This window comes from Hemiscyllium ocellatum, chromosome 33 (assembly GCF_020745735.1).
Source record: "Hemiscyllium ocellatum isolate sHemOce1 chromosome 33, sHemOce1.pat.X.cur, whole genome shotgun sequence".
Lineage (NCBI taxonomy): Eukaryota > Metazoa > Chordata > Chondrichthyes > Orectolobiformes > Hemiscylliidae > Hemiscyllium > Hemiscyllium ocellatum.
Window position 1 is genome coordinate 10,329,220 of NC_083433.1, and position 72,089 is coordinate 10,401,308.

General features: G+C 44.6%; 1 protein-coding gene and 1 non-coding gene across 5 annotated transcripts; one reads left to right on the top strand and one right to left on the bottom strand.

The window, feature by feature from the left end:
- Window positions 1-12,877: 12,877 nt before the first annotated feature.
- LOC132831424 (ETS-related transcription factor Elf-5-like) lies at window positions 12,878-47,834 on the top strand. Of its 4 annotated transcripts, none has more exons than XM_060849570.1 (6): window positions 12,878-13,124; window positions 23,226-23,399; window positions 29,970-30,056; window positions 35,663-35,749; window positions 44,311-44,503; window positions 46,830-47,834. In XM_060849570.1, exons 1-6 carry the CDS (start codon window positions 13,040-13,042, stop codon window positions 46,927-46,929), a joined length of 726 nt encoding a protein of 241 aa, XP_060705553.1. In that variant the 5' UTR covers window positions 12,878-13,039; the 3' UTR covers window positions 46,930-47,834. The 4 variants fall into 4 exon arrangements, with proteins under 4 accessions (XP_060705553.1, XP_060705554.1, XP_060705555.1 ...); XM_060849571.1 differs by lacking the exon at window positions 46,830-47,834 and adding an exon at window positions 46,577-46,684; XM_060849572.1 differs by lacking the exon at window positions 35,663-35,749.
- A 21,686-nt stretch (window positions 47,835-69,520) lies between these two features.
- On the bottom strand, window positions 69,521-69,610 carry trnap-cgg (transfer RNA proline (anticodon CGG)). The gene is given in 2 exon segments: window positions 69,521-69,556; window positions 69,575-69,610. It is a non-coding gene; the product is annotated as a tRNA-Pro (tRNA).
- Window positions 69,611-72,089: the final 2,479 nt, after the last annotated feature.

A 72,089-nucleotide genomic window follows, 5' to 3' on the forward strand; every position in this document is an offset into this window, starting at 1 on the left:
GCAACTGCATGGCTCCCCACTCTTACACAGCCCTCCTCCACATCCAATTCCTTGCTCCAGAATCAGGACGGTGATGGAACATTCCCCATTTGCCTGGACAAGTGCAACCCCAACAGCACTCAAGACGTTGGACAACGTCCGGAGAAAGCAGGCCTGCTTAATTGGCACCATGTCCATAAATATTCATTCCCTCCTAAATCCAAACCCAACAGCAGCTGTCTATTCCATCAACAAGATGCACTTCAGAAATTTGCCACGGTTCCTTGGACAGCACCTTCCAAATCCACTGCCACTGCCGTCTAGAAGGTCAAGGGCAACAGATACGTGGGAACACCGCACCTGCAAGTTCACCTGTAGGTACCCCTCCAAACTACTCCATCCTGATTCTTAAACATAATGCCATTCCCTCACTGTTGCTGGGTTAAAATCCTGGAACACATTCCTAATGGCACTAAGGGTATATTTATAGTAGATGGACTGCACTGATTCAGGAATACAACTCACCACTAGCTTCTCAAGAGCAGCTAGGAATGAACAATAAATGCTGGTCCAAGCATGAACACAGCCAATGAATGAATTTTAAAAAGTGAAAGTTCTGCCTTCCTCTGATTTAAGCCTCTTGCTCTCCTCTTTCACAATTAGAGCTCCAAAATGTTGCAGCCTTCCAGCATTGGCCTGGAACTGAACATCAATTTCTGCAGGATGCTACTGTGCACAAATCCTGTAGAAATGTCACAGAGACAATCAAAAAGAATTATGTTGTCATTTTATCTGAACCTTTATCATCACATAATATTAAACAATACTGAAAATAGGCTGCTTGGATGACAATCAAGCATCATCCAATTATGTGATGAATCTCATTGCTGGCGAGTTCATGTTTGAAGGCAGTGTGACACAAGGGCAGATGTAACACAGCTGCAAATGCCAGAGATTTGAAACAAATTTCTGGAAAAACTCACCAGATGCATCTGGCAGCATCTGATTAAAAAAAAGTAATTTGGTGAAACCTCTGCAATAGATTTAATCACAGTTGGCACCCTTATCCCTGCCTCAGCACTGGAATTTCCTTCCTAAATCCATTAGATACATTGAGTCAACCTGTTCAGATCTGTTTTGACGCCTCTGGAGTAGTTGAGGTTTGAACCTGGACATTCTAGGTAGAATGTTACAACTGTACCACTAGACCCCTTTAAAACCCTACATACTGTATCTCTCACCAACTTTGAGACATTAAAATCTACCCCTTTTGATAAAACTTTTAAACATCTATCCTCATAACTCCCAATATGATTCCATACCAAATTTTTTTTTTTAAGATTAGATTACTTACAGTGTGGAAACAGGCCCTTCGGCCCAACAAGTCCACACCGACCCGCCGAAGCGCAACCCACCCATACCCCTACATTTACCCCTATTACCTAACACTACGGGCAATTTATCCTGGCCAATTCACCTGCCCCACACATCTTTGGACTGTGGGAGGAAACCGGAGCACCCAGAGGAAACCAACGCAGACACGGTGAGAATGTGCAAACTCCACACAGTTAGTCGCCTGAGTCAGGAATTGAACCCGGGTCTCCAGGTGCTGTGAGGCAGCAGTGCTAACCACTGTGCCACCGTGCCGCCCATTTTTATCTGACCCTACGACTATGAAGTGTGTCGAATTTGTTTTTAATTGAAAGACTGGCATTTATAAAGTGCTTTTCACAATCTCCTGAAATATGAAAGGGCTGTACTGCCAATGAAGTGTTGGTAGTACCCATGATAGGCTTGTGTTCAGGGTAGTTTTGCCCAGAGACAGATTGGTTTCTCAGTTAGAGGCTGCTTGGCATTCTATTGACCTCTCCACTTATATCTGTTTTTGTAAGAAATGGTAGGCATAATGTGGAAGTGCCAGTGTTGGAACAGGGTGGATAAAATTTTTAAAAATTACACAACACTAGGTGCTGCCTGACGAAGGAGCAACGCTCCAAAAGCTAGTAGTGTGAAATAAACCTGTTGGACTATATCCTGTGTTGTGTGATTTAAACTCGGTAACAAATGTGTTAGTGGTACAGCTATTGTGCTGAAGTTAGACACACATTTCCTATAAAACCGACATATTCCTAAAAGTGCCATGATTTCCCATTTAGTTTTAGGAATGGGAATTCTATCAGAGCCTTCTTTTTTGCTTTCTTAGAAAATTTGCCCTTGTTTTCTGATGTATCTTAGGTAAATTATATCTGCTTTTGTAAATTCACTCTTAGCTAGATTTATCACTCAGCTAGCTAACTGCAATTGTTTATATGTGTTCTCTAATTGTTTCACAAATCTTCCCTTGTGTTTCTGTAAATTACAATATTGTCTAAATAAGTATACAGTTAGGCACTTCAGCTACAACCTGATTCATAAGTCTTTGGAGTGTAGCTAGAGCATTTTAAAACTTGAATGGCATGAGTTGACATTGATATTTGGTGTGACAAAGTCAGTTCTCCTTAGTCCTTGATGTTAACAGCACTTGCTAGTTACCCTTTAATAGATCAATTTTAAAAGAAATTTAGCACTTCCAACCATGTCGATACAACCTTCTAATCAAGGAATTGAGTAGGAATCTCTTTGTGACAGCATTTACTTTTCTGTAGTCCCTCTAAAATTTAATTGATCCATCCAGCTAGGAACTAACACTCCAGTGAAGCTCAGCTGCTTTGGATAGGTTCAGTCAAATGGTACTCCAACAGGTATTGAACCTCTATTTCCACCTGAGCTTGTTTCTCTGGATTCCACCATTAAGGATGTTGTTTTATTGGTAGGGTCACCTAAATCCATGTTATTTCTTGCAAACATTGTAAATCCAGATGTGTCTTTGCAGATTACCTGATACTTCCTAAGCAGATCTTATTAGCTTTTCCTATTGCCCTTCCTCTAAGTTGAAAACGCAGTTTATAACTGTCCTAGTATTTGTATATTGATAAATTGTGAGAGGTTCACCAAGTGGAATTACATCTCCTTCTACCACTACTTGACATCTCTGTAACTACCCTTACCACCTGACACACTTGCTCCTCTTGTCATCTTCTCTGTGATGGTATTGTTATGACATGTTTATGTGCCATAATGAGTTCTTCCTTCTACAATCAGGGGTATCAATTTCCTAACCACCTTGTATGCATCACTGAATTTTGTTACCTTGTTTAGACAATCCTGAAACGTCGATTCTTCTGCTCCTCGGATGCTGCCTGACCTGCTGTGCTTTTCCAGCACCACACTCTCGACTCTGACCTCCAGTACCTGCAGTCCTCACTTTCATGAAAGACAATAATACCACCACTTCATCTCCTGCATATATTTTCCTAATTGTATCATGTTTGTTTGCCCATTCTCTTATTTCTGCTTGGAAACTTTTTTGAAGCCTTTGTGTTAATTTACATTCTCCAGTGATTCTCTCTCTAAAAGTATGAATACATAATCCAACATTGAGGATTCATCTTTCTGCTTAAAGAACATTTCCTTAATCAGTTTGAGTGGACCTTTTGATATAAAGGCCATAGATTAATTCAAAGGGACTAAATCCAATAGAATCATTTGGGGAATCACTGGTAGCGAACAATGAGAAATCTAATTCTTTGTCTCAATCCTGTGGGTTTTTTTTTATGACAGTATGCTTTAATTGTGGCTTTTAGTGTCTGATGCTAACTCTCATAGCTCCCTGTATTTGCTGATAATATGTGGCTGCCTTCAGTTGATAGCCAAACTGTTGATTGCATCTTGGTAAACTAGCTATTACGTTAGAATCATAATCAGATTGTATTTAAATTGGGAGTCCATAGCAAGTTAAAAAATTGAGATAATGTTTCCAGTATTACCTTAGGGGTAACTGTTCTTCAAGGAATAGCTTCTGGAGGTGGAATTCTCACATCCATATTTGCAAGGATATACTGGTGTCCTGCTTCAATTTTAGATAATAATCCTGAACAATCTACTAACACTCAACTGAACAGTTCTGCAAAAACTGGCAGAGGTATTAAAGAAGCTGGTTTAATTGCATACAGTTCTGAAGAAGAGTTACTGGACTTGAAAGGTTCACTCTGCTTTCTGAACATAGGAAACTGCTGAGTTTCTCCAGCAATTTTGTTTTTGTGTCAGATTTCCAGCAGTTCTTTATTTTAATTTTGTTGAATCATAAAGTCAGAATTCGCACAACACCAGGTTATAGTCCAACAGATTTATTTGAAATCCCAACCTCCACATCATATTTAATATGTTGAATACGTGTCCGGGGAGTGGTAAATGTTACAGAATTGTTCTACTTCCTTATGAAATCCGGGCCAGATAAAATACTGATTCTATTGACGTTTGAGTTTTTCTGCCATAGGAATCTCATGAGCTGCTTGCAACATCTTCTTACGGTACCTGGGCGACACTGCTACCCAGTGAACAATCAGCCATTCACTTCCTCATGAGAACTCCATTTTTAATGTTAAAATCACATAACATTAATTCAGGCTATAGTCCAGTAGGTTTATTTGGAAGCACTAGCTTTCGGAGCGCTGCTCCTTCATCAGGTGGTTGTGGAGTATAAGATCATAAGACACAGAATTTATAGCATAAGTTTATGGTTTGATGTAACTGAAAGATATATTGAAAAAGACCTGGATTGTTTGTTGAGTCTCTCCTCTTTTAGAATGGACATATGGTTTCAGTTCTTTCATATGTAAATCCCAGAACTTTCTTAAGTGAACTTTAATAGTAGGTGCCATATTGGCCCAGATAATGCATTGACGATGTGAGGTGCCCTGTGTGAGGCTGTCTGTGCCCTAATGGTCAGACTGGTTCTAATCTAAGAAAGGGATTTATAAAATCGTATATGGATTCATGCAATTCTGCAAATACAAATTCACCCCACAAGCCTATTTGTATGTGTGTGCACGTGGATGTGTGTGTGTGGGGATGCGGGGGCGGGGGGGGGGGGGGATGATGTGAGCTTTGAGTGTCTGTGAGACAGTGTGTGTATGTGTGAGTGTCAAGGAGTATAAGTCTGTGAGAGGGAGTGCATGAGAGTGTGGGAGTATACGTGTGAGCATATGGGAGAGAGTTTGTGAATGGGTGTGTGTGTGTGTGTGTATAGTGGGGTCACCTGTTGTGTGACATGAACCCAAGTTCCTGGTTGAGGCCCATGGGTACCGAAGTTGGCAATCAGCCTCTGCTCGGCTACTTTGCGTTGTTGCCTGTCCCGAAATCCGCCTTGGACAATGGTCACCCGAAGGTCCAAAGTCAAATATCCCGGACTGTTGGAGTGTTCTCCTACTGGGAGGGAACACTCCTGTCTGTTTAATGTAATAGCAATCTAGAGCTCCTTCAGCCTCAGTTTCAGTAAGTCCAGCCTTAGCTAACTTATTTAATACAGGATTTACTTTCTGAGCCTCAATTAATGAAGACATGCCAAGTACTTCCTTTGTAATACCCATCTCCAAACTATTAGAAAATGTTAAATTTAATATGTCAGCTTTGATCTGATTAGGAGATAGTCATCACAAATCTATATGAAGGGCAAAGATTTTCAGCTGGTTGAACAGATTGATGGCTCAGTCACAATAGATCCATTCAACTTTTCACTCTGTTGTGACAAATGGAATGAAAATGGAGTGGTTTCTATAATGTGCAGACAATCAACCAGCCAGATTATTAGCTGCTCATTAAAAATGTTGAGTAGATTTCATCTTCAAAGTTCCTTTCCATTTAGATTTTGCAAGTTGTAAATATCATTAAATATCTGACTACTTCATAACTTAATTCATGCAATGGTACACTCCTACAATGTTGTAGAACGTAGAACGAGAGTTTAGGTACTTAATTCTTTGAAATTTGCATCACAGGTAGACAGGATTGATTTAGCAGGCAATTAACACAATTGCCTTCATTGCTCAGACCTTTGAGTATAGGAGTTGGGATGTCATGATAAGATTGTACAAGATGTTGGTGAGGTCTCTTATTTAGTACTGTGTACAGTTCTAGTTGCCATGTTATAGGAAGGATGTTATTAAATTGGAAAGGGTTCAGCAAAGATTTATCAGAATGTTGCCAGAAATTGAGGGTTTTAGATATAAAAATAGACTGGAAAGGCTGTGACTTTTTTTTAACCAGAGTATAAGAGGTTGAGGGGTGACCATATTGCGGTCTATAAGATCATGAGAGACATACATAAGATGAATAGCAAAGGTTTTTTCTCCCCCTGCGGATGGGGGATTTCAAGTCTAGGGAGCATATTTTTTAAAACTAGAGACGAAAGATTTAAAATGGACATCAAGAGCAACCTTTTTACACAGAGGGTGGCTCATGTGTGGAATGAACTTCCAGAGAAAATGGTGGATGCAGGTACAGTTACAACGTTTAAAAGACATTTGGATAAGTACATGAATAGGAAAGGTTTGGAGGGATATGGGTCTGGTATAGGCAGATGAGACTAGTTTAGTTTGGGAATATGGTCAGCGTGGACTGGTCGGACCGTAGGCTATGTTCCTTGCTGTATAACGCAATGACATCCTTGAGTAACATTTCAGTTTCTCAAAAGTCTGCTTCAGACCCACTGGGAATTTTTTTTTTTGTTCAGCTATTGTTCTGATCTTTCCATTATATGGAAAAATATCTGGAACTTGTTCTTGTAACTGTTCTGTCTCTTTAACCTTTACACACTGATGCTGTCTTTTATTTGCTGGTTGCAAATTTGCCCTTTCACTATCTTTAAAGGTGAATATTCCTCCTTCGATGAAAAGGGAGTGGAAAGCAGCTAGCTCTTCTTGAGACTTTCAAGTATCTCCACACAAGAGGGATTTTTTGAAGCTTTCTCTTTGTAGGCTCAGTGGTTCTTTGTTGCACAGTTCCCCACAAGCTATGGTCACTTGGTCGGAAGCCAACCAGAATGGTGTTGCCAAGCAATTTGCCTTTAGTACAGAACCCACGGTGTTGGTTTCTGCTTTCACTAAGTCAGGAAAAATACATCATTCTCTGAAACATACAATCTGCTGCAGTAAACGACAGCACGGTGGCTCAGTGGTTAACACTACTGCCTCACAGCGCTAGGGACCCGGTTTCAATTCCATACTCAGGCGATTGTCTGTGTGGAGTTTGCTCATTCTCCCTGTGTCTGCGTGGGTTTCCTCCGGGTGCTCCGGCTTCCTCCCACTGTTTAAAGGTGTGTAGGTTAGACGGATTGGCCATGCTAAATTACCCATAGTGTCCAGGAATGTGTAGGTTAGGTGGAATGCAGGGACACAGTAGGGGGTGAGTTTGGGTTGGATGCTCTTCAGAGGATCTGGGTGGGCCTGAAAGACCAAATGGCCTGCTTCCACACTGTAGGGATTCTATTCTAAACAGGATGTTTAAAACTGAAGCTATTTCATTACAGTCTCCTTGGTTTAAAGCAGTATCTTCCTTTCATTTTAGTCCACAGTCCAAAAATAAGGGAAAGAAAAAAAAGATGTTGGTTGTAGATTGTGGCAGCAAGGTGGGTCCAGTCACTGTGGTTTCCAAACCCATCAAGATTGAGAAGACTATGATAATGCCCCAAGGTCCCCAGGTTAAAGCAAGCCACATGCAGGTCTCTACCAGAGTAAGCTTATGACCCTGAGTAGATGTCATCGTTGAATCAATGGACAATCAGTGAAGATGAATGGATCCCCAGAGACTGAGAAAAATACCTGAAAATGGCAAGAAAACACGAAGCAAAAAAGAAGTCTATTCAGTCTATAAAGCATGCTCTAAGGGAAGATGATGGCCTAGTGATATCACTGGACTACTAATCCAGAGATATGGATAATGTTCTGGGGACCTGGGTTCAAATCCTGTCATAACAGATCACGGAATTTGAATTCAATTACAAGATTCTGGAATTAACTGTCTAATGATGACCAGGAAGCCTTTGTCGATTGTTGGGGAATAAACCCATCTCGTTAACTAATGTCCTTTAGGGAAAGAGACTGCTGTCCTTATCTGTTCTGGCCTATGTGTGACTTCAGACCCACAGCAATGTGGTTGACTCTTAATTGTCTCTGGGCATTTAGAGATGGACAATAAATGCTGGGTAGGCCAGTGAGACCTACATCCTGTGAATGAATTAAAACAAAACCTAAACAGGGTGCTGGAGAAACTCAGCAGGTCTGGCAGCATATGTTTAGAGAAAATCGGAGTTAAAATATAAAACATAGACACTAAGTTAGTCTGGAGCAGTAAGACTGTGCTATTTTCTGTTCCTGTAGATTGTTAAGTTGCAAAGATGACCTTTAGAAGAGCAATGTGCTTTTCCTGATGTAATTGGAAGAATAGGGAAAGTTTCCATGTTATTGATGATTATGTCTGCAGGAAGTATGTTTGATTGCAAATCCTATTGAATTGCATGGATCAGTTGGAGCAGCAGTTACAGGCAATGAGGAATTTACAGGAGCTGGGGGTGTGATAGATGGCAGGAAGGAAGGAAGAAAAACTGCAGGTACACTCACGGAGACAGGTTACCTCCAGGAAAGGTAGTGCAGGAGTCTCCTTTGAGTAACCCCATCTTAAACAAATGTGCTGTTTTGGAAAATGTATGGGGTGGTGGGCTCTGAGGGGAACATAGCACTGACAGCCAGGTTTCTGGTACCCAGCCTGGCTCTAATGTAATGAGGTTCCAATGATCGATTGTGATAGGGGGCTCTCTAGTCAGAGGCACAGGCAGAAATGTCTGCAGCCGACAGCAAGAAATCAGAACAGTGTGTTGTCTCCCTGGTGCCAGGGTCAAGGATGTCTCAGAGAGGATGCAGAATATTCTGAAAGGGGAGAGGAACCAGCAAGAGATCATTGTACACATTAGAACAAATGATATAGGAAGGGAAAAGGATGAGCTTCTGAGGAGAGAATATGGGAAGTTAGTCAGGAATTATAAAAAGGAAGTCCTCAAGGGTAGTAATATCTGGATAACTTCCGGTGACACGAGCTAGTGAGGGTAGGAATAGGAGGATAGAGCAGGTGAATGTGTGGCTGTGGAGCTGGTGTATGGGAGAAGGATTCACATTTTTGGAATATTGGAACTTCTTCTGGAGTAGAAGTGACCTGTACAAGAAGGACGGATTGCACCTGAGTTGGAAGGGACTAATATACTGGCAGGGAGATTTGCTAGTGCTGCTCAGAAGGTCTTAAACCAGTAAAGTGTGTGTGTGTGTGGTGGGGGGGGAGGTGGACCGAGGGAGATAGTGAGGAAAGAGATCAATTTGAGACTGGTATAGTTAGGAATAAGAACAAGTCAAACAGTCAGGGCAGGGAGGAACAAAGCAGAGAACCAGGTTGGACTGATAAATCAAACTGCATTTATTTCAATGCAAGGGGCCTAACAGAGAAGGCAGATGACCTCAGGGCATGGTTGTAACTGGAATATCATAGCAATTACAACAACGTGGCTCAGAGATAAACAGGATAACTAGAAAATTGAAAGCCTTCAAAAATAAGATAACTAGAGCCCAGAAATGATATGTTCCTGTTCATGTGATGGGCAAGGCTGTTGGTGTCGGGAATGCTGGATGACTAGAGAAATTGAGGTTTTGGTCAAGAATAAGATGGAAGCATATGACAGGTGTGGACAGCAGAGATCAAGTGAATCCTTTTAAGAGTATAAAGGCAGGAGGAGTACTTACTTAAGAGGGAAATCGGGATGGCAAAAATGGGACGTAAGATAGCTTTGGCAAATAGAGTTAAGGAAAATCCAAAGGGGTTTTATAACCACATTATGACAACAACTATAACAACAAAAGGGTAACAAAGGAGAGAAAAGGACCCCTTACAGACCAGCAGGGCAATCTATGTGTGGAGCTGCAGGAGTTGGGGGATATACTAAATGAGTAATTTTCATTAGTATTTACTGTGGAGTAGGATATGGAAAATGTAGAACGGGGGAAATAAATAGCAACATCATTAAAAATGTCGATATTGCAGAAGTGGAAATGCTGGATGGCTTAAAATGCATAAAACTGGATAACTTTGGATAGGATATGGACTTGATCAGGTGTACCCTAGAACTCTGTGGGAAGCTAGGGAAGTGATTGCTGGGTCTCTTGCTGAGATATTTGCATCATCAAGTGTCACAGCCGAGGTGCCGGAAGACCGGAGGTTAGCAAACACGATGCCACTGTTTAAGAAAGGTGGTAAGGAAGAGCCAGGGAGGTATAGACCAGTGAGCCTGTCGTCAATGGTGGGCAAGCTGTTGGAGGAATCCTGAGGGACAGGATTTACATGTATTTGGAAAGGCAAGGACTGATTAGGGATAGTCAACATAGCTTTGTGCAGGGGAATTTGTGTCTCACTAACTTGATTGAGTTTTTTAAAAAGTATCAAAGAGGATTGTTGAGGGCAGTGCGGTGGATGTGATCTATATGGATTTCAGTAAGGCATTCAACAAGGTTCCCCATGGGAGACTGGTTATCAAGGTTAGATCCCATGGAATAGAGGGAGAGCTAGCCATTTGGATACAGAACTGGCTCAAAGATAGAAGACCGAGGGTAGTGGTGGAGGGTTTTTTTTTCAGATTGGAGGTTTGTGACAAGTGGTGTGCCACAAGGATCAGTGCTGGGTCCACTACTTTTCTTCATTTATATAAATGATTCAGATGTAAAAATAGGAGGTATAGTTAGTAGGTTTGCAGATGACACCAAAATTGGTGGTGGAGTCGATAATGAAGGTTACCTCAGAGTACAACAGGATCTTGTTATGGCCATGGAGTACCAGATGGAGTTTAGTTTAGGTAGGTAAATGTGAGGTGCTGCATTTTGAAAAGGCAAATCAGGGCAGGACTTATACACTTAATGGTAAGGTCCTAGAGAGTGTTGCTGAACAAAGAGACCTTGGAGTACAGGTTCATAGTTCCTTGAAAGTGGAGTCACCTGTTGATAGGATAATGAAGAAGGTGTTTGGATTGCTTTCTTTTATTGGTCAGAGCATTGAGTACAAGAGTTGCGAGGTCATGTTGCACCTATACAGGGCATTGGTTAGGCCGCTTTTGGAATATTGTGTGCAATTCTGGGCTCTCGAGGAAGGAGGTTGTGAAACTTGAAAAAGTTCAGAAAAAATTTACAAGGCTTTTGCCAGGGTTGGAGGATTTTAGCAGGAGAGAGAGACTGAATAGGCAGGGGCTGTTTTCCCTGGAGCATTCAAGGTACTGAATAGCTTATTCCTATTACAATGCTGCCTGAAGAGACTCAGGGGCATGTTCATGTTGCAGACAATCAAGGTCACTAATGGGAATATATCACCATGGATCAATATTATTTTTCCTCTCATAGGCTGAGTTTGGGCAGGAGAAAGTGAGGACTGCAGATGCTGGAGATCAGAATCGAGAATGTGGAGCTGGAAGAGCACAGCAGGTCAGGCAGCATCCGAGGAGCAGGAGAATCGATGTTTTGGGCATAAGCCCTTCAGCAGGAATTTAGGCAGCCTCCTGTCTCAGACAATGATGGAAGAGGGGGCCAAATGCTGGCAAATGAGACTAGATTAATTTACGATATCTGGTCGGCATGGACGAGTTGGACTGAAAGGGTCTGCTTCCGTGCTGTACATCTCGATGACTGTATGTTTTGAGTCCAGTGAACCTTCATCACACGACTCAAAACTTTAACTCTTCCTTTCTCCACATGCTGCCAGATCTGCTGAGTTTCTCCAGCACTGTCTGCTTCTGTAGTTGTTTTTGTTTATTTTCCTGCTTCAACTTAATTGTGCGGGTGAATTTCCCTTCCATACCTCTTATTGACCCCTGATTTTAGGGAATATTCACTTTCTTCTCCCAAGGGCGGCACGGTGGCTCATTGGTTAGCACAGCTGCCTCACAAGCACCAGGGTCCCAGGTTCGATTCCAGCCTTGGGTGACTGTCTGTGTGGAGTTTGCACATTCTCCCTGGTGCTCTGGTTTCCTCCCACATGTCCAAAGATGCGCTGGTCAGGTGAATTGGCCATGCTAAATTGCCAATAGTGTTAGGTGCATTAGCCTGAGGGAAATGGGACTGGCTGGGTTACTCTTCGGAGGGTCGGTGTGGACTTGTTGGGCCGTAGGGCCTGTTTCCACACTGTGGGTAATCTAATCTAATTACCCCCTCCAAAAACCAGTCTGTTATTAAGCCTCTCCATAACTCTCAGTCTCATTTTCATCAACAGCTCGAAGAGAGAGCTCTAACTGAGGGTCGCCAGATTCGAAACATTAACTCTGCTTTCCTTCCACAAATGCTGCCCAAACTGCTGAGTTTCTCCAACAATTTTTGTGTTGGACAAAATAAATTGTAGTTTCACTTAATGACCCCTAGGTACTGTACTTGTACAGATTTCATTGAGAGAGTTAAATGAATGGGTAAAGCCGATTCTGAACTATATATAGCATAAGGAAGGGCTGGTAATGATTTGCTGAATGGCCTTCTGAGTGGTGTTAATTTTGGCAACCTAATCAAGTTGTCTTTCTGTTGGGAGGTGCAGTTTAGTCCACCCATGAGGCAGCACTATTGTCACTAAACAGAGCCAGAGAAAGACCGACAACACTCTAAGTAAAAAAATATATTTTACTTCTCTCTTTGCAATGTCGCCTGCCAGCTTCCTCCCAACGGTTGGCATTGATTGCCAGGGTCATGCCAACAGCTTCACGAAATTGGATGCCAAGTGCTAGCATCATGTTGCCACCACAGGAATGACAGGGATGTTAAACCAGTTCTTGGTAAAGGTGAGTTGGCATTGGTCCACAAATACCTCAGCCTTACAGGGAAAAATAAACTGCTAAAACCTGAAACATATGTGTAATTTTCTCTCTCTGTCTCTCACACCCGCATGCGCAAACACACACAAGACACTCGTCAGTCTATGCTGGTCACCCGTACAGTGAGGACATTCCCAAAGCTGTTGAAATTTGTCGCCCAGAGATTGGGATTTGGCTCCCAGAAGCCCATTTGTTTCTCCCTCCGTCTCTTGGGAACGAGGGAGAGTTTAATTCTGCCAGTTGTGTGTTCTCTTGACCTCCCGGGACTGCGAAGCTCTGTGGGCTGAGACCACCTGCGAAGGTGAAATGTATTTCCAAGAGCCACCAATGATCCCCATTCACCGCAAACTGGGAGTTTATGACAATATCACCACCACAACCAACGGAACAGGTAAACCAACTGGTATTTGTTTTACACAACCAAATGATTGTGGCGGCTGGAGATCTGAAAGAAAAATAGAATTTGCTGGAGAAACGCAGCAGGTCTGGCAGCATCTGTGGAGAGAGAAACAGTTAACATTTCTGTTTGGTACTTCATCAGTTGTAATGAATCTTTAGGACGTCTTGACACTGTGTATAAATTTAAGTTTTTAAAAATAAATCGCTGAGGTTTAACTTAAATTTGAATTAAATAACTTTTCTTGTTCATTTAAGCAATGTGGGTATCTCTGGCAATGATTGTATAAATGCAGCCACCTCCACATTGCATTGAGTATAGGAGTTGGGAGGTCATGTTGCAGCTGTAGAGGACTTTGGTTCAGCCACTTAGAGTCATGAAGTCATAGCAATATACGGAGACAGACCATTTAGTCCAACTTGTCTTTGCCGACCAGCTATCCTATATAAATCTAACCCCATTTGCCGGCTTTTGGTCCTCCCCTCTAAACCCTTCCTATTCATATACCCATCCAAATGCCTTTTAAATGTGTAATTGTACCAGCCTCCACCAGTTCCTCTGGCACCTATTCCATACATGCACCACCTCACTCTCTGCATGAAAAGTTGCCCCCAAGGTCCCTTGCCCCGCTAACCTTAAACCTATACCCTCCTATTGTGGACTCCCCACCCCAGATAAAAGACCTTGCCTATTTATTCTATCCATGCTCCTCATGATTTCATAAATTTCTAAAAGGTTACCCTTCAGACTCCAATGCTCCAGGAAAAATAGCCCCAGTTTATTCAGCTACTCCCAGATATTAGCAAGCAGTTTGACACAAAGCATGGTAGAGGTTTGGAACTCACCTTCAACAAATAGTCATTAATGTTGGATCAGTTGTTTGTGTTGAATCAGAGATAGATAAATATGTCAAGTCGAGGTATTAAGTGACATGGGCCAAAGGCAGGTATATGGAGTTAGACCATGGAACAAGCTCAAGGCACTGATTGTCCAAGTCCATGAATGAATACAAATCTCAGAAAAGATTTACAAGGAGGTTGCCAGGGTTGGAGGGTTTGAGCGATCGGGAGAAGTTAAAAAGGCTGGGGTTGTTTTCCCTGGAGCATTGAAGGCTGAGAGGTGACCTTATAGAGATTTATAAAATCATGGGGGGCATGGATAGGGTGAATTACAAAAGTCTTTTTCCCTGGGGTAGCTAAGTCCAGAACTAGAGGGCATAGGTTTAGGGTGAGAGGGGCAAGATATAAAAGGGACCTAAGGGGCAACTTTTTCATGCAGAAGGTGGTGCATGTATAGAATAAGCTGCCAGAGGAAGTGGTGAAGGCTGGTACAATTACAATATTTAAAAGACATCTGGATGGGTATATGAATAGGAAGCGTTTAGAGGGATATGGGTCAAATTTACATAGGATAGCTGGTCAGCATGGACAAGTCGGATCGAAGGATCAGGTTTCGTGCCGTAAATGTCAATGGCTCCATGATTTCACATCAGCTCTGACGAAGAGTTATCTAGACTCAAAATGTTAGCCTGCTCTCTCTCCATGGATGCTGCCTGAACCCTATCCATTATGATTTCCAGCATTTTTTTGTTTTCAGTTGCCCATCCTTAATTGCCCTCTATTAGAGCAGCTTGCTAGGCCATATCAGAGGGCAAGCGGAAGTGGGTACCGCAGATGCTGTAGATTAGAGTCAAGGCAGGAGTGGTGCTGGAAAAGCACAGCAAGTCAGGCAGCATCGGAGGAGCAGGAAAATTGACGTTTCAAGCAAAAGCTTTTCGATTTTCCTGTTCCTCGGATGCTGCCTGGCCTGCTGTGCTTTTCCAGCACCACTCTAATCTTGACTCACATAAGACGGCAGTTAAGAATCAGCCAATTTCTGAGTCTGGAGTCAATGGTACGCCAGACCAGGAAAGCACAGCAGATCTCTTTCTCTAAAGGACTTCAGTGAAGCATATAGTTTTTTATAACAATTAATCAGAGTTCCACAGTCACCATTACTGAGACTAGATTTATATTTCTGATCTGAAGAATGTTCTTATTCTGAAGAAAGGTCATATCAGACTCAAAACATTAACTCTGCTTTCTCTTTCCACAAATGCTGGCAGACCTGCTGAGTTTCCCCAGAATTTTCTGTGTTTACTTTATATTTCAGGTTTTATTTTTAAATTAGAAACTGAAACTTATTTATTCAGACACCATTAGTTGCAATGGTGGGATTTAAACTCTCACCTTCACACATAAATGTGATTATCAGGGTTGCTGAGCCAGCTACATTAGCACTATCTCACTGCCTTAGTTATAGAGTCAGAGAGATATACAGCGCAGAAACAGATGCTTCAATCCAACTCGTCCATGCTGACCAGATATCCTAAATTAATCTAGTTCCATTTGCCAGCACTTGGCTCAAATCCCTCCTAACTTTTCCCATCCAGATGCCTTTTAAGTGGTGTGATTGTACCAACCTCCACCACTTTCTCTGGCAGCTCACTCCATACGTACACCATCCTCCACATGAAAATATTGCCCCTTAGGTTCCTTTTAAATCTTTCCCCTCTCACCCTAAACCTATGCCACCTGGATTTTGACTCTCCCACTCTTCATCTATTTATTCTATCCATGCACATCATGACTTTATAAACCTAATAAGGTTACCCCTCAGCTTCCGACAGTCCAGGGAAAATAGCCCCAACCTACTCAGCCTCTCCCTGTAGCTCAAACCCTTCAACCCTGGCAACATCATTGTAAATCTTTGCTGAACCCTTTCAAATTTCTCAACATCCTTCCTAAAGCAGCAAGACCAATGCAGTTTTGTAAACATGGCCTAACCAATGTCCTGTACAATTGCAACATGAATTCCCAACTGCTATATTCAATGCTCTGACGAACAAAGGAAGGTATTTCCACTGTTTTCCTCACTATCCTATACACCTGCGCCTCTACTTTCAAGGAACTATGAACCTGCACTCTAAGGTCTCTTTGTTCAGCAGCACTCCCCAGGACCTTACTGTTAAGTGTATAAGTCCTGCCCTGATTTGCCTTTCCAAAATGCAGCACTTCACATTTATCTAAATTAAACTCCATCTGCCACTCCTTGGCCATTGGCTCATCTGATCAAGATCCCATTGTACTCTGAGGTAACCTTCTTCACTGTCCAATATACCTCCAATTTTGGTGTCATCTTCAAATTTACTAACCACACCTCCTACATTCACTTACATAAATGATGAAAAGCAATGGACCCAGCACCGATCCTTGTGGGACACTACTGGTCACAGGTCTCCAGTCTGAAAATCAACCCTCCACCACCACCCTCTGTATTCTACCTTCAAGCCTGTTCTGTATCCAAATGGCTAGTTCTCCCTGTATTCCATGGGATCTACCCAGTTGACTGCACTGGGCAGCCAGGCTTTTATGAACAAGAAAGCAAAACTTACATTTTATATGAAGCCGGCTGCCGTAACTCAGGCAAATCGTCAGTGAAAAAAAGTCACTGATTGGACTGAATAGCAAACACCTAATTTGCATGTGCTGATAGAAAGAGAAGCCTGGTTCAGAACTAGTGTTCATAAGAACGAGAAAAAATGATGATCAGATTCCAATATGTGGAGAGGTGCAAGTCATGATGTTTTTATTTACAGACCACTGCAGATAGCTTTGCATAATATGACAGACTTCAATGAGGTACACAAGTGTGTACCCAGGAAATTGAGTGGAGTCAATAGTCATTCAGTGACCCATTTCCAAGACAATACCTTTCTCTCAATGTACTGCACATGTTTTCTCTTGATTTAATCAGCATGGCTGGCGAGGCTGCATTTATCAGACTGAAGTAGGGGAGGTGAGCCAGTTATGTCATGGTAACGTCACTAGACCTATAATCCAGAGACCCAGGTTAATGGTCTGGGACATGAGCTTGAAACTCCCACCATTGCAGGTGGTGAAATTTGAATATAATATAAAGCCAGCTTAATGTAACCATTGTTGATTGTTGTAAAATGCCATCTGATTTGCTATCTCCTTTCGGGAAGAAAAGTCTGCTGCTCTCAGTCGGGCCTAGATGTGACTCCACATACACAGCCATACATTTGACTCTCAATTACCCTTACAGCGATACAGTGATGTCTGAGTCCCATGAATTAATTTAAAAATTTTGGGCTGCTGTCTTGAGTCACTGCAGTCCCTGGGGTATTGAGACAGCCAGAGTGCTGAGAGGATGGATTGTAACCCAGGTACAGTGATATAGTCAGGACGGTGCACACCTTAGAGGTTTTTATCTACAGACGCCTTGGTGTTCCCATGAATCTGCTGCCCTTGTCCTTCTAGTTCAGGGGAATCCACAGTGGGGAGTTGGACCCCAACTGGGGTCATGAGTTGAAATATCAAAGTCAAGAGCTCTGAGGCAGCAATACAAGCCCTGCCAAAGTTGTACCAGCTGTATAGCTGTGCTCCAACTCTCCCAGAGGGATCATGACAACTTTCAATAAACAAAATTTAAGCAAATAAAGAAAATCTGGAACTAAGTGCCTAATGATAACTGTGAATCCATTGTTGATTGTTGGACAAATCCATCTGGTTCACTCATGCTCTTTAGGGAAGGAAATTGCCATCCTTACCGGGTCTGACCTATGTGTGACTCCAGACCAATGGCATTGTGGCCGTTAACTGCCCTCTGGGGCAATTAGGGATGGGCAGTAAATGTTGGCATAGCCAGCGATGCCACCATCCTGTGAATGAATTAAAACCTCAAAATGCGGTCACAGAGGAAATTAAGTTTGGGAAGCACTGTTGAAGGTGGTAAAAGTCGCAAGGTGATATCAGAAGAAACTTGATGAGTTGCTGTAGTGCATCTTGTAGATTGTATACACTGTGAGTTGGTGGTGAAAAGAGTAAATGGTGGATGGGATGCCAATCAAGTGAGTTCCAGACAGTGTCGAGTTTGCATGCAAAGATCACCACATGGTTTCTGGTTCAAAAGCTTGTTTCCTATTTTCTGACAGACCGGAGAATTATTTCCAATTGACATCCCATGCCTACCCAATAAAAATAACTAATAAAGAGAAGACTGAGGGGGCCCTGATAGTAGTCTATACCATCATGAAAGGGTTTGAATGCATGGATCTGGAAGAAATATTTCCAAGTGAGAACAAAAGTAAGGCTTCATAAAAGTATTGATAAATCCAATTGGAGTTCAGGAGAAACCTCTTTACCCAGAGGATGGTTAGAATATAGAACTTGCTACCACAAAGGAGTAGTTGAAGTGAATATCATTTAAGTTGAAGCTATATAAGAAAATCAGAAAGAAAGCAGTAAAATTCTATGCTAATTATAATGTCAGGATACATGGATGAAGGACATTAATTAATCAAGCACTTAGAGGATTAATAAAGAGAGCTTGATCATCAGTCTTAAAAGCCACATTGTAATTTTAAATTTGTAAATTTCCTTTGGGGCTTTGTCTTTAGCTAAAGTGACCTTTAAAGAGTTATTAATCTGGCCTAATTCCGTTCATTTGGTTTAATTTAGTTTAAATTTCTTAAATGTATAAAGACCCACGCCTCCACAGCCGATGGACACCACAGGAGCTGGAGTGCATGACAACCTCAAAATGAAATGCTGATTTATATCTAAGTAAAATTTCCTGACCCGAGTTTGACTTAAGTAACAGTGCCAATATCAGTTAATTTTCTTTCATTAGTTTAAATTATTTATCTAAAATACTATGAATGGAAACTGAAAACAATAATATTTTGTAAGTTTAGCTTGATTTTTATTAGATTTGTGTTACACCAGTTCTTTCACCAGTTTAATTTGGCTTAATTGGTTGTTTAAAATAGTATAAAGTGAGGCAATAAGGCTCTTGTGGCAGTGGTAGTGTGCCTGTCTCTGAGGAGCAAGTGAGGACTGCAGATGCTGGCGATCAGAGCTGAAAATGTGTTGCTGGAAAAGCGCAGCAGGTCAGGCAGCATCAAAGGAGCAGGAGAATCGACGTTTCGGGCAAGAGCCCTTCTTCAGGAATGAGGAAAGTGTGTCCAGCAGGCTAAGCTGAAAAGTAGGGAGGAGGGACTTGGGGAGGGGCGTTGAAAATGCGATAGGTGGAAGGAGGTCAAGGTGAGGGTGATAGGCCGGAGTGGGGGTGGGGGCGGAGAGGTCAGGAAGAAGATTGCAGGTTAGGAAGGCGGTGCTGAGTTCGAGGGATTTGACTGAGACAAGGTGGGGGGAGGGGAAATGAGGAAACTGGAGAAATCTGAGTTCATCCCTTGTGGTTGGAGGGTTCCTAGGTGGAAGATGAGGCGCTCTTCCTCCAGCCGTCGTGATGCTACGGTCTGGCGATGGAGGAGTCCAAGGACCTGCATGTCCTTGGTGGAGTGGGAGAGGGAGTTGAAATGTTGAGCCACGGGGTGGTTGGGTTGGTTGATCCAGGTGTCCCAGAGGTGTTCTCTGAAACGTTCTGCAAGTAGGCAGCCTGTCTCCCCAATATAGAGGAACCACATCGGGTGCAGCGGATGCAGTAAATGATGTGTGTAGAGGTGCAGGTGAATTTGTGGTGGATATGGAAGGATCCCTTGAGGCCTTGGAGGGAAGTAAGGGGGGAGGTGTGGGTGCAAGTTTTGCATTTCTTACAGTTGCAGGGGAAGGTGCTGGGAGTGGAGGTTGGGTTGGTGGGGGTGTGGACCTAACAAGGGAGTCACAGAGGGAGTGGTCTTTTGAGAGCGCTGATAGGGGAGGGGAGGGAAATATATCCCTGGTGGTGGGGTCCATTTGGAGTTGGCGGAAATGACGACAGATGATACAATGTATATGAAGGTTGGTGGGGTGGTAGGTGAGGACCAGTGGGGTTCCGTCCTGGTGGCGATTGGAGAGGGGGGGCTCAAGGGCGGAGGAGCGGGAAATGGAGGAGATGAGGTGGAGGGCATTGTCGATCATGTCTGGGGGGATAATTGCAGTCTTTGAAGAAGGAGGTCATCTGGGTTGTATGGTTTTGGAATTGGTCCTCCTGGGAGCAGATGCGGCGGAGACGAAGGAATTGGGAATATGGGATGGCGTTTTTACAGGGGCAGGGTGGAAAGAGGTGTTGTCTAGGTAGCTGTGGGAGTCGGTTGGTTTATAGTAGATGTCCATGTTGATTTGGTCGCCCAAGATAGAAATGGAAAGGTCTTGGAAGGGAAGGGAGGAATCTGAGACGGTCCAGGTAAATTTGAGTTCGGGCTGGAAGGTGTTGGTAAAGTGGATGAACTGTTCAACCTCCTCGTGGGAGCACGAGGCAGCGCCGATACAGTCATCGATGTAGTGGAGGAAAAGGTGGGGGGTGGTGCCAGTGTAACTGCGGAAGATGGACTGTTCCACATATCCTACGAAGAGGCAGCATAACTGGGGCCCATGCGGGTGCCCATGGCTACTCCTTTGGTTTGGAGGAAGTGGGAGAATTGGAAAGAGAAGTTGTTCAGGGTGAGGACCAGTTCAGTCAGTCGAAGGAGGGTGTCAGTGGAAGGGTACTGTATGGCGGGAAAGGAAGAAGTGGGCTTTGAGTCCTTTGTGATGGGGGATGGAGGTGTACAGGGACTGGATGTCCATGGTGAAGATAAGGCGTTGGGGACCGGGGAAGCATAAATCATGGAAGAGGTGGATGGCGTGGATGGTGTCGCGGATGTAGGTGGGGAATTCTTGGACTAAGGGGGACAGGACCGTGGTTGAGGTAGACATGGTCCTGTCCCCCTTAGTCCAAGAACTCCCCACCTACGTTCGGGACACCATACACGCCCTCCACCTCCTCCATGATTTTCGCTTCCTCGGTCCCCAACGCCTTATCTTCACCATGGACATCCAGTCCCTGTACACCTCCATCCCCCATCACGAAGGACCCAAAGCTCTCCGCTTCTTCCTTTCCGGCCGCACCAACCAGTACCCTTCCACTGACACCCTCCTTCGACTGACTGAACTGGTCCTCACCCTGAACAACTTCTCTTTCTAATCGTCCCATTTCCTCCAAACCAAAGGAGTAGCCATGGGCACCCGCATGGGCCCCAGCTATGCCGGCCTCTTCGTAGGATATGTGGAACAGTCCATCTTCCGCAGCTACACTGGCACCACACCCCACCTTTTCCTCCGCTCCATCGATGACTGTATTGGCGCTGCCTCGTGCTCCCACGAGGAAGTTGAACAGTTCATCCACTTTACCAACATCTTCCACCCCGATCTCAAATTTACCTGGACCATCTCAGACACCTCCCTCCCCTTCCAAGACCTTTCCATTTCTATCTCAAGTGACCAAATCAACACGGACATTTACTATAAACCGACCGACACCCACAGCTACCTAGACTACACCTCCTCCCACCCTGCCCCCTGTAAAAATGCCATCCCATATTCCCAATTCCTTTGTCTCCGCCGCATTTGGTCCCAGGAGGACCAGTTCCAATACTGTACAACCCAGATGGCCGCCTTCTTTAAAGACCCCAATTTCCCCTCCGACGTGGTTGACGATGCCCTCCACCACATCTCCTCCACTTCCCGCTCCTCCACCCTTGAGGCCTGCCCCTCCAATCGCCACCAAGACAGAACTCCACTGGTCCTCACCTACCACCCCACCAACCTCCATATACATCACATCATCCGTCATCATTTCCGCCATCCCACCACCAGGGATATATTTCCCTCCCCTCCCCTATCAGGATTCCGAAAAGACCACTCCCTCCGTGACTCCCTCGTCAGGTCCACACCCCCCACCAACCCAACCTCCACTCCCAGCACCTTCCCGTGCAACCGCAAGAAATGCAAAACTTGCGCCCACACCTCCCCCTTTACTTCCCTCCAAGGCCCCAAGAAATCCTTCCATATCCGCCACAAATTCAACTGCACCTCCACACACGTCATTTACTGTATCCGCTGCACCCGATGTGGCCTCCTCTATATTGGGGAGACAGGCCACCTATTTGCAGAATGTTTCAGAGAACACCCGGACCAACCAACCCAACCACCCTGTGGCTCAACACTTCAACTCTCCCTCCCACTCCATCAAGGACATGCAGGTCCTTGGACTCCTCCATCGCCAGACCATAACAACACGACAGCTGGAGGAAGAGCGCCTCATCTTCCGCCTCGGAACTCTCCAACCACAAGGGATGAACTCAGATTTCTCCAGTTTCCTCATTTCCCCTCCCCCCACCTTGTCTCAGTCAAACCCTCGAATTCAGCACTGCCATCCTAACCTGCAACCTTCTTCCTGACCTCTCCACCCCCACCCCAATCCGGCCTATCACCCTCACCTTGACCTCCTTCCACATATCTCATTTCCAACGCCCCTCCCCCAAGTCCCTCCTCCCTACCTTTGGACACACTTTCCTCATTCCTGAAGAAGGGCCCGTGCCCGAAACATCGATTCTCCTGCTCCTTGGATGATGCCTGACCTGCCTGTCTCTGAGCCAGGAGTCTGGTGTTCAAGTCCCAGCTGCTCTAGAGGGGTATCTCTGGATAACATCTCTGAATGGGCTGATTTAACAAAAGGTGAGGAGTGGCCTAACATGATAAAAGAGGGTGTAGAAAGAGCCTGGAACATGGGATAGGATGGTTGGTAAGTAGGACACAGATCTATGGAATGCTATATTCCCTAAGTAAATCTACTATAGTTTCAAAATTGATGAACCTATCTTGGGTTGGATAAGCAATGGAAAACCAATGGGGTTAATTGAAAACATTGGGGTGAGACTCATGTGGAGCATAAACAGCCCAAAGCAGTTACCTGGCCTGTTTCAGAGCTAGTACCCAAATGAGATAGTGTCAAAGAAAAACACAGGATCCCATATTCAATTCCTGTTCTGTGGACATGGTGGAGGTACCACTATTGGTCGAGTAACGTGTTGAACTCGTGACAGTGGCCACTTGAGATAACGATCGATGGCCCTCAGAAGAGTTGATCTATGTTATGGCACAATTCTGAAGCAGTTGAGACTTGAACCCAGGCCTCCACCACAAGAGCCCCCCCAATCCCCGCACTCTCCCTCAAAATTGAATCCCAACATGAGCAACACATTGAGGAGAAGGGAAGACACATGGAATTAAACAAAGATTTTCTACCTATTCTATTGTATCTTCTCCACAGAACTGGCCATGCCCTCCAAACCTATTGTGTCCGAGCGATCTGATATTTTCCTTGGAAGCAGAGATGCAGAGTTCTTCCTTCCATTTATTCCCACCAATTTTCATCCAACAATGGAAAGAGAATTTCCGGAGACGAGGGATTCACATCTTCCCACTGAACGCAGCATCTTCAAAGGCAAGCATTGACCAGTCCATAACTGTAACCTGCAAAAGTCAAGTCGCAAGAAATTATACTAGGGTGTAGTTTTAAAAGTTTTGACAGAAATCCCCAAGCACACATCCCACTTACCACTTATCACGTCTCACATTTCTCATATACTGCGTTCCCAACACGTTATTTTCAGAAGGAAATTATCTCAGCTGTGTTTGAATGAAACAACAGTATCCATTTCCACCGTGCCCTCAGGGAGTCTGTTCCATAGATTTGCCACATACTTGCGTGTTTCCTCAGAGAGGTGTCAAATTTATCATCCACAAAGTTTAGGCCATGCTATCTGCTTCTACTGTATGCAACAACCTGTGAGACATTATCTAGTCCAGTTGGAATCTTATGTTTCCATCAAGTTTTTCCTGTGTCCATATTTCTTCATGGAGCAGATCTAATATTCAATCTATTGTTATAGAATTGTACAATACAGAAACAGACTTGTCCATTAATTTAGATATCCTAAATTAATCGAGTCCCATTTTCCTGCATTTGTCCCATATCCCACTAAAATGGGCAGTGACTAGATCAGGTCGGTCCCTGCGGGCCCGGTTGAGATGCTCAGTGAAACATAACTCCCAGGCACCGCCCGTTCTACTTCCCCTTCCCACTCCCTTTCCAACATGACCATCCTTAGCCTCCTCCATTGCCACAACGAATCAGACCGCAAATCAGAGGAACAACATCTCATCTTTCGCCTGGGTACCTACAGCCTGGAGGACTCAAAATCAAGTTCTTCAGTTTCAAATAACCTCTCTCCCTATCCCCTGACTCCCTTCCCAGCCCCTCCCCCTCCCTTCCATTCCTTTCATCAACCTTTCCTTCAAGCCACCAACTGGATTCATTCCTCCCATCGACCAACCAGGTCGTACCTTCTACCTGGCTTCACCAACCCCCACCTCACCACCCTGCACACTCACCCTTTTTATCTGCAGCTCCCCTTACACCTCCCCCAGACCCCCGTCCTGAAGAAACATTGACTTCTCCACCTCCTAATGCTGCTTGGCTTGCTGTGTTCTTCCAGCCTCCTGCTTGTCCACTACTTCCTTGGCAGCTCAATCCATCCACACACTACCCTCTGTGTGAAACGGTTGCTCCTCAGGTCCCTTTTATTTCTTTCCCCTGTCCCCTTAAGCCTATGTTCTCTAGCTTTGGACTCACTACCCAAGGGAAAAGACCTTGGATATTCATCCAATCCATGCCCCTCATGATTTTATAAACCATAAGTCTGAACAACTTCTCTTTCCAATCCTCCTACTTCCTCCAAACCAAAGGCGTAGCCATGTGCACCCGCATGGGCCCCAGCTAAGCCTGCCTCTGCATAGGATATGTGGAACAGTCCATCTTCCGCATCTACACTGGCACCAACCCCCACCTTTTCCTCCGTTATATCGATGACTGTATTGGTGCTGCCTCGTGCTCCCACGAAGAGGTTGAACAGTTCATCCAATTTACCAATACCTTCCACCCCGGCCACATATTTACCTGGACCATCTCAGACTCCTCCCTCTCCTTCCTAGACCTCTCCATTTCTATCTCGGGCAACTGAATCAACACGGACATTTACTATAAACCGACTAACTCACACAGCTACGTAGATTACACCTCCTCCACCCTGCCCCCTGTAAAAACGCCATCCCATATTCCCAATTCCTTCTTCCCCGCCGCATCTGCTCCCAGGAGGACCAGTTCCAATACCATACAACCCAGATGGCCTCCCAGACGTGGTCGACGATGCTCTCCACCGCATCTCCTCCACTTCCCGCTCATCCGCCCTTGAGCCCCACCTCTCCAATCGCCACCAGGACAGAACCCCACTGGTCCTCACCTACCACCCCACCAACCTCCATATACATCACATCATCCGTCGTCATTTCCGCCACCTCCAAATGGACCCCACCATCAGGGATATATTTCCCTCCCCTCTCCTATCAGCGTTCCGAAAAGACCACTCCCTCCGTGACTCCCTTGTCAGGTCCACACCCCCCACCAACCCAACCTCCACTCCTGGCACCTTCCCCTGCAACTGCAAGAAATGCAAAACTTGCGTCCACACCTTCCCCCTTACTTCCCTCCAAGGTTCCAAGGGATCCTTCCATATCCGCCACAAATTCACCTGCACCTCCACACTGCATCCGCTGCACCCGATGTGGCCTCCTCTTTATTGGGGAGACAGGCCACCTACTTGCGGAACGTTTCAGAGAACACCTCTGGGACGCCTGAACCAACCAACCCAATCACCCCGTGGCTCAACATTTCAACTCCCCCTCCCACTCCAACGACATGCAGGTCCTTGAACTCCTCCATCGCCAGACCGTAGCATCACGACGGCTGGAGGAAGAGCGCCTCATCTTCCACCTAGGAACCCTCCAACCACAAGGGATGAACTCAGATTTCTCCAGTTTCCTCATTTCCCCTCCCCCCACCTTGTCTCAGTCCCAACCTTCGAACTCAGCACCACCTTCCTAACCTGCAATCTTCTTCCTGACCTCTCCGCCCCCACCCCACTCCGGCCTATCACCCTCACCTTGACCTCCTTCCACCTATCACATCTCCAACGCCCCTCCCCAAAGTCCCTCCTCCCTACCTTTTATCTTAGCCTGCCTGGCACCCTCTCCTCATTCCTGAAGAAGGGCTCATGCCTGAAACGTCGATTCTCCTGCTCCTTGGATGCTGCCTGACCTGCTGCGCTTTTCCAGCAACACATTTTCAGCTTTAAAAGATAAGCCAGGACGGTGACAGATTACAGTGGGGAAGGGGTTTTCTTTTAGATTAGATTCCCTACAGTGTGGAAACAGGCCCTTCGACCATAACCAGTGCACACCGACCCTCCGAAGAGTTACCCACCCAGACCTATTTCCCTCATGACTAATGCACCTAACACTATGGGCAATTTAGCATGGCCAATTCACCTGACCTGCACACCTTTGTGACAATCACCCAAGGCTGGAATCGAGCCTGGGACCCTGGTGCTGTGAGGCAGCAGTGCTAACCACTGAGCCACTGTACCTCCCACACTCCAGGGAAAATAGCCCCAGCCTATTCTTGACTTCCAGTTCTGGTCTTCCTGATAGTAGTGTACAGATGATGGAGTTCTGAAGTGCAACAATAGAAGAACTTGCTGACTGGGACAGAGTGACCACTCCTCCTCCTACCTCCCATGTTCCCTTGACATTGTCAGAGTTTGGAGCAGAGCTATCGAACTGACTGCCAGGGATATAGTGAGTCACAGAGATAGGGTTTTTGAGCACCAAACAGAGGATCCTTGGAACGGATGTCTATCCATCCTGGCCATGACCTCACCAGAAGCAAGACTGAGAATGAGGAGAGTCAGAAAGCCACTTCAAACTGGTGCAGTCCAATGCCAGCACTGTTAGTGTGAGAAATAGAGGGAATCAGACAAAGATGCTGAGACAACGATCCCCTCATGGGGAATCTAGAACTAGGGGAAACAGTTTAAAGACTGAAGGGTCTTTCATTCATGATGGAAATGTGGAAGAACGTCTTCTCTAAGAGGGTCATTGCTCCTTGGAATTCTCTTCTCAAGAGTGAGGCAGGGACTGGGTCATTGAATATATTCGAAGCTGAGTTCCAAAGAGTTTTTATTGGTAATGGAGCCAGGGTTATGGGGGGATAGGCAGGCAAGTAGAGTTGAGGCCACAGCCATATCAGCCACTATCTTCTTGATTAAAGGAGCAGGTTTGAAGGGCTGAATGGCCTACTTCTATTCCTATATCTAATGATCTCATGAAACATGGGAGAAATTGGAGTAAAAGTAGATGCCATTGGTGAAGGTAAATAGGATGGAGGTAGATCAGTAGGTTAGAGGGAATGGCAAAGGGCCAAGCACTGGGGAGCAGAGGAGAGACAGGCTGGGGAGGTGAGAAATGCCACAGTGCAGAAGGAGGCCATTTAGCCCATCGTCTCTGCATCAGCTCTCCAAATAAGCAATTCACTTAGTGCCATTCTCTTGCTTTCTCCCTGTAACCCACCACATTTTTCATTTTGGAAGATTAGATTAGATTCCCCACAGTATGAAAACAGGCCTTTTGGCCCAACTAGTTCACACTGACCCTCCGAAGAGTAACCCACCCAGACCCATTCCCCTATCTCATATTTATCCCTGACTTGGCAATTTAGCATGGCCAATTCACCTGGCCTGCACATCTTTTGGATTGCGGGAGGAAACTGCAGCACCCGGAGGAAACCCACGCAGACACGGGGAGAATGAGCAGACTCCACACAGACAGTTGTCTGAGGCGGGAATCGAACCCGGATCCCTAGCGCTGTGAGGCTGCCGTGCCATCTACTGAACCACAATGCCACCCCAATCCAAGACCATCAGATTCCCTCTCAAATACTTCAAGTGTTTCCACTGTACTCTCAGGAAGTGCATTCCAGACCCTCACCACACACTACATGAAGAAACGTTTTCCTAACATCACCTTTGCTTCTGTTCCTAATTACTTTAAATCTTTGCCCTTTCGACCCTTTCATAAGAGAGAATATATTGCTTCCTATTAACTTCCACTGTCTGGACCTCTCATGATTTTAAAAACTCCTAATGGATCCCTTCCCCAAGCAAAACAAAGGCTCAGTCAGATGGCCAGGAATTGGAAAAGAAGGTAATCAAATAAGTAGATGTTTGGTTTGATGAGTGTGTTGAGGATCTAGGAAAGATGCTAGACATGGAGAGGCATTGCAGGGTATGGAATGGATATTCCTTGCTCTCCCTCTCTTTCCTTATGACCTCTCTCCCTCTTTTGTGAACCTCCCTTTACCTCCACTATCAATGATGACTCCAGTCAATTCCGACCATATATCTTGCCACAGGAAATCCATTGAACAGAATGCTCTTCTATTCTGCATTTTAAGGGATCGCCTTTTATTTTGTCTCTTTGTCCCACCTAAAGGGATATCTTTACTTCTGTATTTCCTTGGATGGCTTGTGGGAGATGGATCCTGGGGAATCTTCAGGGTGAGTTTGGGGGATTTTGAGCAGGACTGCAAGCGAGTGAGTTGTCCACCAGAGAGATAATAGTGTTACATTTATCAACAAGACAAGTTGTTGGTTTTAGTTCATTTTAATATTGCCCCATTCCAATTGACAATTATAGTCTCAAGACGCCCATGCCTCCTGTTGAATTGCCAACTAGTCAATCAGACTTTCCAACAACTCCACCGCTACATCCCACTCTCATGGCCACCAGCATCCTCACTTCACCCTCTCCAGTCCACATATTTTATCCCATAAGAGTTGGTCACCCCTTCAGTTGAAGGGGCCTCCCATTGCAGTATTTCAAGGGCTCCAGGGACAGCGATTAGATTAGATTACTTACAGTGTGGAAACAGGCCCTTCGGCCCAACAAGTCCACACCGACCCGCCGAAGCGCAACCCACCCATACCCCTACATTTACCCCTTACCTAATACTACGGGCAATTTAGCATGGCCAATTCACCTACCCCGCACATCTTTGGACTTGTGGGAGGAAACCGGAGCACCCGGAGGAAACCCACGCAGACACGGGGAGAACGTGCAAACTCCACACAGTCAGTCGCCTGAGGCGGGAATTGAACCCGGGTCTCTGGCGCTGTGAGGCAGCAGTGCTAAGCACTGTGCCACCGTTGCAGAAGATTCCCAGTTTACTCCGCATGCCACAGAGATTCTCAGTCTAACATTGCAGTTGATCCAAATGCACTGTGATAGTGGGTCCCAAAGCAATGTCATAGTGGATCTCAATATACTAAATCCATGGATCCCATTGCGTGGTTGAAATGGATCCCAAAACACAGGTGCAGTAGGTCCCACTGCATTTTTGCAGTAGTTTCCATTGCCTAGTTACAGTGAATCCCAGTGCACCATTGCAGTGGATCCCAGTGTTCAGTTTTCATAAAGCCCGTTCATTGCTGCCATGGCCCCTAACACAGTTTCAGTGGATCTGATCACATTGCTACCCAAGTGGATCACAATGCATGGTTGGAGTGGATTCCAATACACCTGAGCAGTTAATCCAAGCCCAGTTGAAGTGGATCCCAACACATTAGTGCAATGGATCCTATAACACTGTCACAGTTAGTCCCAAAACTGTTTTGGTGGATCAAACAGATTGTTTCAGCAGATCCCAACTTGGATCCCACTGCATTGTTTCAGCAGATCCCAACGTGGATCCCAGTGCATTGTTTCAGCAGATCCCAATGTGGATCCCAGTGCATTGTTTCAGTGGATCCCAGTTGCAGTACCCACTCCAACACCTTGCTGTGGTGGATTCCAGTGTGCTGTTTCAGTAAAGCCCAATGACACTGTTGTAGTGGATCCCAGGGCAGTGACTCTGACAGTAGGAGCAAATTCACTTCAGTCCTGATGAAGAGTCACTTAGACTCGAAACGTTAGCATGCATTTTCTCCATGGATGCTGCCTGACCCACTGTGATCTCCATTTTCTGTTTTCAGTAGCTCTGAGAGCTGTCTTACATCTCCAGCTATCAAGCTGCTCGGCAGCTTTCGTAACCTGACACTTGTTTGTCTTGTTTCATTTCCAGGCTTGCTGGCAACCGTGACAACGTACCACAGTAATCCCTGGCAAGTGGGCCATCCGGTTAAACAGGTTCTCCCCAGCATTGACTTTTGTAAGTAGCAAAACTCGAGGAGTCAGGGGATTTACAGCAGACAAAAATAACTCTCAAATCCAGGATGTACAACACAATTGTAGAATTGTTATAGCACAGGGGATGATTCAGCCTGTTGTGTCCATGTTGGCTTTCTCCTCAAGCAGTAAAAAATGAGGTCTGCAGATGCTGGAGATCACAGCTGCAAATGTGTTGCTGGTCAAAGCACAGCAGGCCAGGCAGCATCTCAGGAATAGAGAATTCGACGTTTCGAGCATAAGCCCTTCATTTCTCCTCAAGCAACTCAGCCTGTCTCGCTCTCCACTACCCTTTCTCCAGCAGCACTGACTTTTCTTTTCCTCTACAGATAATGATGTATTTCCTAATACCTAGCACAAGAAACATTTGTCCAACCAAACAAAGCACAACTTATATATAGAGTCATAGAGTCAGACAGCACGGAAACAGACCCTTCGGTCCAAAACATTCACGCCTATCTGTCTTCCCAAACTAAACTAGTCCAATCTGCTTTTGTTTGGCCCTTATCCCTCTTAATCTTTCCTAATCATAGTTAAAAATCACAACTAGCTTCCAACTAAACCTGTTGGACTATAACCTGGTGTTGTGTGATTTTTAACTTTGTACACCCCAGTCCAACACCGGCATCTCCACATCATTTCCTAATCATGTACTTATACAAATGTCTTTTAAATGTTGTAAACGTACCTGCATCCTTCACTTCCTCTGGCAGTTCATTCCACACATGAACCACTCTTGTAAAAAAAGTTGTCCCTCATGTCCTTTTTAAAACTCTCTCCTCTCAGCTTAAAAATATGCTCCTTAGTTTTGAACTTTCCCACCTGAGGGAAAAGACCCTTGCTATTCATCTTTTTAAGCCCCTCATGATTTTATAAACCTCTATAAACGGCGCCCGTCAACATCCTACGCCCCAGTGAAAAAAGTTCCGGCCTATTTTTATAACTCAAACCCTCCATTCCTGGCAACCTCCTGGTGAATATCTTCGGAACCCTCTCCAATTTAATAATATCCTTCTTATAGCAGGGCAACCAGAACTGCACACAATATTCCAGAAGGTACTTCACTAATGTCCTTACAACCTCAATATGACATCCCGACTCCTATATTCAATGAAGATAAGTGTGCTAAATGCCTTCTTAACCACCCACTCTACCTGTTATGCAAGTTTCAAAGAATTACATAGCTGAACCCCTAGGTCTCTCTGTTCTGCAACATCGAACCAGGGCACTGGTATTAATTGCATCAGTCCTGCCCTTGTTTATATTACCAAACTGCAATATCCCGCATTTATCCAAATTAAACTCCATCTGCCACTCCTTAGTTCATTGAATCAATTGATCAAGATCTCTTTGTAATCTTAGATAATCTTCTTTACTGTTCACTATACCACCAATTTTGATGTCATCCGCAAACTTACTAACCATGCCTCCTAAACTCTTGTCCAAATTGTTTATATAAATGACCAACAAAAGTGGACCCAGGTACAAGTCCCTGTGGAACACTGCTGATCACAGGCCTCCAGTCAGAAAAACAACTGTCCATCACCATCCTCTGTCTCCTATTGTCAAATCAATTTTGTCTCCAATTGGCATTGGATCCCGTTTCATCTAACTTTACTAATTAGTCTACCATGTAAAAACTTGTCAAAGGCCTTACTAAAGTGCAATCAAACAATTTCTACCACTCTGCCCTCATCTACTCCCTTGCTTATTCCTCAAAACTTTCAATCAAGTTTGTGAGACATGATTTCCTTTGCACAAAACCACGCTGACTATCCCCAAACATTCTTTGACTCTCCAACTGCATATAAATCCTATCTTTCAGAATAACCTACCACCGATGTCAGGCTCATAGGTCTTTAGTTCCCAGGCTTACAGCCTTTCATAAATAAAGGCACAACATCAGCCACTCTCCAGTCCTCCGGAACCTCACCTATGGTTATCGATAATACAAATATTTCTGCTAGGGGCCCTGCAATTTCTTTCTTGATTTCCCACAATATCCTGGAGATTTATCCATCTTTATATTTTCTAAGGCCTCCAGCACTTCCTCCTCTTTAATGTGAACTGTTTTCAAAACATCGATATTTATTTTCCTGAGTTCTCTAGACTTCACTTTTTTTCTGCACATTAAAACCTGATGCAAAATACTCATTTAGTATCTCTCCCAACACCTGAGGTTCAACATATAGATGACCTCATCGATCTTTAAGGGACCCTATTCTCTCTCTAGTTGCTCTTTTGCTTTTAATCTATGTGTAGAATCTCTGGATTATCCTTAAGCTTAACTGCCACGATTATCTCATACTCCCTCTTTGCTCTCCTGATTTTCCCCTGAAGAATGCCCCTGCACTCTTTATACTCTTCAAGAGATTCATTTGATCAGTTGTCTATATCTAATATATGATTCTTTCTTATTCGTGACTAGAACCTCAATATCTTTATTCATCCATTGTTCCCTAATCTTACCAGCCTTACCCTTCACTCTTACAGGAACATATTGCCTCTGAACTCTCGTTATCACACTTAAAAGCCTCCCACTTGTCAGTGGTCCCTTTACCTGCGAACAGGCTACTCGAATCAACTTTCGATTGTTCTTGTTTCATACCATTAAAATTTACTTTATTCTAGTTAAGAACTTTAACTTTTATGTAAGGTTTATCCTTTTCCATAACTATTTTCAAACTAATAGAGTTATGATCAGTAGTCCCCAGAGTCCCCTGCTATCTCTACTTCAGTCATATGCCCTGCCTGATTTTCCAAGAGAAGGTGAAGTTTTGCTCCTTCCCTAGTAGGTACATTTATATATTGATAAAGAAAATTTTCTTGAACATATTTAACATATTCCTCACCATTCAAGCCTATAAACTATGGCAGACCCAATCAATGTTTGGAAAATTAAAATTCCGTATTATTACAACCCTATTATTCTTACAAATATCAGATCTCTCTATGTTTTTGCTCCTCAATTTCCCTCTGATTATTGGGGGACCTATAGTACAATCCCATTAAGGTGATCATCCCTTTCTAATTTTTAATGTCTACCTGTATAATTTCACTGGACGACCCCTCAGAAATAATCTCTCTTATTACAATAGTAATGTTTTCCTTAAATGAAAGTGTCACTCCCTGTCCTCGCTTGCCTCACTTTCTATTGTTCCTATAGCATCTAAAACCCGGAACAGTGAGCTGCCAGTCCTGTCCTTCTCTCAGCCATGTTTCTGTAATAGCTATGACATCCCAGTCCTGATGCATGTCCTGGGTTCATCAGACTTACCTGTAAGACCCATTGCATTGAAATAAATTCAGTTATAATTCTTCAGAGTTACCTTGTTCTCTGACTTGCTCCTGTCTGCCTTCTCTGACTAACTTGCTATTTTCTAATTCAGAACCATTTTCATTTGTCTTTCTATTTTTAGGAACCCCTATAGCACCATCCATCTCTAATAGTTTAAAGACTCCTGAGATAAAACTAACCAACCTCCCCACAAGGATATGGTTCCCTTGCCAGTTCAGGTGAAATCCAAGCCTTTTGAACAGGTCTTTTCCACCCCAAAAGAGATCCCAATGATCCAAAAAACCTGAATCCTTGCACATTGCACCATCTTTTCAGCCATTGATTTATCTGCTGTATGGGCCAAGTCCTGAGAAATGGGACTATTTTAGTTGCTACTCAATGACTTGCACAGGCTGAAGGACCTGTGTCGTCATTGTCTACAGGAATAGTGCCGGAAGACTGAAGGATAGCAAATGTTGTCCCCTTGTTCAAGAAAGGGAGTAGGGACAGCCGTGGTAATTATAGACCAGTGAGCCTTACTTTGGTTGTAGGTAAAGTTTTGGAAAGGGTTACAAGAGGGCGGATTTATAATCATCTAGAAAGGAATAAGTTGATTAGGGATAGTCAACACGGTTTTGTGAAAGGTAGGTCGTGCCTCACAAACCGTATTGAGTTCTTTGAGAAGGTGGCCAAACAGGTGGATGAGGGTAAAGTGGTTGATGTGGTGTATATGGATTTCAGTAAGGTGTTGGATAAGGTTCCACACGGTAGGCTATTGCAGTAAATACAGAGGCATAGGATTGAGTGTGATTTGACGGTTTGGATCAGAAATTGGCTAGCTGAAAAAGGACAGAGGGTGGTGGTTGTAGGGAAATGTTCATCCTGGAGTTCAGTTACTAGTGGCGTACCGCAAGGATCTGTTTTGGGTCCACTGCTGTTTGTCATTTCTATAAATGACGTGGATGAGGTCATAGAAGGATGGGTTAGTAAATTTTCAGGTGACATTAAGGTCGGTATAGTTGTGGATAGTGACAAGGAGTGTTGTAGGTTACAGAGGATCACAGATAAGCTGCAGAGCTGGGCTCAGAGGTGGCAAATGAAGATTAATGTGGAAAAGTGTGAGGTGATTCACTTTGGAAAGAGTAACAGGAATAAAGAGTACTGGGCTAATGGTAAGATTTTTGGTAGTGTAGATGAGCAGAGAGATCTCGGTGTCCATGTACATAGATCCTTGAAAGTTGCCACCCAAGTTGATAGGGTTGTTAAGAAGGCATACAGTGTGTTAGTTTTTCTTGGTAGAGGGATTGAGTTTTGAACCATGAGATCATGCTGCAGCTGTACAAAACTCTGGCACTTAGCGTATTGCATACAGTTCTGGTCACCACATTATAAGAAGGATGTGGAAACTTTGGAAAGAGTGCAGAGGAGATTTACTAGGATGTTGCCTTGTGTGGAGGGAAGGTCTTATGAAGAAAGACTGAGGGACTTAAGGCTGTTTTCGATACAGAGAAAAAGGTGGAGAAGTGAGTTAATAAAGGCATATAAGATGATCATAGAGTTAGATAGGGTGCACAGTGAGAGCCTTTTTCCTTGGAAGGCGATGGCTAGCACCAGGGGATATAGCTTTAAATTGAGGGGTGCTAGATATAGGACAAGATGTCAGAGGTAATTTCACTACTCAGAGAGTAGTCGGGGCGAGGAGTACACTGCCTGCAACAGTAGTTAGACTCATCAACTTTAAGGGCATTTAAATGATCTTGGATAAGCATATGGACAAGAATGAAATAGTGTAGGTTAGATGGACATCAGATTAGTTTCACAGGTCGGCGCAACATTGAGAGCCGAAGGACCTGTACTGTGCTGTAATGTTCTATGTCTATGTTCTCTGACCCTAACTCACCACCTTCTATTGTACCTCCCTAGAAAAACCAGTCAAACTTGTGAATGAGACAGATTGTCCAACTCTCAAATGGAGGACCAGTATGTTTGCATGTTCATTTCCAAGTATTCCAGCAAGTGAGAGGCTGTGAGAGTAGGCAGGAAAGTAAAGTTGAGGCCACAATGAGATCAGTCATGATCTTTTCAACTGGCAGAGCAGGCTTGAGGGGCTGAATGACCTCGTCCTGCTCCTCACATGTTTCATCATGTGTCCCAATAACTTAACTGGTCCATTTCACCTCACCCTTATAACACCCAGACCCAGAATGAGTTCAGGCAGGCCAATCCAATTGCACGTGAGTCTACAGTATAATTTGGACAATGTTCAGCACTAATCAGTCCCTCTACATGTTTCTCTTTAATTCTTTGCACAGTGATGTCTCCCAATAAAATCAAATGCAGCACAGATATCAAACAGCACAAGAAACCTCCAAACAGCAGGACAAATCCACACAGGCGAGGTGAGTGAAAATAATGGTCCATTCGAGTTGAATTAATTAATAGCACTGGTAGTGGAAAGGGTTAAGACTTGACTGTGCAAATAGGAAAGTTATGTCAGGAGTGATGTGGTAGATCACATGATGATGGATAGATTCTGAAGAGAAAGGTGACAGTCTGCAGCTCATTGTAAGCTTTAGCGTCTATCATCAGTATAATGTGAATAAATAGTTAATTTGAAGACATAGTAACCTGCCTTCAGTAACATAATCCACCTATGCCCCAACATTCTCCACAAAACAAAAGAATATTATACATTATGTGTGGTGTAATCACCAAAACAAAGGACAATACAGCAAGATATAAAAGGCTCTCATGAGGAGTTGAAAGAACAAAATTCCTCTTTTCCCTAGGGCGGGGTGATTCGAAACGAGAAACTATATTTTTAAGGTGAGAGGAGGAAGATTTAAAAGACGCAGGAGGGGCAATGTTTTTACACAGAGAGTGGTTAGTGTCTGGAGTGAACTACCAGAGAAAGTGGTGGATGTGGGTAGAGTTACAATGTTTAAATGACATTTGGATAAGGACATGAATAGAAATGGTTTGGAGGGATATGGGCCAAACAGACAGACAATAGACAATAGACAATAGGTACAGGAGTCGGCCATTCTGCCCTTCGAGCCTGCACCACCATTCAATATGATCATGGCTGATCATCCTTAATCAGTATACTGTTCCTGCCTTATCTCCATAACCCTTGATTCCACTATCCTTGAGAACTCTATCCAACCCTTTCTTAAATGAATCTAGAGACTGGGCCTCCACTGCCCTCTGGGGCAGAGCATTCCACACAGCCTCCACTCTCTGGGTGAAGAAGTTTCTCCTCATCTCTGTCCTAAATGGTCTATCCCGTATTTTTAAGCTGTGTCCTCTGGTTCGGCACTCACCCATCAGTGGAAACATGTTTCCTGCTGCCAGAGTGTCCAATCCTTTAATAATCTTATATGTCTCAATCAGATCCCCTCTCAGTCTTCTAAACTCAAGGGTATACAAGCCCAGTCACTCCAGTTTTTCAGTGTAAGGTAATCCCGCCATTCCAGGAATTGACCTTGTGAACCTACGCTGCACTCCCTCAATAGCCAGAATGTCTTTCCCCAAATTTGGAGACCAGATCTGCACACAGTACTCCAGGTGTGGTCTCACCAGGGCCCTGTACAGCTGCAGAAGAACCTCTTTGCTTCTATACTCAATTCCTCTTGTTATGAAGGCCAGCATGCTATTAGCCTTCTTCACTACCTGCTGTACCTGCATGCTTACCTTCATTGACTGGTGTACAAGAACACCCAGATCTCTCTGTACTGCCCCTTTACCTAAATTGATTCCATTTAGGTAGTAATCTGCCTTCCTGTTCTTGCCACCAAAGTGGATAACCATACATTTATCCATATTAAACTGCATCTGCCATGCATCTGACCACTCACCCAGCTTGTCCAGGTCACCCTGTAATCTCCTAACATCCTCATCACATTTCACCCTGCCACCCAGCTTAGTATCATCAGCAAATTTGCTAATGTTATTGCTAATACCATCTTGTATATCATTAACATATATTGTAAAAAGCTGCAGTCCCAGTACTGATCCCCGCGGTACCCCACTGGTCACTGCCTGCCATTCCGAAATGGAGTCGTTTATCACTACTCTTTGTTTCCTATCAGCCAACCAATTTTCAATCCAATCTAGTACTTTGCCCCCAATACCATACCCCATATGTGGGACTTTATCAAAAGCTTTCTGAAAGTCCAGGTACACTACATCTACTGAATCTCCCTCATCCATCTTCAGAGTTACATCCTCAAAAAATTCCAGATGATTAGTCAAGCATGATTTCCCCTTCATAAATCCATGCTGACTCTGACCTATCCTGTTACTACTATCAGCTGTGCCGTAATTTCATCCTTTATAATAGACTCCAGCATCTTTCCCACCACTGAGGTCAGACGAACTGGTCTATAATTTCCTGCTTTCTCTCTCCCACCTTTCTTAAAAAGTGGTATAACATTAGCCACCCTCAGGTGAGACTAGCTTAGTTTGGGGACACAGTCAGCATGGACTTGTTTGACCGAAGGGTCTGTTTCCATGCCGTATGATTCTATGAGGAGAAAGTGAGGACTGCAGATGCTGGAGATCAGAGCTGAAAATGTGTTGCTGGAAAAGCACAGCAGGTCAGGCAGCATCCAAGGAGCAGGAGAATTGACGTTTTGGGCATGAGCCCAAAGAGCCTTCCTGAAGAAGGGCTCATGCCCGAAACGTCGATTCTCCTGCTCCTTGGATGCTGCCTGACCAGTATGATTCTATGACCCTATAAGAGCTATTTGGTAGGAGGTGATTGTGTAAGGGGTGGCGGTGTAGGAGGTAATGTCACTCTAGGTTATCGTTCTGGGGCCATTGCTTTCAATACCACTGTCAAAAATGGATAAATTTGATTTCAGTTTTTTTTAACCCTGGGATTGAAAAGCCAATCTAATGGCAATCATGTAACCACTGTCAATTGTCATACACTAATGTCCTTTAGGAAATAAAATCTGCCATCCTTACCTGATCATGTGACTCTGGACCCACAGCATTGTGGGAAATTAGGGATGGCGATAAATGCTGACCTTGCCAAAGATGCCTACATCCCATGAATATATAAAAACACAAGCATTCTCTGAAGGTCAGAAGGATGAGAGATGAATCTCTTTAAACATCTTAAGTACTTAGATGTTAAGAATGACCTTCCCTTGGCTAGAAACGTAGGGCCACAGTCTCTGTATAAGGAGCCAGTCATTTTTGAGTGAGATGAAAAGTAATGTCTTCATTCAGAGGGTTATGGATCTTTGAAATAGATCCAAGACTGAAAGCGTTGGATTTTTAGGCACTAAGGCAATCAAGAGATATTGGAATAGTACAAGAGTATGGAATTGATGTAGAAAATAGACGGTGTTCATATTGAACAGTGGAGCAGGGCTTGCAGGCCGAATGGCCTCCTCCTGATTCTATGTAAAGAGGAAGAGCAAGACAGGCGTTCAGTTCCTTTGACCCTACTCTTCCATTCGGTAAGATCATAGCTGATGTGACGATGGCCACAACTCCGCTTTCCTACATGCCCCATAACTTTGACTCACTCGTCAATAACTTAACAACCTCTTCCTCAAAAATATTCAGTGACTCTGCATCCACCATCCAATGGGAGACAGAATTCCAAAGATTCATGATCCTCTTAAAGGAAGAAGTTTCTCATTATCTTCATCTTAAATGGATGAGCTTTTATTTGTAAACTGTATCTCCTAGTCTCTCACACAAGGGGAAACATCCTTTCAAAATACACCTGTCAAGTCACCTCAAGCTCTTGTACATTTTAACAGGATCATGTGGTGGACAAGGGTGGAGAGAGTCAGAGGTCACATGCCAGGTTATAGTCCAACAGGTTTATTTGAAATCACAAGCTTTCGGACAATGTCACCTGACGAAGGAGCAGTGCTTCAAAAGCTTGTGATTTCAAATAAACCTGTTGGTTTATAGGATCAGGTCTCCAGGGGGACTCTGTCTATTGCGTTGGGGAAGGGGGTTTAGAGCAGTGGAACAGGTAATGGAGGTGGTGCGATGGAGGGCTGTCTAGATGGCAGAATCCCTCTTGTCCTCACTTACCACCCTATCTCCACATCCTATGCACCATCCTTAAACACTTCAGTCAATTCCAACTAGACCCCACCACCAAGAGCATCTTCCCCTCCCCACTCCTCTCTGCTTTCCGCAAGGACCATTCCCTTTGACAATCCTTGGTTTGCGCCACTCTCCCCACCAACCTTCCCCTGCAACCAGAAAAGATGCAAAACCTGCCTATATACCACTCCCCTCACCTCCATCCAGGGCCCCAAACAGTCCTTGCAGGTGAGACAGAGGTTTACCTGCCTCTCCTTCAACCTTCAACGGTGCTCCCAATGTGGTCTTCTCTACATTGGGGAGACCAAACGTAAACTGAGGGCACGTTTCGCTGAGCATTCCAGCCAGCCATGCAGGGGCCATCTGAACCTCCTAGTCACCACCCATTTTAATTCCCCTTCCCTCACCCTTTCTGACGTGACCATCCTTGGCTTCGTCCATTGCCACAATGAATCAAATCACAAATTGGAGGAGCAACACCTCATCTTCTGCCTGGTCAGTCTACAGCCCAGAGGACTCAACATTGAGTTCTCCAATCTCAAATAACCTCCCTTCCCATCCCATCATGCTCCCTTCCATTCCTCTCAACCACCAGCCACATTCATTCCTCCCATTGACCAAGCAGGTTGTATCCTCTGCCTGTGCCCCCCACTCACCACCCTGCCCCTGCAAACCCCTTTATCTGCAGCTCCCTTTACCCCCACCCCCCAGTCCTGAAGAAGGGTTACACCTGAAACGTTGACCTCTCCATCTCTGATGCTGCCTGGCTTGCTGTGTTGTTCCAGCCTCCTGCTTGTCCACATGTTTCATGCTTCCTGCTTCACGTCTACATTCAAATATGTGATGCACCATATCCTCCTCGAACCTTACTCTTTCTCGTTGTCTGAAAAATGTAGGTCTCATAGAATCCTAAACTGTGGAAGCAATTGGCCCATCCAGTCTGCACTGACCCTCTGAAGAACATCTCACCCAGAACTAACCTATCCCTGTAACCCTGCATTTCCCATGACTAACTCACCTAGCCTACACATCCCTGGCGACTGTGGGCAATTTTCCATGGCCAGTCCACCTAACCTGCACGTCTTTGGACTGTGGAAGGATACTGCAGCAGCCAGAGGAAATCCACACAGACATGGAGCGAACATGCAAATTCCACATAGACAGTCACCCGAGAGTGGAATCAAACCCAGGTCCCTGGTGCTGTGAGGCAGCAGTGCTAACCACTGTGTCAACTCCTTCATCGTCTCTCTATTATCTACAAACCCAGAATCAATGTCACCCAACAAACTACCCCCGATCTATTTTATCCTCCGCCAACTCTCAAACCTCCCATATATTATTGGCATCCATGACTCGTTGGGTAGCAATCTCTCCTCACACAACCCTGAGTTCAAATCAGGCTTGGCACAGACAGACTCTCCAACTGCACTCACTGAGGGACTGCAGCAGTGTCAAAGATGTCATTCTCTCGGGGAGATGCTCCACCAAAGCAGCTCAGGGACCCTATGGCTGCATCTTAAAGAAGAGAAAGAGGAATTCTCCGTGGTGGCCTGACGAATAATTATCCCTCAACCCTATGAACCATTGAATGATTACAGTGGAGAAGGAGGCCATTCAGCACAGCTTTGTTGGCTCCCTGCAACAGCAAATCAACTTGTTCTACTCAATCTATTTTTCTCTTCAGAATTCCCTGTGGCATGCCCTCTAGGTTAAATCTACCTGTGCCATGCTCTTAGGCAGTGTAGCCCAGATCCCAACCACTAACATGAGCATCCCACCCTCCACCTCTCCCCCTTCATTGGCTCCATTAGTTCTTTTGCCACTCATGGTAAATCTACATTTTTTCAATAATGGAAAGAAGTTGATTCAAGTCCCTGTAGCCATGCAATCGTTTCCTCCTCATCTAATGCTCCTTGAAAGACAGAACATCTCTGAAACAGATTATCTGGTTATCTCATTTTAAAAATCTTTTTTATGGGATGTGGCTGTTTGGTTAGGCTAACCTTTTTCTTATATATGTATTTATTGAAAAAATGTTTACTCTTTTACAAAAAAAGTTATGCAAGTACAAAAATACAGAGAAGCATTAATAATACCACATTATTATATTACAGTAATGTTAACAATAAGCTACCTACTACTCTACGGGATACAATTGTCTCACATTTACTTAACTTAACTCAAGTTGAAATAAACTCGAATTAAATGAACTAGAATTAAATTAAATTACAATCCAACTAAATTAAATTCCACTTCATTACACTACATTACATTTGCCACACATCCATGAAGGCTCCTGTCCATGGGAGCAACAATTATCATACCAGTATCTACTAGGCCTTCCCCCCCACCCCCCACCCTCGTCCCCAGATCACCATATACGGCCCTCGTGGCTATATAAAGGCCCTAATCAATACCGCTGACAGATCCATGCCTATATAATTGAGAAAGAGCCGTCATGTCTTATACATTTGTTCCACGGTGCACTGCACTCATCAGATAATCTTGGGGGACATGCTCCATCACAAGTCTGCGCCACCCCACAAGACCTGGTGGTTTTTCTGATATCCAGTTCATTAGAATGTTCTTCCTCGCACATTGTATAAGTATGTTAAATCACCGCTTTCTGTGCTCACCCAGAGAGGGCAGATACAGCAATCCTAAAAGAAGGGATACCGGATCCTCCTTACCTTCTATTCCCTGGATCCTCTCCTGCTCATTCACTCTAGACCCCCAGTATCCATGAACCTTGTAGCAAGATCATAAGCAATGTGTAAGGATGCCAATGTTGATTTTACATTTGGGACATTTTGTAGAAGATCCTTTCTTAAACTTTACTAACCTCTCTGGCCCATATGTGCCCTGGAGAGAGCTTCTGCTTTATTGCATATTGAGCTTTTCTTTACATTTCTTCCTATATTCTCCCATGTTTCCGATGAAATTTCTTCCCTAAATCCTGATTCCAGATCCCATGGAGTCTCTCCATATCTCCCAAGGCGCTCGCTCTCTGCAGATGGTATATGGTACTAACCGAGAGAGTGCCCCACATTGGAGCACTCTTCTCTCTATATCTGACTTGTAGAACGTGAACGGCAAAGTTTTAAGCAAATTGCCCTCACCCTGCCGCCTTATAGGCCAACCTTTAATGCTCATCCCTAATTGCCCCTGGAGAAGGTGCTGCCTTGAACTGTGAACTGTGGGGAAACCCAGAGTTCTGTTAGCAAGGGAGTTCCAGGATTTTGACCCTGCAACAGTGATGTATTTCCAATACAGGCAATGGCCTAGTGGTATTATCACTGGACTATTAATCCAGAAAACCAGGTAATGTTCTGGGAACCTGGTTCAAATCCTGCCATGGCAGATTGTATAATTTGAATTCAGTAAAGATCTGGAATTTGGTATTGTGTTCCCATAGAGCTGCTCTCTCATTAGAGAGAGATGTCTGGTGATGGCTAAACCTGAGGGCCACCATACCTTCAACAAGGGGAGAGGCTGAGAAGGAGAATCCTCCATGGCAACCTCTACTGGTGATGGGAATTGAACCCATGTTGTTGGCATCACTCTGCTTCACAAACCAACCTTCCAGCCAACTGAGCTAACTGTCATCCCTACCTGGTCTGGACTACATGTGACTCCAGACCCACAGCTATGGGGTTGACTCTCAACTGCCCTCTGGGATGGCCTAGTAAGCAATGCTCTCATCCTGTGAATGAATTTAGAAAATGTCAGGTTGGTTGTTGCGGAGCTTGGACAGGAACATGCCATTGCATTCACTGCCCTTGGCGTTCTCATTGTTAGAAGCTGTGGGTTTGGAAGATGCCCACTGAAGGAGCCTGGGGGAGTTGTGTCACTGCATCTTGTAAATGGTAGACACTATGCACTAGTGATGGGGTGGAGGAATTGCTTGTGGATGTGGTGCCAACCAAGCGGCTGCTTTGCTCCTGGATGGTGTCAAGTTTTCTTGAGTGTTGCTGGAGCTGCAACCATCCCCCCCCCCCGGCAAGTGGGGAGTATTCCATCACACTAATGGTGGGAGCTTGCTGTACAGATATTGGCCGCCTAACTTCCTGCATTGCAACAGCAACTCCACCTCAAAAAGACTTGATTGGCTGATAAAATGTCTCTGGGTTTCTGAGGCTCAATAAAAGTGAATCTTGCTTCATTCTTTCTTTCAGTTTGGGCAGCATGGTGGCTCAGTGGTTAGCACTGCTGCCTCACAGCACCAGGAACCCAGATTCGATTCCTGCCTCGGGCGACTGTCTGTGTGGAGTTTGCACATTCTCCCCGTGTCTGCGTGGGTTTCCTCCCACAGTCCAAAGATGTGCAAGTTAGGGCGAATTGGCAATATTAAATTGCCCATAGTGTTTAGGAATGTGTAGGTTAGGTGCATTATTGTAGTGGTTCTGTTCGCCGAGCTGGAAGTTTTTGTTGCAAACGTTTCGTCCCCTGGCTAGGAGACATCATCAGTGCTCTGGAGCCTCCTGCGTCGACCTGGACCCAATATACCAATCACTACAGCGGACAGCTGAAACTGACACCCGGAAGCAGCAAGGACAGACCACTATAAATGCCGGAAGAAACATCAAAGAAGCGCATCGCAGGAGGCTCCAGAGCACTGATGATATCTCCTAGCCAGGGGACGAAACGTTTGCAACAAAAACTTCCAGCTCGGCGAACAGAACCACTACAACAAGCACCCGAGCTACAAATCTTCGCACAAACTTAGGTGCATTAGTCTGGGGTAAATGTAGGAGAATGGGTCTGATGCTGCAGAGGGTCAGTGTGGATTTGATGGGCCGAAAGGCCTGTTTCCACACTGTGGGGATTCTATATCTATATCTTAACCGTTATTCACTGTGTGTGTAAAAATCGATCCAAACAGGCCAGAGTGTTCACCTGTGGGAGTTTGTCCGGGATTTACTGCTGAACCCTACAGAGAACAGTGAGATCCTGCGATGGGAGGATCGGCAGGCAGGAATCTTTCGTGTAATTAAATCCAACACTTTTGCCCAGCTGTGGGGAAGCAAAAAAAACAACAAAGAAATGAACTATGAGAAGCTGAGCCGAGCACTGAGGTAAACATCAGGCGGTGGGGATGTAGTGATATTATCACCAGACCAATAAGCCTGTGACATGAGGATTTGGGTTCAATTCCCATCATGGCAGAATTTCAAATCAATGAATAAAATCCAGCTTTGAAAGCTTGTCATTGATGCTGACAACAGCATCAAGCATAAATTGGTTCCTTAATTACCTTGAGGGACATGAATAGGCAAGGTTGGGTGGGGGAGGGTATGGGCCAGGAGCAGGCTGGTGGGATTAGATTAGTTTGGGATTATGTTCAGCATGGACTGGTTAGATCAAAGGCTCTGCTTCCATGCTGTATGACTCTATGATGGAAATCTGCTTTACCTGGTCTGGCCTACACATCACTTCAGACCCACAGCAATGCCACCCTTTGAGATGGCACTGCCATTCAGTTCAGTGCAACACAAATTGCTGGCCTTTGCAATGATGCTGACATTCCTGAGCCAGAATATGAACGAAGAAGCTCAGAAACATTGTCCCTCCCTCTGACTGGTGGGGAATTCCCAATGGCAACACGATCTCCATCTTTGGTTGGAGTTGCCAACTTTGCAGAATTGTGGGGCACGGAGGCATAATGGTCATGCTCTTGAACCAGGGTTGATCCTAATAAAGTATGACTTTAAATTCCATCACTTTAGGAGAAATTGACTTCACTTAAATGAACATAAGAATTCAGATTAGGCCTTTCAGGCCCATAAGCCTGTTATGCCATTTGATGTGATGATGTCCAATCCACTTTCCTGCCTGCTCTCCATACCTCTTCAACCCATTACTAATTAAAAATGTATCTCCTTCAATAAATTTATTCAACATCTCGGCATCCACCACAATCTGGGGAACTGAATTCCTTTGAGAGAAGTCATTCTCCTCGTCTCCATTTTAAATCTGCAACTCCTTGTTGAAGACTACAATAAAAAATCATTACATTTGGCATTATAATGTAGTACACCATAACTCTTCCAGGTCCAGGAACCCACTGTTCAGTGTCACTGGACTAGAGAAAGAATTGGGATGTCAGTCAGTGTAGGGCATTCTAAATTCTGTATTCCTCCAATTCTGCTACTTGCTTAATCATAGAATCCCCTACGGTGTTGAAACAGGCCATTCAATCCATTGTGTCCACACTGACCCTCTGAATAGCATCCCACCTAGACCCACCACTATACCCTAATCTTGTAACCCTGCATTTCCCATGGCCAATCCACCTAGCCCGCACACCCCTGGGTACTATGGGCAATTTAGCATAGCCACTCTACCTAACCTTTGGACTATGGGAGGAAACAGAGCACCCGGAAGAAACCCACACAGAGATAGGGAGAATGTGCAAATTCTACACAGTCAGTTGCTTGAGGAATCAAACCCAGATCCCTGTGAGTTAGCAATGCTAACCAGTGGGGCACTGTACCATCCTATCAGGACCTGATTTCTCTTGCACCCATCATTGGTGCCTGGGTCTTTCTCCACCTGGCCCTCTCGGCTCTGCAGTTACCCACCCAGAACCTCACTGCCTTCCTCTACCTTTGAGACACTTCTTAAGAGCTACCTCTTTGATAAAACTCCTTGATCCCATTATCTTTTTGATGTAATTCAGTGTCAGATTTAGTTGATGTAACTGAGGACACTTTACTAGGAGAATAGGTTAAAGATGCCATGTAATCACAAGTGACTACGGTGACATCCAGTCTTTCCTGGAACTTACATGCCAACCTCCAGTCCATAGCCTCCAGGTATCCAAGTCTCATACATGAAGGATGGAAACTTGGACATACTAAAGCTCTTGTGACACCCAGAGAGAAAACAAGGGCAAAACGTCTTTGAGGGACAATCCAAGAAAAATAAAATTGTACTTCAGCACAGTAGTCAGAGCCGACTGTATAGTGCAGTGCTGAGGGAGTGCGACAGTGTTGGAGGTGCCATCTTGCAGACGAAAAGTTTAACTAAGTCCCATCTGCATGTTTGGGTGGATATGGAAGGTGCTGTGACCCTATTTCAGATGTTATTCCCGGGTTGCGGGACGTGGGGTTGGGATTGGATTCAAGTAATATGTTTGCCTTAATCAGCATCACAAAAGCAGATTGTCGTTGTTTGTGGGAGGTTGCTGTGCACTATTTGCCTACCACATTTCCCATAACTCTTCAGAACCAACTTCATTGAGTGGAAAGTGCTTTGAGACATCAGGTGGTTGTGAAAAGGTACAATATGGTCTAAAAAGTGGGAGACCTTTCTGCTTTCCAAAACATCAAGTATTTAAGATTTAATAAAAATCAATTCAACTTGAGTTAAAACTTAATGCATTTATCTCCTCTGCCTTAGACACTATTACAAATCTGGAATCCTGGAACGTGTGGATGGGAGACTAACGTATAAATTTGGAGAGAAAGCTTATGGATGGAAAGAAACTTGGAGTCTGTAAATACACTCAGAGGCTCAGACATTGAGTTAACCCTTCCTCAGCTGTAAACAATGACATGAAGTGATCTCGCTGACATGTGAATGCAGAAATTCCTACATACCTCAGTCACAGAATATCCCAGGAATGTTTAGACTTAACCACAACAGAAAGTGCCAGCAAGGTTAATAAGGGGACCTCTAATTCTTCAGTGGACTGTACCAGCCTGGTTCTTGAGTGGATTTCCTGGATATTTCCAATGGGTTAGGCTAACACTGGAGGATAAATTGTGTGAGGCTTCAGTAACAGTCATAAGGTCTCACAGAGTGGAAAAAACGAATGGAAGTGAGTCCAGGGCATTTTGAGTGATCCCAGTTTTCCTGATATTGATTGGAAAGTCTGCCATTGCACTAGCACTGGTCCCTGCCTGATTTCCAGTCTGCACTTCCACAATGGAGTCTCACAAATATCCGCTTCTAAAAATGCATTGTAACCTCCAAAATAAATCATAATAGGAATGGGAGGAGGCCATTCAGCCCCTTATCTCATTCTGTCCATTCACAGCAATGTGTATCTTAATTCCATCCCTTCCTCCTAGCATGATTTTAGATACTCCTAATAGGAGACCTGCTGTTCTGGTATGTCGAAGTTTTTCTAAGATTTACTAAGGAACTCATGTTGTTTAAGGTTCCAGATTCTTAGCATTAGTCACTTGCTTTCCTGAGTACCATGGCTGTGCCCTGGATGGGTCCCATGTCTTGCTGTCCTCTCCCCTCTGAACCATTGCACACCAGCCTCATCTGCCATGCCCAAACTTTGTACATAGGAAATAGGAGTGGAAATAGGCCATTTGGCCCATCAAGTCTGTTCCAGCATTCAGTAAAAAGTGAAGTCTGCAGATGCTGGAGATCAGAGCTGAAAATGTGTTGCTGGTTAAAGCACAGCAGGTCAGGCAGCATCCAAAGAACAGGAAATTCGACGTTTCGGGCCAGAGCTCTTCATCAGGAATGAGGAGAGGGTGCCAGTTCTCCAGTTTCCTCATTCCCCCTCCCCCCCACCTTGTCTCAGTCGGTTCCCTCAACTCAGCACCGCCCTCCTAACCTGCAATCTTCTTCCTGACCTCTCCGCCCCCACCCCACTCCGGCCTATCACCCTCACCTTGACCTCCTTCCACCTATCACACCTCCATCGCCCCTCCCCCAAGTCCCTCCTCCCTACCTTTTATCTTAGCCTGCCTGGCACACTCTCCTCATTCCTGATGAAGGGCTCTGGCCCAAAACGTCGAATTTCCTGTTCCTTGGATGCTGCCTGACCTGCTGTGCTTTAACCAGCAACACATTTTCAGCTATTAACTAAGCTGAACCTCCAGTACACGGACTGAGGGAGCACCACACTGTCATACGGACTGTTTCTCAGGTAGGATGTTAAAGTGAAGACCTGCCTGGCTTCCGAGCAGAACATAAAAGGTCTCATTAGTCACAGTTTCGAAGAAGAACAGTAGAGTTTTCCGTGGTGTACTGGCCAATATTTTACCCCGAACCAACACCAAGACAAGATGCTCTGGTCCTTTACGTGGCTGTTTCCTGGACAGCTGGCCATATGCAAATTAGCAGGTGTATTTCTCTGACTTCATAAGCACTTATTTGACTGTGAAATGTTTATGGATATCCTTAAGTTATGAAAGGCGCTATATAAATGCAAGTTCTTTACTTTAATTGTTGCAGCGAGAAAGGTGTAGCAGAGGGGTGGATGGAAAAGGAGTTGGAAGGGAAAACAGGGCAACTGGAGAGTAAACAATAGGATAAAATTCTGCAAATTTGTTCAAGACATTTTTCTTTAGGCATCAAAATGCAATCTGCAAGTAATACCGATATAATCTACACTCCACAAAAACTAGCACTGTAATTCTGAAATTGCAAATAGGAAACTAAGTCTGAAGGTTAACAATCTGAATGTAATAATGATTGTGTTCCACTTAAAACCACACTTGAAACTTGCCTCCAATTAAAATACTGTATTACATCAAAAATTCGCTTTTGTGTGCATTAGTTTTGTAAAATTTTGGTTGCAATCTATAATAATGTGGTGGTGAGGTAATTGGGCTAAAAATGAATAAATCTGGAATTGAAAGCAGTCTCAGTGATGGTGACCATGAAACTATCATCAATTGTTGCACAAAGCCATAATTTTAACACTGGTTTAATGGATGTGCGCGTGGCTAACATTTATTGGTTCACTCATGTCCTTTAGTGAAGGAAATGCTAACCTGGTCTGGCCTACACGTGACTCCAGACCCACAGCAACATTGTTGACTCTCAACTGCCCCTATGTTGAGGCCACTTTTGGAATACTGCATATTATTCTGGTGTCTCTGCTACAGGAAGGATGTTATTAAACTTGAGAGGGTGCAGGAAAGAATTACAAGGATGTTGCCAGGCCTGCAGGGTCTGAGTTATAGGGAAAGGCTGAATACCCTGGGGATTGTTTACCCTGGAGCGTCAGAGTCTGAAGGGTGACCTTATAGAGGTTTATATAATCATGAGGGGCATGGATAGGGTAAATTGGCAAGGTCTTTTTCTTTGAGTAGGGAGTTCAAACCTAGAGGACATAGATTTAGGGTGAGAGGGGAAAGGTATAAAAAGGACCTGAGGGGTAATGTTTTAACGCCGAAGGTGGCGTGTGTGTGAAACAAGCTGCCAGAGGAGGTGGATACAATTACGACATTTAAAAGGCAGCTGAATAGGAATATGAAAGGGAAGGGTTTAGAGGGATGTGGGCCAAATGCTGGCAGGTGGGACTAGGTCAGATTGGGACGTCTGGTGGGCGTGGATGAGTTGGACTGAGGGGTCTGTTTCTGTGCTGTATGACTCCGTGAAATGGTTCTGGCAACCCACTCAGTTCAAGGACAGTTATGGATGAGCAATAAATGAGTTCTGGCCTTTTACACTCAAATTCCATGGAGGATTACACAAAAAAAATCCAAAAGAAGATGAGAATGTTCATTTGGTTCAGCGATCAAAGTTATTATTACCATGGGGCTGAGTTCACATTCTTCTTGTTTGATGCTCATCAGAATGTTGTTATGTTCAAGGGCTACTGGAGCATAAGTCTTCTCTGAATTCTCACCTCAGTAAGTACAGTGGTTACCAAAGACCCCAGCACCCAAATCTGGCAAAAGCAGGGACTTCACCTGGGACACCGAGAATTTGAAACATCAGCGTTATAATGCGAGTGCTCTAATTGACCTCAGCACCTTTGCTTCTAACAGGTGAATAAAAAAATTGGACAATGCTCCTGCTCATGACCATGATCCAAGTCCAAGTCCACAACACAGCGATTTATATTTATATAGCACCTTTAAGGCGGTGAGTCTCCTCTCGATGTTTCACGAGAAACACCATAAAACTAAGTACAATCATCAGTCACACGAGGAAACAGTTGACCAAACTCTCTGACAATGAGGTAGGTTTTAAGGAGAATTGTAAAGGAGGAAAGGGAAGTGAGAGAGTATAGGAAGGCCATTCCAGAGATTATCAATGATGGAGCAATGATGGGCTGGTAAGTGACAAGTAACATGCAATTGCCAGGCAATGCCTGTCTCCAACAGGAGACAATCTAACTATTACCCCTCCCCTTTCAATGGTATTTCCATCACTGAACCCCCACTATTGACACTATCTACTCATGTAAAAGTCAAATTTTTTAGACTATTTTTTAAGGTTAAATTTGTGAGGTTGATTATTACATTGATATTACTTTTAAGGGGCTGAAATTCATACTACCGTCTAAAATACCGTATCATTAGTAGAAGCCCAATTGATCTAAACGAATAAAGAAGAAAATGTTGATCTATTATCTGTGAAGAACTAGGGTCGACTTTTACATGATATGTATGGAAAATTCCAGATTTTTTGGCCAAAAGTGGGGGTTGACTTTTACATGAGATTGACTTTTACTCAAGTACATACGCTAACAGGGAGAAATGTGCCAACCTCATGCCTTACTGTGCCATGAGTCGTCTCAAATTGTGTAAGTGGACAGAAACCCAATGTGACACTAAATACGACGCATTTGCCCTGATGCTCCACAGCCTACAACAAAAGCAATTTACTCCATGTTTCTTCAATAACAGTAAAAAATAGCTATCTATTGTAACATATAACTTTAACAAGAACATCCAAAAGAAAGGATTTCTAATTCATGTGACTTAAACTATATTCGTTCAACCATCCCTCCCCTCTGCATCACGCATAACTCAATCAGAATTAAAGCAAACAGAAGACAGACAGTTTAACACGTATGGGTGGAAACATAGACAGAGTCAGAGGCAAAAGCTCAAGAATCGAGACCACAAAGTGAAAAGACTGTTTACTTTCACAGTTCTTTGGATTTTTGCAATGAGGATACACTGTCATCTGTACAGTGATGTTTGTCCTTCAATTCAATGGTTGATCAAGTGTACTTAAGTCTTTTTTTGTATGAATTTTTATCTTATAGAGTCATAGTCATAGAGTCATACAGCAATGAAACAGACCCTTCAGTCCAACCAGTCTCTGTCAAAACATAATCCCAAACTAAACTAGTCTCACCTTCCTGCTCCTGGTCCATAATCCCTCCAAACCTTTCCCATTCCTGTACTTATCTAAGTGTCTTCTGAATGTTGTAACTGTGCCCACACCCACCACTTCCTTAGGATGTCCATTCCACATGCAAAACACCCTCTGTGTAAAAACGTTTTCCCCTCTTGTCTTCTTTAAATCTCTCTTTTCTCACCTTGAAAATATGCCCTCTTCATCTTCAAATCCTCCATCCTAGGGAAAAGACCCTTCTATACCTCAGGATTTTATAAATCTCTATAAGGTCACCTTGCAACCTTCCACTCTCCAGTGAGAAAAGTCCCAGCCTATCTAGCCTTTCTTTATAACTGAAACCTTCCATACACAGCAACCTCCTGGTAAATCTCTTCTGAACTGAAAATGTGTTGTTGGAAAAGCACAGCAGGTCAGGCAGCATGCTCCTTGGATGCTGCCTGACCTGCTGCGCTTTTCCAGCAACACATTTTCAGCTCTGATCTCCAGCATCTGCAGTCCTCACTTTCTCATAGAAAATCTCTTCTGAACCCTCTCCAGCTTAATAATATTCTTCCTCTTCTAAGCTCTCTTGAGTTTTCTGTCCTTTTTTTTCACGCAGAGAGAGAGAGGGTGTGAGGGGTGCTGTCCATCTGCAGATTCTGGATGTTTTACAACTTTCTTACTCTCTGCAACTCAATCAGTCAGAGGCTGTTGCCAGACAGAACTTCCCTTAACTTGAAAGCTTCTTGGTGCTCTTCAACTCAGTATTCTCCTATGTATTGCTTCCAAAGAGCAATATTGCACAACACAGTGCATTTTCGATTTGCAAAATCTTCCTGAGTTTTTCAGGTATAGTAGGCCAACCTCCATGTCAGTTTATAATTCCAAAACATTGAAAATATATGCTCTCTTACACACCAACTGAGTTGGACCAGACACACAAAGGCCACGGTTATAAGAAAGTTTGGAGGCTAGGAATTCAGCAGCGAGTAACTCCCTTCCTGACTATCCAAAACCTATCCACCATCTACAGGATACAATTCAGGAGTGTGATGGAATACTCCCCACATACCTGGATGAGTGCAGCTCCAACAACATTTGAAAAACTTGACATTATCCAGGACCTTGATCAGATAGGCTGAGGAGTTGCAGATGGGAGTTTAATTTAGATCAATATTTTGCGAAGATAAATCAGGGCAAGATTTATAAAGACAGGGTCCTGGGGACTGTCACCAAACAAAGAGACGTTGGGGTGCAGGCTCATAGTTCTTTGAAAGTGGTGTTGCAGTTAGAAAGGCTGTTGAAGAAGGCATTTGCTGCACCAGCCTTTATTTGGTCAGTGCATTGAGTACAGGATTTGAGAGGTCATGTTGTGGGCGTACAGGACATTGGTTAGGCCATTTTTGGAATACTGCATTCAATTCTGAAAAGATTTTGTTAAACTTGAAAAGGTTCAGAAAAGATTTACAAGGATCTTACCAGAGTTGGAGGATTGGAGCTATAGGGAGAGGCTGAATAAGGTAGAGCTATTCTCCCTGGAGTGTCAGAGGCTGAGGAGTGACCTTCTAGAGGTCTATAAAATCATGAGGAACATGGATAGAGTGAATAGCTAATGTCTTTTTCCCAGGGTAAGGGAGTCCAAAACGAAAAGGCATAGGTTTAAGGTGAGTGGGGAAAAATCTGAAAAGCACCTCAGGGACTTCTTTTTCATGCAGAGGGTGGTACGTGTATGGAACACGCTGACAGGGGAAGTGGTGGAGGCTGGTACAATTACATCATTTAAAAGGCATCTGGATGGGTACACGAATAGGAAGGATTTAGAGGGATATGTGTAAAATGCTGACAAATGGGACTAGGTCAGTTTAGGATATCCAGTTCCAAACCACACACCATCCTGACTTGGAAACACATCGCCATTCCCTCAATATCGCTGGATCCCAATGCATACACACACTGATGCACATGCAGACACATGTACACACACAGTCATTGTATACAAAGTTTAAAATCACACAACACCAGGATATAATCCAACAGGTCTATTTGGAAGCACTAACTCTCAGAGCACCGCTCCTTCATCAGGTGATTGTGGTGCTCCAAAAGCTAGTGCTTCCAAATAAATCTGTTGGACTGTAACCTGGTGTTGTGTGATTTTTATCTTTGTCCACCCCAGTTCAACACTGGCACATCCAAGACTTCGTATGCAGACACACATAGACACACATGCCCATACGTACACATACGCACCATGCACTGACACACATAGACAGGCACACATATACATATACACACACATGCAGAGTACACAGACAGACATAGATAAGTACATGTACATGCATGCACGCATGAGCCATACACAGACACATATAGACATGTATGTGCATACACTCACTTGCACACGCACACATATCCACATGTCCAGACGTGCAAATACACATGCACACACATGCATGTATCACACACAGACACAGATGCATGTGTGCACAAATGCATTGTACATAGACACACCTAGACACACACATACACACACACACCATATATAGACTCAGACACAAAGAAAATCACACAAACACACACAAACACCCTATGTAGCCACACACACACAATAAAAATGGTGGAACAGCATTACTAACAATTCCTGTCCAATTTTACCCTCTTGAAGAATTGTTATTGTGTTGAGGTACAGAACTGAGGCAGAATTACATTTCAGCAAGAGTCAAGTGCCTTCAGGTAATAATGGAGAAATAAATTAAAAACTATCACACAAACATAATTAAAAATTGGTGATGAGTGTCATTTTTGGAAAAGGCACTTACTGGGTTAAAGATGGCAACATTCAATGACAACTCTACTTGTTTGTCTGTTATTTTCCTTGGCACAGCTCCACATAGTTCCTGGAAGATGTAGATTAATATCGAGAATACATGCAAATTCAAGGTGGCAGGAAGAAGTTGTTTTAATCCTTAATTTGTAGCTGCCCAGTAAAGCAAAACTACAACAATCAGCATGAGTGAGTACAGAATATGATAACTGTGTAAAAATAAAGTTGGAAAATTGCAAAAAGGGATTAGTTGGAGTAAATTTCAAATGTAGTGGCACAGAACTAGAGGTCCACTGGTCCTATTCTAAGCTCTCACGGTGACATCACAAAACAAATTGCTGCTCAGTATCACTGATCCAAACAAAGCAGGAAGGCTTCTGTTCATCCTAACCTTACAGTAGCAATCTGGGTTTGGCCAAGTGAGCAGGTTTGGAGAAACTATTCGAACTGTCCAATACTATCGGAAAAGAAATCCCACTCCCTCACTTTCTAAGATGGCACTGAGAGTGGCGACATTATAAACTTTTCACTGGAATCATTCGAATACATGTGACTATAAAGCTAATGCAATTCAATTCAAACATAATACTAATCCCAATGTCTGACTCTCTCCCCTTAGGCCTGTATCAATCCCACACAATCCCACTTCCCAATCCCTTCCCAATAGCCCTGCATCAAACCTAACACTAATCCCATTGCTCTGCTCTTTCCACATTGCCCTGTACCAAACCTGGCATTAATCCCACCACCACACTCCCCTCTTACAGCCCTGTATCAATCCTACACAATCCCACTGCCCAATCCCTCACCATAGCATGTATCAAACTGAACAGAAATCCCACTGCCAGACTCTCTTCCCATAACCTGTATCAATCTCAAATTAATTCAAGTGCCCTACCCTCTCCCCAGAGCCCTATATCAATAACAAACCCATCTCAATATAGTCTTCCACAGCCCTCCATCAATACCACACTAATCCCACTTCATTGCTCTGTCCCATAATCCTGTATCAAACCTTGCACTCATCTTAAAAGCCCCATTTCCTCTTCCCCCGTATCCAACCTCACTAAAGATCCCACTGCCCCGTGCTCTTCCCATAACCCTGTATGAATCCCCAAATAAATCCCACTGCCCCAATCTCTCCCACTGTAGTCTTGCATCAATCCCCACACTAATCTCACCCTCCTCTTCCAACAGCCCTCTATCAATTCCAAACTAAAACCAGTCTACTCTCCCACATGCATCTATCAATTCCAACCCTTACTGCTTTCCTGCTTCCTCCCCACAACCCTTATCAATCCCAAAATAGTCCCACTAGCCCCATCTTTGCCAACATCACTGTATTAATGTGATTTTTGAGAAGATTTGTAGCTCAGGTTGAAAGTTTGCTCACTGAGTTTTGTTTCAGAAGTTTCATCACCATGCTAGATAACATCATCAGTGAGCCTCCGGTGAAGCACTGGTGTTCTGTCCCACTTTCTATTTATGTGTCTTGGTCTCTTAAGGTAGGTGACATCATTTCCAGTTCTTTTTCTCAGAGGTTAGTAAATGGAGTATAAATCAATGTGTTGATCAATTGATGGAATTCCAGGCCTCTGTTTAGCCTGTCCTAGGATGGATGTGTTTTCCCAGTCAAAGAGTCCTCCTTTATCCCACTATCACCAGTATCCTTACCCACAGACAAAGAAGGACAATACTTTGACTGGGACAACACATCCATCCTAGAACAGGCTAAACAGAGACACACAAAGGAATTCCTAGAACCCTGGCATTCAAACCTGAACTCCATCAATGAACACATCGATTTGGACCCCATTTACCAATCTCTGAGAAAAAGAACCAGAAATGATATCACCCACCATAACAGACCAAGACACACAAATAGAAAGCAGGACATACCATCAGCGCTTCACCGGAGACTCACTGATGATGTTACCTAGTATGGTGTCGAAACTTCTGAAAACAAACCTTCCAGCTCAGCGAGCAAACTTACAACCTCACTGTGTTAATCTCTGTTCCAAATGCCTTTTTCCTTACATGATGTGAGTCTCCAGGGATGGCACGGTGTTTCAGTGGTTAGTACTGCTGCCTCACAGTGCCAGGGACCTGGGTTCAATCTCAGACATGGGTGACTGCCTGTGTGGAGTTTGCACATTCTCCCCATGTGTTTCCCCTGGGTGCTCTGGTTTCCTCCCAAAGTCCAAAGATGTGAAGGTTAGGTGGATTGACCATACTAAATTGCCTGTAGTGTTCAGGGATGTATAGGTGGATTGGTCATGCAAAGTACAGGGATGGGGTAGTGGGGGTGAGTCTAGGTGGGATGTTTCTCGGAGAGTTAGTGTGGACTTGTTGGGCCAAATGGCCTGTTTCCACACCGTAAGGATTTTATTGACCAATCTCTGTGGGAAATAACTCTGTACAAAATCACAGCCTGGTCAATTCTGGTCAGTGGTTGTCAGATACTCCGCCCTAGGTGAAGGGGAGGGGAGATGGAGATGGAGATGGAGCGGGAGACAACATGATGGTTCTAGTGGCTAAGCAGCAACAGGTAAAGAGAGGTCTACATGTCATGTCATTGTGGTCCATCGCAGATGAGGATGACTCTCTTCCACTCTCAGGGTGAGTCCGTAGGTGGCTGTACAGTCTGAGGTGGTTACCACAGGCTCTGTTACACTTGGGGTGTAAGGTGATATCAGGAAGGGGTGGGTGGGATGTTGGTGCAGCCATGCGCTGTTTCTGCCTGGCTTCTGTTTTTTTCTCGACGGCAAGTCCCAAGGTGCTCACCTTCCCAGATGCTGCTCCTCCACTACAAAACCACAAGAGGAACCTTCTCCAACGTACTGGCTCCATTGTTCAGAAAAATTGATGTTTCAGGTAAAAGCCCTTCATCAGGAATGATGAGGGGCATTTGCCTGAAACATTGATTTTCCTGCTCCTGGGATGCTGCCTGACCTGCTGCGCTTTTCCAGCACCACTCTAATCTTGACTCTGATCTCCAGCATCTGCAGTCCTCACTTTCGCCTCCACTGTTCAGAAGTCAGCACAGGGTTAAGCAGCAAGTCAGCAATTCGCGAATGGAACTGTGTGCTTCAAATGGATTTGGAGACACTCTCAGGATGTTATTTGCAGTGAAGTAAATACATTGTTTTCAGCATCTTATGTGACAGATCTGCATAGATAAAGCTGGCCCAATGTGACAGGAAGGACAAAGGGAGTCTTTTGTCTCTCACCGAACTGTCTTCATTTCTAAACTGGTAGATGTTTTGTCATAACAACCAGGAACATTCAGGGAACGAGCGGCGCCGATACATCATGCTCAGCAAGACTGGTAAACAAGGGAAGATGGTGAAAATTATACACTTCAGTTCAGGATCATTCACTCCAGCTCTACTCTGCTGTAGCAGCATCACGCCTTCAACCCTCCCTCCCCACCTCCACCCCCTACTTCCCACAAATGTTTGTCACCCTCCCACTCACATTCTCAATATTATGAAGTGAAGTGACGAAGCTGATCCAAGCAAATGGCTCACTGGGCACATAGGACCACATGACGGGGGAGGGGGGGAGGGGAATGGGGAGTAAAAGCAGGGAGGGGAAAAAAAATTATATCATGCCCTGTCAACTCTCCCAGCTAAATAAAATCCCAAAAAATGTGCTCCAGGTACAATATATTACTGTGGAACGAGAGACTGGTAGAGTAGGGTAGAGTAGATTGGATTTTATTTGTCATTTTTACCATATGCAACTGATACAGGAAACAACGAGACAATGTTCCTCCAGGTCCAAGGTGCTACATGGACAGCACAAGCTACAAAGGATGGCATAAAGTACATAAGAAGTGCAAAACATGCAAATTACAGTGTAATAAAAGAATGATAATTTAATAAACATCGTTCTAGCAGCAATTCGGAATCATGCAAAGAATTTCAGATGGAAAAGAGTCCAATTGTATTGTGTTAAGGAGCCTGACGGCTCGGGGGCGGAAACTGTTGCACAGTCTGGCCGTGAGAGACTGAATGCTCTGGTATCTTCTGCCAGATGGCAGGAGGGAGAATAGTTTGGGTGAGGGGTGTGTGGGGCTTCCACAATGCTATTAGCCTTTTGAATGCAGTGTGTGGTGTAAATGTCTGTAATGGAGGAGAAAGAGACCTCAATGACCCTCTCAGCTGCCCTCACTATCCGTTGTAGGGTCTTATGATCCGAGACAGTGCAATTCCCAACCCAGGCAGCGATGCAGCAGCTCAGGGTACTCCCAATGAACCCTCTGTAGAATGTGATGAGGATTGTGGGGGGGGGGGGGGGGGGGGGGGGGGGGGGGGTGGGAGGTGGGCTTTCCTCAACCTATACAGAAAGCAGAGATGCTGCTGAGCTTTCTCAGCTACGGAGCTGGTGTTGAGGGACCAGGTGAGATTCTCCGCCAGGTGGACGCCAAGAAATTTGGTGCTCTTCACGATCTCCACAGGGCAGGCGGGGATGTCCAGTGGAGAGTGGTGGCTTCGTGCCCTCCTGAAGTCAACAACCATCTCTTTTATTTTGTCCACTTTCAGAGACACATTGTTGGCTCTGCACCAGTCCATTAGCCACTGCACCTCCTCTCTGTATGCTAACCCGTCGTTCCTGCTGATGAGACCCTCTACAGTCGTGTCATCAGCGAACTTAATGATATCTACAGTCCCACTACAGTCATGTGTCAGCAGGGTGAACAGCAGTGGACTGAGCACATGGGAGGGTGTGCCTGTGCTCAGTGTGATGGTGTTGGAGATGCTGTTCCCAATCCAGTCTGACTGAGCTCTCCAGTCAGGAAGTCCAGGATCCAGTTACAAAGGGAGATATTTAGGCCCAGCAGTCTCAGCTTTCCAATCAGATGCTAAGGAATGGTAGTGTTAAATGCAGAACTGAAGTCTATGAACAGTGATCTGATGTAGGTGTCCTTCTTGTCCATGTGGGTGAGGGCCAGGTGGAGGGAGGTGGAGATGGCATCATCTGTTGAGTGGTTGGGATGATACACAATCTGTAGGGTATCCAGTAAGGGATGGCAGCAGATTCTTAATATGCCTCATCACGAGCCTCTCAAAGCACTTCATGATGATGGGTGTAAGTGCAACAGGGCGGTAGTCATTGAGACAGGACGCTGAAGACTGGACACAGTGGTAGCAGTCTCGAAACACATTGGAATGATAATAAAGCTCAGAGAAATGTTAAAGATGTCCATGAAAACATCTGCCAGCACATCAGAGCATCCTCTGAGCATTCTTACATGGGTTGACTCTGCATAGGGTTTTCCTCACATCAGCCATGGTAAGACATCGCATCCAGTCGTTGGAGGGGAGGGGTGGACTTCCTCGCTACCACGAATTCAAATGGCTGTTTTGTGCAAACATTCACACCTCATTTGGTCATAGCCTTTGTTCCTTCATTCTATCTATTACTATTTGGGGCTAATTTGGTGCAACGGTAGCATCCCTACCTCCAAGTTAGGAGTCATAGAGTCATACAACATGAAAAGAGACTCTTAGACCTATCCAGCCATTGCTGACCACTAAACTAGTCCCACCAGCTTGCATTTGGCCCATATCCCACCAAACATTTCTTATTCACGTAATTATCTAAGTGTCTCTTAAGTGTTCTAACTGTACCTACATCCATCACTCCCTCAGGAAGTTCATTCCACACCTAAACTACTCTCGGTGTAAAAAAATTGCCTTTCATGTCTTGTTAGAATCTTCTGAATCAGTGGTGCTGGAAGAGCACAGCAGTTCAGGCAGCATCCAATGATCAGCGAAATCGATGTTTCGGGCAAAAGCCCTTCATCAGGGCTTTTTACCTTGTCAGAATCTTCGTCCGCTCACCATGAAAATATGTCCCCTAGTTTTGAACTCCCCACCTTACGACAAAGATACCTATCATTCACCATTTCCATACCCCTCAATATTTTATCAACCTCTACAAGGTCACCTCTCAACCTCGAGATTGGGGCTCAAGCCATATCTGCTCCAGAGGAGTGCACCAATATTTCTGAACAGGTTGATGAGGAAACATTTACCCATTACTACTCCCTTTGGTTGGTACATGATAAGATCTTAATCTTCTCATTCCTCCAAACTGTCACCCAGTTTCTCTTTATTCCCCTTTCCACAGCCTGAACAGCTCTTATTTTTCAATCTCTCTGCTGCTCTGCGGAAAGAAGTTCTGAACCGGAAAACGTTAACTCTGCTTCTCTCCTCACAGATGCTGCCAGACCTGCTGAGCTCCATCCTTCTCCACCCACTTCACCCTCCCAGGAAAGTGGTTTTGTGTTTTCATTTTCAGACTTCCAGTGCCTGCAGTCTTGGAGCACAGAAACAGACCCTTCGTCCAAGCCATTCACTCTGACCTGATATCCTAAATTAATCTCGTCCCATTTGTCACCATTTGATCCATATCTCTCTAAATCCTTCCTATTCACATACCCATCCAAACGTCTTTTAAATGTCATGGTTGTACCAGCCTCCACCGGTTCCTCTGGCAGCTCATTCCATACACGTACCACCCTCTGTGTGAAAATATTGCCCTTTAGGTCCCTTTTAAATCTTTCCCTTCTCACCTTAAACCTATGTCCTCTAGTTTTGGATCCCCCGACCCTGGGATGAAGACCTTGACTATCCACCCTATCCATGCCCCTCTGTTAGGTCACCTCTCAGACTCTAATCAACCTCTCCCTATACCTCAAACCTTCCTGGCAACATCTTTGCAAATCTTTTCTGCACTCTTTCAAGTTTAACAACATCTTTCCTTTAATAGGGAGACCAGAATTGAACGCAGAATTCGAAAGTGGCCTATCCAATGTCCCATACAGTCACAACATGACATCCAACTCCTATATTCAATACACTGACTGATAAAGGTAACTGTCCCAAACACTTTCTTCATTACCCCATCTACCTGCGATTCCACTTTCAAGGAGCTATGAACCTGCACCTTCTCACTCCCCAAGATGCTACCATTAAGTGTATAAGTGACCTGCCTTTCCAAAATGGAAAAGCTCACATTTATCTAAATTAAACTCCACCTGCCACTCCTCGGCCTATTGACCCATCTGATCAAGGTCCCATTGTACTCTGAGGTAACCTTCTTCGCTGTGCACTACACTTCCAATTTTGGTGTTACCTGCAAACTGATCAATCACTCCTCAAAAACTCACACCTATATCATTTATATTAATCACAAAACAGTTTTCGTGCACTTGACTAATGGTAACTGCTGGTGCTATGTGGCGCACACCAAGATCCCTTTGGGAGCAGGAGGGAAATCAAAGAGCTGTCAGGGTTGTGGAAGAAGGAGGAGAGCAGTGGAAATACACAGAGGCAACTGACAAAGGAGATAGTTAAAGTGAGATTATTAGTCGATTGGGTTGTTAGGCCTCATCCCTATTGTTGTCTCATACAAGATCCTTATTTTCTTGACTTTACCCCACACAAGGTCAGTGCGGAAGGGGTTAAATGTTTATCTCCTGCAGTGAGGCTCGGATTTTGTTTGTTTCCTGATGGTTTTCCTGACCTGTGCCTTAAAGCATGTTCCTTTTCTATTCACCATTTGTCAACACGGGGAGTCTCACCACCAGCCCTGCTTTTAACAAGAGTGTCTCACTACTAGGATTAGCTTTTAACAAGATGTCTCACCTTTAACAAGGCAATCTCACCACAAGAGCCCCTTTTAATGAGAGTTTCTCACGAGGGCTCCTTTCAGTGTGGGTGTGATATCACTAGGGTCTCTTATTTTAACAAGTAAGCGTCGTCATCCATGTGTTTTTCAAAGCCGGGTATATTATCCCCAGACCCACCTCCTTCTGAAGGGTTTAACATTACCTGGACCCTTCAAATTAATTATCATTCAAAACCTTTTATTAAAGGACTGCTGTTGCTGAGTCCCCCTGAACAGACCAGGTAGAAGTAAAATAAATGCTCATTTATCGAGCATATTGTACTTCCAAAAACTTTAAAGAAGAAAACAAATTGTATTTATGTAGCGTGATGACCAGACTGGATGTCTCAAAGTATGTTACAGCCATGTAAATACTTTGAAGATTGGTTAGTAGGGAATCAGGTGGCTGAGTGGCTGAATTGTAAACGTTGGATGATACCAACAAAGTGGGTTCAATTCCCACACAGGCTGAGGTTATTGTGAAATTCCCACTTTCTGAATCTCAGCCCCTGTTCGAATTTTGCAAGGACCGATGAGATCCGCCCCAGCCTGAGGCATGGTGACTGAGGTTAAACTCACCACCAGGTGTCTCTCACTACAGAGAGCATAGAAACATTGAAGGTAGGAGCAGGAGGAGGCCATGCGGCCCTTCGAGACTGCTCCGCCATCCATCACCATCATGGCTGATCAACCAACTCAATAAGGTAAAAACAATGACTGCAGATACTGGAAATCAGATTCTGGATCAGTGGTGCTGGAAGAGCACAGCAGTTCAGACAGCATCCAACGAGCAGCCAACTCAATAACCTAATTCTGCTTTCTCCCCATAACCTTTGATCCCATTCGTCTATGTCTTGCTGTCTCTTAAATATATTCAATGATTTGGCATCAACTAGTTCCTGTGATAATGAATTTCACAGGCTCACCAACCTTTGGGTGAAGAAATATCTCCACATTTCTGTCTGAAATGGTCCACCCCGAATCCTCAGACTGTGACCCCAGGTTCTGGGCACACCCACCATTGAGGCAGAAGTGGGTACTGCAGATGCTGGATATCAGAGTCAAGATTAGAGTGGTGCTGGAAAAGCACAGCAGCTCAGGCAGCATCCGAGGAGCAGGGAAATCGATGTTTTAGGCAAAAGCCCTTCATCAGGGTTTCAGCCCATTCCTGATGAAGGGTTTTTGCCCAAAACGTCGATTATCCTGCTCCTCGGAAGCTGCCTGACCTGCTGTGTTTTTCCAGCACCACTCTGATCTTGACACCTACCATCGAGAATATCCTCCCTTCATCTACCCTGTCTAGTCCTGTTAGAATTTTGCAAGGATCGATAAGATCCGCGCCCCCCATTCGTCTGAACTCCAGCGATAACAATCCTAACTTTGTCAAATAGTTCTTTGGTACAAGAGTAAATGCACCTTTAATATCAGAAGTAAGGCAGTCAAGTGGTGCACAGCAGCAGCAGTGCATTAAGGACCATCAATTTCTCAGGATGTTGACTGAAGGATAGGAATTAGCCCAGGAAGGGCTCTCCTGCTCTCCTTCAATAATAACGTGACAAGATCTTTTTCATCCTCCCCAGCAGGCAGATGCAGCCATGATTTAACATCTCACCCTTAAGACAGAACCTCCAACAATGTCATACTCGCTCAGAGTCACACTGAGCTGGCAGTGCTCCAGCCCAGGAGTAGATCTTCAACAAAGGTACTTGTGACACACTCAGTAATCATTATCATCAGGGAGGGAATCGAGACTTCTGGATAAAAGGCAGGAAAATGGAGTTGAGGATTATCAGATCAGCTATGATCGCATTGAATGGCAGAGCAGATTTGATGGGCCTAATAGTCTATCTCTGCTCTTATGGTCTTATGGCCTCTACCTTCCTTTGCTACATATAAAATGGCAGGGAAGATGGAGTGAGGCCTTGGAATAACCACTTACGAGCTTCAAATAAACTCATGGACCGATGCCTTCCAGATGGTGCAGTGGGTGTAGTGTTTGTAATGAGGTCATCCAGGTGGACATCACAGAATCTGAGTTCCCTAATTGGGGCTATTAACCTGGTCCAATCAGGGAGCCCTGGCTGACAGATATAAACAGGAGTGTCTGGGCGGCACGTTGGCACAGTGGTTAGCACTGCTGCCTCACAGCGCCAGAGACCCGGGTTCAATTCCTGCCTCAGGCGACTGACTGTGTGTAGTTTGCACGTTCTCCCCGTGTCTGCGTGAGTTTCCTCCGGGTGCTCCGGTTTCCTCCCACTGTCCAAAGATGTGCGGGTCAGGTGAATTGGCCGTGTTAAATTGCCCATAGTGTGAGGTAAATGTAGGGGTATGGGTGGTTGCACTTCGGCAGGTCGGTGTGGACTTGTTGGGCCGAAGGGCCTGTTTCCACACTGTAAGTAATCTAAAAAAATCAGGAGTGTCAGAGGTTCTGTTCACGCTGAGAACTGGATCTGAGGAAGCCAGACCTCATTGTCAAGACCAATGCAGATGTAAATCGAGGGTGATTTAGAGACAGGATACTGGCCACTGTGGCATTATTTCAGTGGGTTGCTGGGGTGCCCCTGGATTTGAATCAGAGATTCAATCACGAAATGAGCCAACCTTCTGCAGCTTCATCGGATCATTGAATACATGGAAGTTTCTGTTAATTTTACAGCGATTGTTAATGACAGATACAAACCTGACCAGGCAAGGGATTCAAACTGGCAAAGCCCATTTTTTTTCCAGGATGGGAGACAATCAGGCTTGATTGTAGTTGGCATCCTGGCATTTCTGATGGTGAGACCACCTTTGGCATGTAGTCCCACCAATTGCAGCATCTCCTATATGAATGAGTCTCAATGGGCTGCCTGAAAACATCAATTAACGCAATGATTAGGGCAATCAACTTTTAAATTAGACAAGCTGGCATGTTCTACGTGTTTTGAGAAAGCCAAACACAGGCACTGTGCCCAGTCTGAAGTGAGGTTTATTGCCACACAATATGTTCCTCCAGTAGTTTATCATAAGCATTTGACATTTATTCCACTCTGTACCAGCTGAATCATGCATTATTGAATGGCTCCTTGTTAACAATGGTATCATCAGCTTCTTCCACCCGGTATGTGTGGCAATGCTATTATTTTCTTGTTCACTGAGTAAATGTTGAATGCCACCATCCATTCGGTTGAGATTTATGGGGTTTTCATTCCTGAACAAACAGGTTTGATACTGCCACATAGATACATTATTCTGGGCATATAGAATCCACAGCACAAAAGGAGGCCATTCAACCCTTTGCACCCGTGCTGTATTCATCCCACTCATGTACTCTTTCCCAATGTCATGGTACTTTTTTTTAACCTTCAGGCATTTTCGTAGCTGATTCACTTTTGAAGGCTCCAGTTGAATTAGAGATGATGGTGCCAGAGAGGTAAGGTCACTGGCCTTATGGTCCAGCTGTTAACATTCTGGGACCATGGGTTGAAATGCCAGCCCAGCGTGCTGGTGGAGTTAATCATCCATAGAATCATACCGAACAGATGATGCCCCTCAGAGTGTACCGCCAAAAATATACAATCACTTGACCCAAAACCTTGAATGTTGTGATGCTTCAAAGGCTCAACTCTGAACCTTTTTTAAAGGTTGTGAGGTTTCCTGCCTCAGCTACCCTCCAAGACAGTGCTTTCCAGTTCCTCACCATCCTCCGGGTAGAACGTTTTCCTCAAATCCCATCTAAATCTCCTGACTCTCACTTTCAAATGGTCTCCCTTTGTTAATGACCCTTCGATTAAGGGGAGCAGTTGCTTTCTATTCACCTTGACCATGCCCCTCACACATTAACCTTACACATTGATTTTGTTTTTCCATTCGGTTCACTAACATCTCTCAGGATACCTGGTCTGGCCTACATTGATTCCAGAGCAACATGGTTGAATCTCAGCTGCCCCTCTGAGATAGCCAAGTGAGCCACTCATTTCAGGGGCAATTAGGGATGGACAACAAACGCTGGCCTTGTCAGTGACACCCATATCTCATGGAAGAATATAATGAACACCTGCTTACAGAGTCATAGTGTCATACAGCACGGAAACAGACCCTTCGGTCCAACTAGTCTGCACTGACCAGACATCCCAATCTGACCTCATCCCATTTGCCAACAGTTGGCCCATATCCCTTTATACCTTTCCTATACATATATCCATCTAGATGCCTTTTAAATGTTATCATTGTACCCTTGTTCCATATCCGCACCACATGCTGTGTGAAAACGTTACCCCTCAGGTTCTTTTTGAATCATTCTCCTCTCATCTTATACCTATGCCTTCTAGTTTTGGACTTCCTTACCCTGGAGAAAATAACTTTGGCTATTCACCCTCTCCACATCTCTCATGATTTTGTAAACTTCTGTAAGGTCACCCCTCAGCCTCTGATGCTCCAGGGAAAACAGCCCCAACCGATTCAGCCTCTCCCTATAGCTCAAACCCTCCAGTCCTGGCAACATCCTGATAAAATAAAGTAATGGGGAAGCAGGTTTCAGACTGAGTTCAGGAGGACGTTCTTCACCCAAAGGGCTGTAAATCTGTGGCACTCCCTGCCCAGTGAAGCAGTTGAGGCCACCTCATTGAAAAGTTTTGCGGATGAAAGATAGATTTTCGAACAGCAAAGGAATTAAGAGTGATGGTGAGCGGGTAGTTAAGTGCAGCTGAGTGCTCAAAATGCTCGGCCATGATCTTAGTGAATGGTTGTGTATGACATGCTGTATGACACTATGACACTGTCAGCAGATGCTCATTGTATTCTCTCATTATCAGGCTTGAGGGTCCAGATAGCCTACTCCTGCTCCTATTTCTTATGTTCTTAATTAAGAAGCTCTTGAACAATAACATATATTTACGCTGTGCCTTGAAGGTAGTGAGACGTTGCAAGGTTCTTCATAGGAGTGTTATGAAACAATGCATGACAATGAGTCACGTCAGGTCAGGCGACATAAAGGTAGGTGAAAGAGAAAGATTTAATGAGCTGCCAGAGGAAGTGGTGGAGACTGGTACAATTACAACATTTGAAAGGCATCTGGATGGGTTTAGAGGGATATGGGGGTAGATTAGACTGGTGTGGAAAAGCACAGCAGGTCAGGCAGCATCCAAGGAGCAGGAGAATCGACATTTTGGGCAAAAGCCCTTCATCAGGAATTTTGCTGCTTCTCGGATGCTGCCTGACCTGCTGTGCTTTTCCAGCACCACTCTAATCTAGACTCTGATCTCCAGCATCTGCAGTCCTCACGTTTGCCTAGTTTAAAGGGATATGGGCAAAGTGCTGGCAAATGGGACTAGATTAGGTTAGGATATCTGGTCGGCATGGAAGAATTGGACCCAAAGGTCTGTTTCTGTGTTGTTCATCTCTACGACTCTATATGAAGGTGTGCCTCAAGGGAGGAGACAGAAATAGGTAGGAATATGGTGGACTTTTCAGAACCTGGTAACTGTAGGCACAGCCTCCAATGAAGCAACTAAGATCAGGAGCATCCAAGAGACCAGAATTAGAGGAGGACAGATATCTCTGAAATTTGTAGGTCTGGAGGAGATTTCAGAGATTGGGCGGGGTGCAGTTGTGAAGGGACTTGCAAACAAAGATCATCATTTTAAAATCAAGATGTTACACAGGGAGAGGCTGAAAGGGCTGGCACTATTTTCCCTGGAGTGTTGGAGGCTGAGAGGTGACCTTCCAGATGTTTAAAAAATCATGAGTGGCACGCAGAGGGTGAATAGACAAGGTCGTTTTCCCAGGGTAATGGAGTCCAAAACTGCAGCATGTACATTTAAGGTGAAAGGGGAAAGATTTAAAATGGACCTAAGCTGCACCTTTTCATGCAGAGGGTGGTGCCAGAGGAAGAGGTGGAGGCTGGTGCAATTACATTTAAATGGCATCTGGATGGGTATTTGAATAGGAAGCGTTTAGAGGGATATGGGCCAAATGCTAGCAAATGGGACTAGATTAATTTAGGATATCTGGTAGGCATGGACATGTTAGGCCAAAGGGTATTGGTGCTGTATACCTCTTTGTCTTGATTGGGAGCCAATGTGTGTGAGTGGGCACAGGGTGATAGGAGAGTGGGAGCCTCTGCCAAAATTGAGAGATAGAGAGGTGTGCTGGATTAGATGGGAAATTCCGGAGCTAAGGAACTTGACAAGCTGTGGCATGGTCATCAACGTGTGTAAAGGAGGTGGGCCACGGGCAACAAGTTAGAGTCAGAGGAAAGTGGGTAAGGTCTGTTGGGCGCTGCAGATTACAGGGAACGCCTTTCCATTTAAGAATTTGATGGCCATGGGAAGAATTTCTAAATGCTGAAACTGCTGTACCAAGACACAAGGTAGATCCATGCATGCTGAGGTGATGGACAAATGTAGCCTGGTGTGAGTTTGGATGTTATCGCTCTTGATCCCAGTTATCAAGACTAACCACTCAACAGGGATGTTAGCATCAGAGTCTCTGCCTTAGTGTGGGGTGAACCTCAGAAAAACATGCCACATTCAGCAGGAATGTGTTAAAAAAAAACTTCAAGTAAGGTAAAAATATTGCTCCAGAACAACAGAAAATAACAATGTTGCACACAGGGCCTTCCTACAATCTGGGGAATATTTAATAAGAGGAAGAAATTGAGGGAAAGGCCACTGAACACAGCAAATCCTTCATATTTGCTCGCGAAAGAGAACCATTAAATCCCTGTGGGGGATGAGAGGGAGGGTGGGATTAGACTAAGATGAAAAAGATACTGGTGCAGAGATGACGGGTCAAAAGCTTTCACGCCATGTTACTGAGAAAAGCAGAATTCAATAAGGGAACAAAGTATTTGTGGTAAATAATAAATTACAGAACGCAAACCACAGAGGCAGGTAATTCAGTCCAACTGCTCCTTACCAGTGCACATGCTCTGCACAAACCCCTTTCCATCTCATTCTGTCACCCTTTCCTTCTATGTCTCTCTCCCATGTGAATATTCATCTTCCTGAATGCATCCACTCTATTCAATCCCTACTACGCCCTATAGTTGTGACCCCCACGTTCCCATCACTCTCCAGATAAAACGGGACTACTTTTGAATTCCCAACTGGATTTATTTTTAATTATTCGACATTCAATGCCACTACATCCACCCGAGCAAAAAGATCAGCTGCAAACTGGTATCAGTTATAGAGTCATAGAGATTAGATTAGATTAGATTACTTACAGTGTGGAAACAGGCCCTTCGGCCCAACAAGTCCACACCGACCCGCCAAAGCGCAACCCACCCATACCCCTACATTTACCTCTTACCTAACACTACGGGCAACTTAGCATGGCCAATTCACCTAACCCACACATCTTTGGACTGTGGGAGGAAACCGGAGCACCTGGAGGAAACCCACGCAGACACGGGGAGAATGTGCAAACTCCACACAGTCAGTCGCCTGAGTTGGGAATTGAACCCGGTCTCAGGCGCTGTGAGACAGCAGTGCTAACCACTGTGCCACCGTGCCGCCCAAAATTGATTATCCGTTTTCGCACAAGGTAATGTAAGAAACTAGGGCTCGTCCGGGATTTGAACCCGGGATCTCTCACACGTCCACGCATCAGGAGGCCCGAAGCGAGAATCATACCCCTAGACCAACGAGCCACAGCCCAGAAACAGTCTTACTCTTTAGTCCTACTCATCTATGCCAACCAGATATCCTAATTAATCTAATCCCATTTCCCATTATTTTTCACCCTCTAACCCCACCTATCCATATATCAATCCAGATGCCTTTTAAATGTTGTAATCATACCAATCTCCACCACTTCCTCTGCAGCTCATTCCATACATGCACCACCCTCTGTGTGAAAAAGTTGCCCCTTTAGGTCCCTTTTATATCTTTCCCCTTTTGTACACTTGCCTTTATAGATCAGTGCATTGAGTATAGGAGTTGGGATGTGTTGCTGGAAAAGCGCAGCCGATCATGCAGCATCCAAGGAACAGGAGAATCGACGTTTCGGGCATGAGCCCTTCTTCAGGAACGAGGAGAGTGTGCCAAGCAGGCTAAGATAAAAGGGAGGGAGGAGGGACTTGGGGGAGGGGCATTGGAAATGCGATAGGTGGAAGAAGGTTAGGGTGAGGGTGATAGGCCGGAGTGGGGGTGGGCGCGGAGAGGTCAGGAAGAAGGTTGCAGGTTAGGAAGGTGGTGCTGAGTTCGAGGGTTGAGACTGAGACAAGGTGGGGGGAGGGGAAATGAGGAAACTGGAGAAATCTGAGTTCATCCCTTGTGGTTGGAGGGTTCCTAGGCGGAAGATGAGGTGTTCTTCCTCCAGCCGTCGTGTTGCTATGGTCTGACGATGGAGGAGTGGTTGGTTGGTCCGGGTGTCCCAGAGTTCTTTAGGTCCCTCCAACCACAAGGGATGGACTCAGATTTCTCCAGTTTCCTCATTTCCCCTCCCCCCACCTTGTCTCAGTCCCAACCCTCGAAATCAGCACCACCTTCCTAACCTGCAATCTTCTTCCTGACCTCTCCGCCCTCACCTCCACTCCGGCCTATCACCCTCACCTTAACCTCCTTCCACCTATCACATTTCCAATGCCCCTCCCCCACGTCCCTCCTCCCTACCTTTTATCTTCATCTGTTTGGCACCCTCTCCTCATTCCTGAAGAAGGGCTCATGCCCGCAACATCGATTCTCCTGCTCTTTGGATGCTGCCTGACCTGCTGCGCTTTTCCAGCAACACATATTCAGCTCTGATCTCCAGCATCTGCAGTCCTCACTTTCTCCTATAGGAGTTGGGATGTCAGGTTGTACAGGACATTGGTTAGGCCACTTTCAGGATACCATATTCAATTCTGATCTCCCTGCTATAGGAAAGATGTTGTGAAACTTGAAAGAATGCAGAAAAGATTTACAAGAATATTGCCGGAACAGGAGGGTTTGAGCTATAGGGAGAGGCTGAATAAGCTGGGGCTGTTTTCCCTGGAGCGTCGGAGGCTGAGGGGTGATTTTATAGAGGTTTATAAAATCATGACGGACGTGGATAGGGTAAATAGTCAAGGTCTTTTTCCCAGTGTCGGGGAGTCCAAAACTAGAACGCATAGGTTTAAGGTGAGAGGGGAAAGATTTAAAAGGGACCTAAGGGGAGACATTTTCATGCAGAGGGTGGTGCGTGTATGGAATGACTACCAATTTGCAGCTCACTTCTTTTCTAGTGAGAATATCTTTCGATCTTACCTAATGGGCATAACTTTTCAATTCCCCTTGTAAAGATTACTTTTGCGCGGTCACCTCTGCATTGTATGTGGAATAAGGATAGCAGAGCAGTCAGAGTCCTCCAAGTGAGGTCAAACTAAGCTTAGCCGAACGTTATCTGCTCTTGAATTGCAGCCCTCTTGAAAGAGACCCTGAATTCTGAACATCACAAAACAGAAGCATGCTTGGAATGTAGCACAGCAATAACAGGGGCTGGATACAGAACTTTAAGCAACAAATCCATGAGTTTGTGTGGGCGCGTGAAGGATACCTGGAGACACAGCTCAGTTATTCTTTATTCACACATAAATGGAAGGCCTTTTGAAAGAGAAGCTAAACACATTGAATTCTCAGGCCATTCAAAGAAAATAAATTTCACTTATTGGCCTGTTTGGACCCAAGGCATTTTTCCAAAGGCCCCGAACATATCTGAAAGGATTTATAAGAGCAAGCCTATCCAAAAACCAAAAATATTGTTCCTCAGCAAACCAACTGGCCCTGAGGCTTTCATATAAAGGATTCCCAACCTGTTCAGCATTTCGGTGATTCTCAGTAACAGCACTCTCCTCTCACAGGGTTATAGAAGTGAATGGGGAAACACCAGCCAGAACAGCGGGCTTGGCAGGGCCGAGAGACCTCCTTTTGCTCTTAATTTGTAAAGTTGCAAGTTCCCACTCCAGCTGTTTAAAACAATTCTTTCAATAGCAAGGTTAGGCTTAGTTGCCCATCCCTAATTTAGCCATTGAGTGGCTTGCTATGATCATTTCAGGGGGCAGGTAAGAAACCACTATATTGCAATGGATCTGAAGTCACCCGCTACCTGCAAAGCAGATCAGGCCGGGATGGTCAGATTCCCTTCCTGAAGGGACATTAATGGACCTAGTG

What these genes read in the sequence shown, in the direction of transcription:
- LOC132831424 (XM_060849570.1), top strand. Translation starts at nt 13,040, where the DNA reads ATGTATTTCCAAGAGCCACCAATGATCCCCATTCACCGCAAACTGGGA. An exon ending in CACCACAACCAACGGAACAG is followed by an intron (nt 13,125 to 23,225) that starts GTAAACCAACTG and finishes TCTTCTCCACAG; the next exon opens with AACTGGCCATGCCCTCCAAA. An exon ending in TCTCCCCAGCATTGACTTTT is followed by an intron (nt 30,057 to 35,662) that starts GTAAGTAGCAAA and finishes TTCTTTGCACAG; the next exon opens with TGATGTCTCCCAATAAAATC.